The following is a 72,089-nucleotide window of genomic DNA, read 5'->3' as shown; positions in this document are numbered from 1 at the left end:
AGTCGATATTTTTATTCCCGTCGTTGAAAACACAACTTACAAAAAGTCATCAATGCTTTGTAAAAAGAGTCAGTGATAGAGAATCATAACATAAAGTCTGTCTATTATTTCGATTCAATTAAAGTGACATTTCCATAATTAAAAGTTTAGTAATTACTGTTATACATTCGGGGATCATGTAAAAGATTTCTTTCGAAATAAACTCATTTCAACTACACTTGGAGGTTTCTGGGGAATTCGTAAGTAGTAAACTGTATACTGACACAGTCTGCTAGACATTAATATGGTAATATTTGCTCTTCATCTTTGATTTTTTCTACAGTGATTAGATTGACACATGCGCGATAAAATTTCTATTATTTGTCTTCAGAGGTTACTATTTTCTTTGAAAACTTAACCTCTGATACTCAGGGTAGACCTAGATCTCAAGACTTAAAAGCTCAGAATTGCTCCAATAAGGCTTGTAATATAATATAGCCTAGAAGCCACTGAACACTTGCAAAATTGAAATATTCAACGAAAGAAAGTTTAATAAAGCTTTTGAAAGTGTGAATTTTGATGACGTGGGCCCTGAAACTTCTATAATTAATTTTTTATGGTATCTGGTTTTTATGGTATACAAAAATGACAGCAATGATTGACATGGTTACCTCTGGTCCTTGCTGACTGTGTGTTGAATAGAATCGGGGTTTGTTGTCACAACGTGATATTTAAAGGCTGTAATGCTCACAATACCTGATGGGTGTAAATGCACCGAGAGTCCTATAACTTATACTAGACATCACGGCTTTTTCTTTACGCAGAACCGTCTATTCCACTTTGCGACTTTTTCGAATGTTTTGAGCCCAGGTTTTCGAGCTCAAAACATTCTATTTTTTTGACGTCACTTTAAACTTTCGAAGCTCTTGCAGTAGAAAAAAAATCGAATTTGCGTCAAAGCACTTGAAAGGCTTCTATTTTACGAAAATTATCAAATTGGAACTTACTAAGAAACGAGATAAAAAAATACCGGCTTTTCGTGAGGTACTCGCTAAGTGTCCTAGATCTTTTTGCTTTTTTCTCTCGATTATTCAGGCCCGCGGGGAGACTGGGGAGACTTCAGGTCCCACTTTTTAGTAAATGTAACTATCTAGCTAATTATTAGCCATGTAGCCCTGTTGGATGCAAAGCAAAGCTGTATTGGCTTTTTTGCGGGTACCACTTTCAAAAGAACTTCGATCAAAGGAGGTTGATCCCACTTCATGAAAGAGTCTGAGATTTGAGAATTGAATTCTACATTTAAATTTCACGAAAGCTTGAAAGTTTGCTAAATAACCATTTTTACAATTTGAACATGAATAATTTGAATTTATCAGTCCCTGAATCAGTAGCAATATATCTATTTATTATAAAGTATAAATTGTTGCAAAGTGTTTCCTAAATTTTTCTAAATAAACCTGATACACGAACAAACTATATAGGAACACTTGGCATATAGGAATTTGGCTTTAATAGCAAAAAAAAAATTAGAACAAGTTAATAACATTTTATGGCTTTCGGGCTCTAAAACATCCGATTTCTTGCAAAAATGGGTAAAAATACTCAGAAAGAGGTGAAAATTAATAAGAACATGTTAAGAATATTTTCAGGCTTAAAACTCAAAAGCTTAAGAACACATCTGAAGACTTGATGTTCTTACAAAAAAACGTGTAGCATCTGCAAAAATGACGGGCTTTTCAAAAGCATTAAGAAGGACAGTAAAAAAGGATATAACATAAGCCCTTCGATATCGAAATTCAGTTGACGCTGGCTCTCTAATTCGATCTTTAAGGGGAATTGGATTTTCCGAACAAGGAAGCTTTTCGAATAAGGGAGCGTCATTTATGAGAGTTTCTTGCCGACGGAGACTTTATAAAATATTATCGAATAAGGGAGTATTAGCTGTATATTATCAATTCAGTTAAATTAGCGTGATTGACTCTCCCGTCAATACAACGTATAGGTTTTTTTGTGTTCACACTTAAAAGGGATTATTAGATGGGTTTTGATATTTGGCTTAGAGATACCTTTTATGGTCCTAAAAAACACCTCCAAAGTTTTTGACTCAATTATTTTCCAAAGCTGAGATATTCGACTTTGGAATTTTTAAACCTTTACTTGAAAACAATAGAAATTCAACGTAAAGACTGTGTAAAGACTAATTCTTAGAGATTTCAAAGTCATATATCTCAGCTTTGGAAATAAATTTGGTCTAAAGATTTAGAGGTGTCTCTCTGGACCATAAAATGTATCTCTAAGCCAAAAATCAAAAATCTTCTAATTTCTCCCTCACTTTCGGTCGCTTTCTATCACTTCTTATCGTCCAAGCATAACTATACCTAGACTAGAGTCTACTTTTGGCTGAACTTTGCTTTTTGATAATTTTTTATGACGCTGAGTCCAGTGAAGTAGACTAGGAGCGTTTGGCGAGGTTGCCATTTCGAAAAAAAAAATTAAAAATCCAAATAACAATAAAACTACTTGGAGTTGAAAGATATAACCAAAAATGAGAAACAAACACGATTAACAGATTTGCAATCCATTATTCTCAAATAAAAATATTGCTTCATATTGTTTTTACATTCCAAAAAACAGCTCAAATCTAGCGGACTGTAAAACTAAGCAAAAGTATAATACCATATACTACCGGGTCACTTAATCGCGCCATCCAGTCTATAAAAAAAGCTTTAAGTGGACCCTGGGCTAAACTATACCTAGTATTGTATATATAGACGATACTGCTGCACTGACCACAACCCAAGGAAAAAGTAAAATGCTATTAATTTAGATTTTTCGATTAAATTGATATCATTTGGTTCTGACGATCTCGATAATCAGAATTAACGGAATGCTCGATTGCCTATCGATTGGTCATCGCTTGGAAAAATTTATCGATTGTATCGAGTGATAGGGTCTAGATTGTATACACATTGTAGTCTCATATATTGGACGGATGATCGAGACAAAAATACCATTAGATGGTAGAAATTTTAAACATGTTTCGGCCACGACCATTCGTTAAGTTTTAAAATGTTTTTAACTTGTTCTTAAGATTTTGGCTTTCGATGCCTTGTTCTCTTATATAACTTGTTCTTATAAAATCTTCTGACTCGAGGCCTAATAGATAGTATTTTAGCAAGAGTAATTAATCACAATATGTATCATCTTAGTACATTCTCATCAAAATGATAGTAGTAAATTTTACTATAATGTAAGATATACAATATAAAATTAATTAATTTCAAAACTTAGAATTCCACAAAATTACATAGCAGGAGTGTGCTCATAGGAAAAAACATCGTCCTTTTTCAAGGTTATTGTATTTTCAAATTGAATGACGTGGTACTAATATAGGGTGCACCTTTAAATCTTATCATAAATAAAATAATTTTAGATATTGGAGGATAATTCGCCTGCAAATAACCACCATATCATTATCCACTGTGAGAGTTATTCTTCATTTAAACTTGTTCCTTGAAAAGTCTTTACTTTATATGGTATTGGTGCAATCTTTCATTGTTTCTCTACGCAAGTTATTCTTTATTTCAAGATATTTTAGTAGATCTTAAGGGGGGCTTTTATGGTGGAGTGTATTTCTTTTAGACGTAGTCATTATAAGGATACTGAGGCTCTTAGCCATAAATTTGGAACTACCTCTGCATTGGAATCTGATCATGAAATGATTGTTGGTACGAAATATGTGGATCCGTCCATTTTCCTCTACGAGGGTTATTCTTTATGAAAAATGTTCTTTGGAAATTTCTACTTCAGTCGAGATTGATGGAATCTTTCAATTCTTCTCTGCGGAAGTTGTATTCTTTATTCTAAAATCTTCTTCTCCTCCACCTCAACTTTATCTTGAAACAAACAAATTTCAGCGGAAAGAAATTTTGGTCCGATTTACCAAAAGATATTCTTCTTTTAAGGTACTTCACACGAAAATAGCGAAGGGTGAATCCTGGTGAATTTCACAATTACAAGCTGCACGAATAGGTTGGTTAAAAGTTGTCCATTCAAATAGTCTATCAACACCAAGATTTTCAGTGTCTTTACGAAATGGAATGTTCAGAATTTTCTCCACACAATTTCCAGAGCCTGTTAGACATTCTTGTTTTGCATTCGTTGTTGGTTGATCCAAAGGTTGACAAATGACTTCATTGATAAACCTGGGAAATCTAATGTAAAAAAAGTGATGTCGTTGTTAATTGAAGTCTATTCGTGTTAATTGTGTATTCTTCTATACTAAGATGTGGAAACAATGTTACCCAGCTGGCACACAACGTTGTTTCGACGTTGTTCTAACGTTCACAACGTACATATAACGTTAAAAAAATGCTCAAACAACGTTGTGTGCCAGCTGGGTAGCTTCATTAGTTAAGAATTCCATTGAGAGTGGTTCCCAAATGGTAGCAAAGAAGCAAAAGTCGGTCAATACAAGAAAATTCGCTATTTTAATTGGTTCTCTAGCGGTCAATATAATACGGTAAAGACCACTTCAATGCTTTGGTCACACTGACGATGATTTTGAAAAAGGAAATTTGTTTCATAGAAAAGTTTTTTTAGTTTGAACATGATTTAAAAAACTGACGTTGCAATGACATCACATAAGGAAGTAACGTCAGAATAGATCAAAGAAAATATTGGGTAAAAAAGAAAGGAAAAAATCATGTTAAATGAGTGGAAAATGCATATTTTTGGCTAGAAACACACAAAGAATGTTCACCAGTTAATAAACACAATAATATAACTGTTTTCTCGGTCAATACGGTAAAATATTGACCTTATTCTGTGCACAGACCTCGCAAGCTCGGTTTGTACTTCGGTTGCAGTCAATATTTTACCGTATTGACCTCCAAACCAGTTATTACTGTCTAAGTATTAACATGATCAAGACTGTAATGTAAAAAAGACATGCCGTACGGGCTTGCTTTCATGATATTTAACCTCTCAAAAAGATTTACAAACGCCACTTAATTAAGAGCGGAATTATGCTAATGTGCACAACTTGACATTTTTAAGGAAATTGTGAAATGTGGTCGAAACAAGTCAATCAATAGAAGTTTATGGTATTTAAAAGTCTACTTTAAATTTTTAAGTTTGTCACGTATCAATCTCATCTAATTATAAGCGCAAGCTTAGAAAACTCAGTAGCGTAGACAGGAGGGGCGTAAAATTTGTGTACGAGAGAAGACTCTTATGACACTGTAATTATCTATTTACGGTACAAAAGATGATTACTGTGTAATAAAAATCTGCTCTCCTGCACAAATTTTGCGCCCCTCCTGTCTACGCTACTGAAACTTCATCAAATTCAACTGTAAACAAGAAGCCGGAACGGCGTGAAGGTCCAGCTGACGTGGCAATAACCGAATGTCGTTCGTACCGGGTTCCTTAAGTGACGCAAAAAAATTTCCTTCCCATCCTCCACTCTGAGCTTCTATTCTTTGACACTTTCTTTGTACTGCTAAGTTTTGAAAGTTTTTGATGCCTTTCCCGAAATTTCGAAACTTTTGCCGCTGATGGGATTTAAACCCACTATATACAAAGCACCTATGATTAGAGCGCCAGCACTTTAACCACTCGGCCATCAAGTCACAACTGCATTAAGGAGGTCAAAGTTGCTTATAAACATGGTATTTACTCCAAACTCTACCCGGGGGCTAAAACCCTAACCAGGGGTTAACTCCCATCCCCAACCCTAGCCCCAACCCTAGCCCTAACCCTACCTGAAACAACCCTTTAATCTAACTGTGAAATTTGACTCTACTATCAATTCAATCCAAAACATAGGTCAAATATCGCGCGGGTAGGCGGGGCAAAAATTCTAGATCGGCGGTTGGTTTAGCCTGGACTTGTTAATTTATTGCGCGCACAGGCCCCGACAAAGACAAAATCTTTTCGATCAGTTGCTTTTTAAAGGTCCATTCTGCTGCGCACTGGACCAATTATATTACGCAATTCTTATGCAATTTAAACATCATTACCTTGAGTTCAGAGGTTGAGTTTTCAAAGAACATACCAACCTCTGACGACCAATAATATAAATTTTATCGCACATGTGTCAATCTAATCATTGTATAAAATACCAAAGATGAAGAGCAAAAATTACCATATCAATATATAGCTGACTGTATCAATAAACCTGTTTGCTATTGACGAATTCCCCAGAAACCACTGGGACCCTTTCCTACTGGAAAGATTTGCCAAAGTATCGACTCCTGTGGAGAATTATTTTTCAATTTTTGTCCCCACTGAAAACAATCAAATAAACAAATCCTCACTGCAAAATTTCATGCTATTTTTCCCATCTTCACTGAATTTTCTTGTTTAAAATAATGGAATCCAAATCCCCAGACATAAAAAATATGGAAATATCAAACCCCATGGAGTCTCAGTTGGCTATTTATACCCCTACTGGCCGAAAAAATCCTACCGGGTCTGTGAGAAGGGAATGTCTTAAAGTCTTGGTGGGATCCCAAGTGTTATACCTAAGGTTCGTCCGAGCCTTTAATATTTTAAATCTGTGTATTTTGTAGTAAATGCTGACAAATGTCAGTAATTACCGAATATTCAGATGAATATAAGTAGTTTTTTTATTACAAACTCGTTGGAAAAAGATTTTGATTCCGTAGCGACAAAATATTTATAACCCACTCATTTCCCAATAATCAAGTACTAATGTACAAGCTCCTCCTACCATTTTATTTATGGATTTAGGAAATCAAACTATTTGAAGAATAAACTGAAAAAACTGTAATATCATCATTTGCATTTGACTCAGAAGATTTTAGAATCATAAATCATGCTTGGGAATCTGATATTGTAGGCATTTTTTACTATAGTGGGCACAAAATTGCTTCATCATTATTTCAGGTAATAAAAATTTCGGTACAAGAATTGCTGTTCATATTTAAAATATTGATATCAAAATGGCCATGATAATAATACTGTCTTCGAAGAGTAGAATGCATTGTAATTGAGTCAAAAACATCCGGTATTTGGCGAGATTCTAAGCCTTTTCCTACATGAGCACTTTCCAAAAAACTTAATACGCTTGATACGCTCCAAAGAAATTTCGATGATTTTTGAACTCTCTAGTAATTTGGTTAAAAAAATTAATGGACGAATGTATTATATAGCATGATTGACCCCCTTTTGGGGGGAAGTACTAGGGTTGAGGGATGATGGGTATGTGTGTGCAGGACCTCCAAACCTTGACCCTTTGAAAAATTCTCTTCCACTTTTGAAAAAAGTCCTACCCTTAGAGAGACTTTTTTATAACTTTTTACTCTCAAAAACAAAAAAAATTCTCAAAATCGTGACTATTTCGACTCTTAGAGAGATTTTGAAAGGTGAAAAAACCGACCCTTTAAGGCACCCATTTTGGCCTAAGTACCCCCCCTCCCGCTGGGGGATTGACCTCATATCTAAGGTTTATTTCTCAACTAACCTCGGCCTTTGTGTCCGTTTTAGCGGTCGAAAAGTTTATTCGACGATGTGAATCAAATATACCTTTTTGACCGCAGCCACCAATTGCCGCGAGGGCATTTTGTTGTCTGTTTTACCACCCTAAAACCACCCAGTCTTTTTTTTTGCTCCTAGAGACAATAGAAAAAGGTGTATAAAAAGGATTCGATCGAGTTTAGGGGGATGGCTAAATAATAAAGTGACACGTGCCTGACCGCGCGACTACACGGTCGAAAAAGTGTATCACTCACATTTCAATCTCTTGCTAGGGTTCATTATCACTCATAATTTGATGCTTCAGGGTTTATTTTAACCACAAAAATTACTCATAATAAAGCGAATTAAAAATACTTTGATACAGTTTAGTGGTTTTAGTGGTCAATTTTAATGACTCTTAATGGATTCATTAAATTTTTATTGAGGTAAGGATGAACTGTTTCGAAACACGGAACAAAGAGAAAAGATGAAGCAATCATTCATCTTCGAAAAATGCTTTTTCATGGTGGCGAGAAAAATGAAACGACTATTCATTCTGTTTTCAGAAAATAACGCCTTACTCTCCTTACTTAACTTTTTCGTTGTGAAGCAAAATATTAGTTTTTTCAAAAAATGAAAATTTTGTTGTTTGTGATCTGACACATTGATCCATGGCAAAATCTATTTTCGGATTAAGTTTTATCTTGTTTTTACTGAAGCTGTCATATGATCAAAGTTTTTTTTCAGTACTGCCGAGCTAAATTTCCTTTATTTATGAACGATTCTTTCGGCTGCTTCGATTTAGGACCTAATCAAAAGAAAATACATGCTGAAAAGATTTTGAAGAGAGCTTTCCAATGAACTCAAACATGACCTATACCATAATTAAATAGTTTGAACACGTACAGGGAACACAAATTTTTTCAAGTTGAGGAAATTTTGAGTTATAAAGTAAGTTTTATAAGGCATTGTTAATTAAAGGAGACATGAGTTGTGGAAGTTCGATTTAAGGGCTCTGACCATAGTGAATTTTTCATAATTGTCGTATATAAAATGTGTTTTCTGACTGATGTAACCAACAAAACTATGGCATGTTATATATTTTATGTTAGTCAAACTATTCCTGAATCTAAAAATCTAAAGATCGCAATGAAAAAATTTGACGAAGAAGAAAATGAAGACATTTGCGAAGATAAGTATTTCAACTTTGAGGAGCTTATTTTCGGCGAAGAAAAAATATTTTTGCACTAAATGGTGTATCTTTAACTAAACTAACAATGTATTTTCGGAAATTTATGTAAAAGTTTCTTTGTCTCAAAATCTTGAAAATAGTGTCCCAATTTTTCGTACAAAAAGGGTCATAAGTTTTGAAACATCAATTTAGAAAATTTTTCCATCTTTTGCAGACAATTTAAAAACATTTCGAAACAAAAAGGTTAATTACCCATTACAACTTAGCACTTTTTGTAAAAGAGGGCAATATAACATTTTATTATCGTCTTTTTAAGGTTTGTAACGTCATTTTTGTAATTAAATTGCCAATTACTTTTGATAGAATAAATTCACAAACAACTTATAAAAACAGTTTTTTGTTAAAAGTGTCAAGGAACTCAAAACAAAAGTTTTATCTTCAAACCTCGTAACGGATCTTTCGATTATGGCCAGAACCCTTAATGAGACTCTATTGCAGCAACAAGCGCCTGCAGTCACGTAAAACGTCACTTAATTTGGAAGAAAAGGAAAAGAATGAGCGGCTGCCAATTACAGCCTACGCCAAACCATTAACTTTCGGCGGTATTTGTGTTCCATTATTTTCAAATATTTGAGAGGATACTTATATTTATGGCTTTGTATTAATAGAATGGTTGTCAAATATATTGTCTGTCTTGTATTTAACCAAACACGTAAACTAAACATTTCCTGATTCGCCACCAGCATCAAACTTTTCCGCTGTAAATACAATAGAATTTTCAGAACCTGAACCTCTATAACTCGAATCTTAATTCGACCAACTTTTCTGGTTCCTTCAAATAACAATAATAGACGATATCGGCTTTCCGAATTCTCCCCGAATGATTACCCATGACGCATTGCGCAAAAAGATTCACGGACGATGTTGACTTTCCGCGCAATGCATATCATTGGTAATCATTCGGGGAGAATTCGGAAAGCCGATATCGTCTATTCCTTGCAAATCAATCTCCATAACTCGGTAATTCATCGAACAAAATTCGAGTTTACCGTGCGTGTTCGAAAACTCCAATGTATTCGAATGTCAAAAAGAGTTCCCCATCTACAGCAAGGCCAATAATAGCGAGTTTATGTATTTGCACCTTTGAGGACGGTAAAGTGACTGAAGCGATTTAGAATAACCTGCACTTCTGACCCGCATTATCGAGGACGGTAAGTCAAATTAGAACCTTACCATCTCCATCGCTGAAAAACCCACATACATAAACTCGGCAATTTCATAATTGGAACACTTACGGGGATCACACATTTGTTTGAGTTATATAGAAAGGTTTATAAGGTATTGTTAATTGAAGGAACCATAAAATTTGTTCGAGTTAAGGAGATTTCGAGATATGTAGTAAGGTTTATAAGACATTGTTAACTGAAGGGACCATAAAACTTGTTCGAGTTAAGGAGATTTCGAGATACATAGTAAGGTTTATAAGGTATTGTTAATTGAAGGAACCATAGAATTTGTTCGAGTAATGGAGATTTCGAGTTGTATAGTAAGGTTTATAAGGTATTGTTAACTGAAGGAACCTTAAAACTTGTTCGAGTTAAGTGGACAATCGAGTTGTAGAAGTACGAGTTAAAGAGACATCACTGCGACAGTAAGCGCCTACAGTCACGTAAAACGTAACTTAATTTGGAAGAAATTGAGCGGCTGCCAATCACAGCCTACGCCAAACAATTAACTTTCGGTGGTATTTAAGCCCCATCATTTCTAAATATTTGAGAGGATACTTATTTATGGCTTTGTATTAATTTAATGGTTGTCAAATATATTGTCTGTCTTGTATTTAACCAAACACGTACACTAAACATTTCCTGATTCGCCGCCAACCACAAATTTACGTTTTAAAATGTATCTTCTCTAAATACTTTGAAATATTGTGATTTCGAAAATATTTAAAAATAATGGAGCTTGAATACCGCCGAAAGTTAATTGTTTGACGTAGGTTGTGATTGGCAGCCGCTCAATTTCTTCCCTATTAAGTGACGTTTTACGTGACTGCAGGCGCTTCGTATTGCAGTGGAGTCTCTTCAGTGCCGTAGCAACTGGGGGGGGGGGCAAGGGGGGCTATGCCCCCCAATAATTTTTTCAAAAATGGTTATTTTGCAAAATGCAAAGTTTTTCTTTTTTAATTTGTCATAATTGTCACAATTTAGTGCATTTTCAAGCAATGTAGAGCTCAAATTTTCAAAATGAATACCCCTGTCTCAAAATATAGGAACAAATGTTCGACAAATGGAACACAGCCTCTGGGCATTATATGTATCACCATAGCTCACAATAGACCTTCTCGGAGTTTTTGATTTTTCTAAAAAAGCGATGCATTGTGGGATTGTTTCGAGTGTATTACAATAGAATTCCCTCGAGGAATTCCTAAGAGATTTCTATTGTAATACAATCGAAACAATCCCACAATGCATCGCTTTTTTAGAAAAATCAAAAACTCCGATAAGGTCAATTACCTATGTTACAGTTATACCGAGAGTGTTTTAGACAAAGTCCTTATAAGCAAATTAAGTCTCTCTGTCATAAATATTGTAACCCCCTCAGATTAGCCATTGATGCGAGGGACATATATCTCACTGGCTTATACAATGGAGCCTCTATAACTCGAACAGGTACGGAGAACAAAAATTTGTTCGAGTTATGGAATTTTGTAATCAAGCAGACATTCGAAAAATTGGTTTGAAAAAAGTTTTGAAGAGTCCACTCTATAAACTTTTAGTTCTCCGAAAAATCTAATCAAGTATTTGTAAGTCTTTTTAGATGGAGAATTGCAACACTGAAAACTTGTCATAGATGAATTTAATCTCATTAGCTAATAAAAACACCAGTGTCACCACCATGCATCATGGTATCCGTGTCTCGCGTGCACAGAACCAGTGATGTCTGGACAGCGCTAAGCGTCCCAATATGAAAAAGAAGGAATTCCTACTTCGTAAGGAGTAGGACCCATATCATCCTCATCAGCTACTAAAAACACCAAAGAAATTAACTTACACATTATCAGGTAATCGAGTCACTGCTTGACATTCACTGCACAATCTCAAATTGTTGTTCCTTGTCAATGTACCCTTGATGAAACAATTCCTCACCGTTGTAACGCTACCATCTGCATTCTGAATAGGCGAGCTCATGACTGCTTCACGCCTCGCTATTGTCCTTGCTGGTATGGTTGGATGCTGACCATTACATGTGTTCTTTTTCAAAATATCTGACACTTCGATCAGCTTTCCTGTATATTTGCTTAATTTCGTTGAGTCACATTCTCCAGTAAAAGGTATGATAATTTCACTAATTCTACTTGGAAAACTCTCGGCTTCTTTTTCTGAGAAACCAAACAGTTTTGGTTGCGTTAGATTTTGAACAATCTTATAATTTGTAATGACTTTATCATTCTCTCGCATAGTTTCTGTCGTTGATGGCAGATCTGACTGATCTGGAGTGGTTGCTGTGTTTTCTGTTGTCGGTATTATCGGCGTTGTCGGACACTTTGTCGGTATTTTTTGTCGTTGTTTGATTTTTATCAGAGCTCGTTGCCACCAAGCATATTTTTGTAGATGGTTGAAAAAGTATATTGGTTGTTTGGTAGGTGAAGCAACCACGAACAATATATTCAGGAAGGATAAAAATAACATTATATTGGTGATATTCATTTTGAAGTAGTTTCTAAATATCAAAATATAGATTTTAAATATGACCCTGCAAATCAAAATATATCACTACACCGCTTGGAATTCAAATCCGGAAAAAAAGTCTCAAAAATAGGAAGTTGCATTTCTAACCTTTCAACTTCACTAAGAATTTGTATCTATAAATACAGGTGTTACGCTGCCTAACTCAACATTCGACTATTCGATAAGCTCCATTCTTTGACAGACAACGTCAACTAGCATGATAATAGCTGTTCATAATTTTCTTACGGGCACGGTAAACCTCTGAACGCTGTTGATAGTTAACCATCTAAGGAAAATAGTCCTCCCAAAGAAAATTGTTGTGCGCCGAAAAGTCAAAAACTTAATTTTCCTGATACGGCGCCCTATTTATAAACACAATCAGGCAACTTTGTTGTCATTCCCATCACCCATCCCTTTAGAGCAGTTGCGCTCCACGCTTGGCTAAAAAGAGCGAAACTTTAAAGCTGAAAATGTACCCTGTTGTTTTCAGGAGCCCCTCTAGCTCAGCGGAATGGTCACACCAAAAATATTCTCCCATCATATCTTTACACACAAAAACTCTTCTAAAAATCACACAATTACGCCCCAAAAAACCACCACATCATCAAGCAAACTACTAAGAAAGGATTTTTCATTTTAAGAGATAGGAAAATAAGAAAATCCGAAATAGCATATTTTCAACATTTTCAAACTTCATTAAAAGTTTGTATTGAAATAAAATAGATATCTAAACCATTCACCATTCTATAATTCGATACGCTCCATTATTTGACAGTCACCGTCAATAAGAAACTCTCATAAACGATGTCTTATTATTCGATATGCTCCTTTATTCCATGAGAATCCATCTCCTTGGGATAAGATGGAGTTTTCAAAAGCTCTTACTTGATTTGGCTGGTCGTTAACCAGTAATAAAACAATTTTGTTACTTTTTCTAAAGACCGCGTCATTTTTATCAATTCAAATGACCAATTATCAAAATATCTTATAAAAACTCCATCTCATCTGAACTCCCCTCGAAGATGCGTTAATTTTGAATATCTTACCCGTTGCCATTACAAAATATTCAAGAAGTAGATCACAAATGACCGATTGATGCCTTTTATACGTAAATGTAATGAAGACCGGATGATTAAAAGCTATTAATATTGTTCTCACCTCTACAGGCCATATTTGTAACAATTAGGTGGTTGAATTAGCTTTTATTAGCTAAAAGATGATTACCTTTTTTATAAGAATATGTGCGGTATTATGATAGAGTCGATATTTAACGTGGATAGTAATCTAGAACTTTTAGGCAGTCTTTCAGATTGTTTTCACGGGGTCCACGGCCTGCCAGTTATCTTTGAACTGAACGGAACAGGAGTGGAGATTCAAACTACGAATCCCTGGTTTGAAACGTTGACGCCTTTGACCACTTGGCCATCGCTCCATGTATTATAAGATCTTTGTGATCGATATTCTCACTAGGTCAGGGTATGCAAGAATAGGTGCTTGGTCCCGCTTGGTATTGGCGGACGGAGAACACTGGCGGATTTAAGACAATATAGCAAGTATGTCGGAAACATGCAAAGGAGAGCAACGCTCGTTAAAAGACAATGAAATTACAATTACAAATCTATTCTCCTGGTAAGTTCGACATGGTCTAAAACTGCTTATGTAGGAGGCGTTTTTTTTTGTTTTTTTTTTACATTCGAGTCTATCTAGGGGTAACTACATCAAAAGAAGTCAATCTTCTAGTCTTTTTAGGGATTTTTTTATCCTTTGTAGATCCCTCGTAGATTGAAAAGTCAAAAATATTTCCTTCAGGTTTGGAAATTTGCTTCTCTAGGGATCATTTTTTCGATAGAATTTTACCTCGCTATGGATTTCTTTTTTGAGGTCCATCCACGTATACCCGACATTCTCAAGACCCTAACCCCCCCCCCAACCAGTCACCCGCTCCCCCAGTGGCGATGTTGAAGGGCATTGGAAAAGTCGGTCAAGTCGGGAAGTCCGTTCGCACTAAACATTTCCACTAGAAGAATGAGGACCATTTCATTGTTTTTCCAGCATTTTCCAGTGTTTTTCTCAAACTTTAATGTCCATGATTGTAGATCTCGATACAGTGACTGAATTAGGGATTTATTAAAAGAAATGTTGGAAAGGTTTTGAGCAGTGGTATGCCAATTTCTTTTAAATTGTAATTGATCAATTGAAACATATTTGCTAATGAACCATCATTAATCAAATTAGCTCACCAAAAGTTTCTGGCATTTCCGTGATATGAAGTGACTTTTGATTCGTACACACGCCTTTTTATAAGAGCAAACTAAATTTTTAAAGCCTTCTAATGTTCTTATCTTGTGTGTTTCAAGCCTTAAAATGTTCTTAAAATGTTCTAGATTTCACCGTTTTGTGAGATATTTTGTCCAATCTCCCAAGAAATTGGATCTTTTAGAGCCCATGAAGCTCTTGAATGTTCCCAACTTGCTCTTAACATATTTGACATATTTAAACCTTTTGTTCTAAGTGTTTGTTCTTATAAAAAAAACGTATACTTTGAAATAATTGACGGCACCTGAAAAACATTATTCTAAATTTCACTTCGTTTAAAGACAATTGAGGTAAATGCTATTTGCTGTGTTTCATGGTTGAGAAAGACATCCATACATTGGTGGGGGGAGGGGTTCAAGGTTTTTTCGTTGACCCAATATTGCCCAGTATTTAGGTATTTGGGAAGGAATTCTCGTCATTTCGGTATTACTTACAAACCTTGAAACCCCTACTTTACTTTATTTTTATTTTTCACATCTTTTTGTATGTATTCCAAATAAATAATTTTCAATCATGATGTTATGTTGTGTATGTTTTTCTGTATAGGACCTTTGTTATGGATGTTTATTATTTAGTTTGCAATGTCTCCATTAAAGTACTTCTCAGGACAGTGTTAATTTATAACCCCGTGTTCAAAAACAAGACAAATTAACGTATCCAATTTTTAATGAGACGTCGAACTTGTTAAGAAACTTGTTTGTTTCAGTTCATTATTTAAAGTTTTTTTCAATGAACGTTAACCCGGTAACCTAGCAACGAAAGCCTGTTTATTTTATCTGATTTTTCCAGTTTTTAGGATGGCAAAGTTTTCAACGACGGATCTGGTCACAGGGGAGACCTAGCAAAGCTAGATATGCTCGTATTGTGATTGGTATAGAAATCTTTCGCATAGTGACTTTGCAGAATTCTATAGTGTTTATAGCACTTCTATCTCAATAACTTTTTCAGTGGGGAGAGAGATTTTAACAATGTGATGAAATTTTGAGGCTTTTTTGGCCAATCTCTCCAGTTGAGAGTGGTCCTACCAGTTAGATGATACTTTTGTTGGACTCGACAATAAAACCAAATGAATGCAGTTTTCTTTCTACTCTCTTTAATATCCGTAATAAATTGTATGATATACACTATTACAATCTCTTTTGACATTGCGTCATAAACTCAACAGCTGGTTGGTTTTAAATTGGCATAACATCTGGTTGTAGGTTGATGTGAAACATTTGACTTTATGCATATCATAAACGTTTGTAATAATTAAAAAAACGGATTAACGCAAGTTTCAAAAGGGAGTATTACTATATTTGAACACATTCGGAGAAACCAAGAAAAATCTTCGGCAGGTGGTATAAAAATTACAACATTTGAGGATATCGTAACTTATGTTTAAAGCTTTTCATTATCGATCTATAATCACATATCATTGATTCTTAATACATTTAAATATATCCGAAATATATCTCTGTGTTTTTTTGGAAAGGCGTTGACGTTTGTTATGAAACACCCCCTTCTCACAGACCTACTAGAGAAAAAAACCAAAATATCGTCCCCGGTTGAAAATTATCCTCCGAATTTTTGTCCCCACTGAAAACAATCTAATAAACCAAACCTCACTGCAAGATTTCATGCTATTCTTTCCATTCCTTTTGACGATTCTGACTTGAAAACATAAGAATTGAAACCCCAAGCCATAAAACATGATGGAATATCAATCGCCACAAATATACTCTGTGTGTATAATCGGGTCTGTGCGAAAGGGCTTAGTTGCTGGTTTATCTTGGCTTGAGAAGGTTCAAATCATGACTTTCAGTCCTTTATTTCTTGTTAAAGATGCTAATGAGTTGAAAATGAAATGAAAACAAACCAGCCGAGAAAGCTTTTAAGTCTCGCGCAAAACTTTGTAGTTCTGTTGTTTGACCTTGTAAATCAAATGGGATAAATTTTACAAAATTCTAGAGGAAGGTTATGTCGAAATATTTCAAAAAACCTTAAAACTATTTCTGGCAAATCAGACAATGACCATTATATCAAGAAGAACCATCGATTTGAAAATGGTAATTAATTACAGGCTATGTGGGAGAAGAATTTCATAAAAAAACAAGAAGCTTTTTTGCATTTTTCTTGTTTCCACTCAAATATCAAAAGAGGAAATTTGAAAGTACTTCTAAATTTTCAATTACATCTCGAAATAGAACATTTATTTTGAGATTGATAAATTAAAAGAAAAATGTTTGTTTTTAGAATATATGGTGCTGACGTAAACAGTGACATGGAGACAATTGCAGGCTATACGTCTTTTTATAAGAAAATTATTTTAAGTCTTCAAATGTTCTTCACTTTTTTAGTTTTGAGCCTTAAAATGTTCTTAATATGTTCTTATTTTCACCGGTTTTTAGTATTTTTGTCCATTGTCCTAAAAATTCGGGTGTTTAAGATTCTGCTAACCCTTAAAAGATCTAAAATGTTCTTAACTTGTGTTTAATATTCGGGCCATAGAAGCCTTATATTCTTTTATAGTTTGTTCTTATAAAAAGAAAACGTGTATATTTTCCTCTCATTCTTTGTCTTTTGACGTGATTTAGTTAACAAGTTAAGAACATTTCGACTTCGCAGACTCTAAAAAGCCCTATTTCTTAGGAAAATGGACAAACAGACTCAAAAAATGGCGAAATAAGAACATTTCTAAGCTTAAAACTCAAGAAGTTAAGAACATCCAAAGGCTTCAAAAATTTTGGATACTCTTATAAAAAAGCGTGTATTTCGGGCATATTTCCAGGCGACATTTCCTGGGACAAAAGGGGACAAACATCAGCAAAATATGATTCTAAACAAAAGTAAATAATTATTATTCATGACATTAAAAAAACAAAGAAAAATAATTTTATCATATTATATTACAAATTTTGCTATTATAAAATATTCTCAAAAATAAATGAAGTATCTGGATGTATTTATGAAATAAATAACTTTAAAATTGTAGGAAAATTGACATTTGCTCATTTTCAAAATATTTATGAAATATTTTAATTTGCTGTTACTTAATTAAAAAGAAATTTTGGCCATATTTTCCAGTGGGGTTGGGGTCCCAGTGGGTCTGTGAAATGTGACACAAGGGTGTCTCGTGCCACAGGTTCTGTTTCGATTAGTTTGTAAAAAGGTCGGTAAAAATCGAGACAGTTCATTTTTCAAGTAGGTCTATTGGATAAGATCTAATCGGGCTTCAACGTGAGATGTAATAAACGTTAAAGCAGACACGACGCACCGGGTACGGCAGGTATGGTGGCCACCGTACCAGATTTTCACAAAAAAAACCCCTTCGTCGGTAAAATCGCTATAAAATCGCTTAAAGTTCCTCATTCGACGTAACAAATTTAAAAAGCTTTCGTCGTTTCTGTAAAGATGGTCGTAGTTTCGACCCTACGAGCTGAATGGAATTCAAGTCTCATCAAACATACCCTGTCTCATTTGAGTGCGTCCCAAAAAAAGCAGATCAATTTTAATATAAAGCAAAATCTCATTATTTAAACTAGGTTTTAAAGAATTGAAATAAGATTAAAATTCAGTGCTCAATCAAAAAATATTCAATTCCCAAGGCAAAATGATTGCGTAGACTGTATAAAAATCGTCAAATAATTTCGTACAAATTATGAGGATTTTACTTCATCTAAAAATTTGTCCGCTTTCTTTGGAACACACTGTATATTCAAGTCTTCGTGTTTCTTAATTGATTTGCTCAAGAATTCACGATATGCACCATTGCAATGTCTTCTGACATTACATCACAGACCCAACAGCTGAATGGTTATTAATTGACGTGAAATTAGTCAATACGTCACTTACAACCAATCAGCTGTTGGGTCCGTGGAAGACATTGCAAAGGTGCATATCATGAATACAATCAAGCTTTTCTTATATTTTCATTATTGAATCTACCAATCAAAAGACGTTGCATCCAACAAATCATCCAATGAGGTGTCGTAATCTTCGGTGACAGTCGCTTTCGGTTTCGTTTTCTTCTTGAAGACACGTTTTTTCGCTGCATGTCGATCTGTGATAGAATTTTAAAAAATTAATCTTTGATAAAGGCTTGGGGACACGAGAAGTTTTTTTTTTGCGTTGGTGCGATGCAGCATGCTCTATCCCACCAACACAAGAAAAAAGTGCGTGTGTCCCATGGTTTCTTTTTTTGTTTCAAAAGTGAGGGAAATACCCAAAAGACACGCTGATTTTGTCCCTGGGACAATGGGGCAAGATTGATTCGATTTAATTCGATTCTAATTTTGTTTCATTGATTTTGCTCCATTGTCCCAGGGACAAAAGTGAGATTTCACTTTTGTTGGTAGTAAGAAACTCGGTAAGAAAAATGTGGTGGAGACACGAAAAAGTGTTTTTTTGCGCCAACGCGAAAAATCTTCTCGTGTTCCCAAGCCTTAAAAGAAAAATCTGTGAATAGTTAACTGGTCCAAGAGGTTCTTTTATCATTTCTTTAAGAAGTTTCTGGAATAATCTTCAAGTCAAGGTCTGTGTTACCAAGGTGAAAATAAAAATGTTTGTTGGAGACTCTAAATTAAATTTTCGTCTGCAACTTCTTTTATTATGTTTCGGGCTAAACCCAGTTGACACACACCGTCATTTGAACGTTCATCTAACGTTAAATGGACGTTACGTACGCCTGATGGACGTTAAAACAACGTTGTGTGCCGGCTGGGAAGGTTATCAGAGTAGAAATTATACCTATTTTATGTTTCTTCTTCCGTTTGGCGTTGAGTTTACTTTTGCTGTTTTTATCAAGAGCATCTTCAACCTTCAGAATGTCATTTGCAGTTTTGTATGCTTCACTGACATCCTTTTGAAGAATGCTTTGTGCAACGTTCATTCCTCCTTGGTCTAAAATAAAAGTCAATAAAATTGATATTATCAATATGCTGCTACTTTGCCAAAATTTTTGTGAAATTATAGGATTACCACATCACTATGTGGACCCCAGTCATACTGGAAAATTAAGCAAAAAATTCGTCCCCGGTGGAAAAATACCCTTGAATTTCAGCCCTACTGGGAAATCGACTTTGATTTCCTCCCCATTCAAAATTCCATGTTTAAAAATTGCACTCCAAAACCATCCCGACTGGACTTTTTAACCTTAAAACAAAAGAATGTCTACCCCCATTAAGATTTCAATAGGAATTTTTATCCCCACTGAGAAAAGAACTTCCATCGGGCTGTGAGACAGGGCTGTATTACCGCGACGACTTCATTAATGATTAAATATGTGTCAAAAGGCGAAGAAAATGGTGAAATTGTGACTTCGTTTGTCTTGTAAGAGAAAGCTCTAGTGTTAATAAGACATGTGAAATTATTATATTCTTGATAGTTTTTAACCATGTAATATCCAATTCAAGCAGTAAAATATTTGTAACAATTACAAATGGTAAGAAATCAAAACATTAAAGCCCTAGGGGGAGTCATCGACCTTCAAGTTTGACGACCGTGCTGCAGGAGGATTCCCTTTAACTAGTTTTGTAAATCTTATAAATTTTATCACCCATTCCCTGATGAAAAAGGTATAGTTTTCAGTTTCAGTTTATTTTTTATTTACCGGGAAACAGATTGGTAGTAGACAGCTCCAGACTTTTAGTCCTTTCCCCAAGAGTAGGAATTTTACGCTCGAAACGGAGGAAGATATGGCGTAGCCTAGATTGGTATATAACCCGGGGTGGGCAGCCAGGCAAATTGACTGACGGGTATGTGCGGTGGTTAAGGGTATGTTTTTCAAAATATCAGAAATGCACTGTAAGGGTGGACTTTTGATAAATGCACTGTATGGATGGAAATTTCAGCAAATGTAGGAAAAATTGCAAATTTTTGCTCAAAAATCTTGATTTTTTTTGTTTTGTTCTAAAAGAGTTTATAATTTGAAAAAATGCACTGTAAGGGTATGACTTTCACCGATTTTTTTCTGCACTGTAAGGGTGCAATTCTAAAAGCCATTTTTTTCGCCACACATACCGTCAGTTGGTAAACCCACTACCCCCCCCCCGGGTATATAAGCATTCTTACCGTAAATATTTTCAGTGTTTGTTGCATAAACACTATCTTTGAAGTCGGAAAGATAATCTTGGGAAGGGTTTACTTTCATTTTATTGTTGTTTTCATAGTACGAATAGTCATTATCTTGTTTTGCATCAGTTGTTCCTTCACCTGACTCTGTTGGTGGTTCCTGAAATAAGAATGATAATGATAGGTCAAAGCTACGTAAATCTTTTTACTTTAAACCGAATAGCGCTCCGCAACGCATACGTCATAATAGACGATATCGGCTTAACGTGAAAACTCAGATTTGATCCCCGAATATTGCCCACAATGCTTTGTGCGGAAAAAAAATTCACCGTGAACTTTTTTCTGCACAAAGCATTGTGGGCAATATTCGGGGATCAAATCTGAGTTTTCACGTTAAGCCGATATCGTCTATTATTATTTTTCACTCTTTTCAACATTGGTAAGAGTTGCAATCCCACAATTCAACGTGGCTCAATTAAAGATACGTGCAAGGTGTTATATATCTTTTGTCAAATGATACAATTAACGCGCAAAAGAGATTAACACAATGCGTAATTGCTTTGTACATTAAAGGCAAAAATCAGTCGGAAACATGTGATAAGATCTTTAAGCAATTAACCCCGGTCAAAAACCTTTCTGGTCAAGGGAATTATCACAAAATATTGCGAATTTTTCCCCAAATGTACCCGATAATAATGATTTACCTTTCTTACAAGGTACAATTACCACCGCAGGGAGCCTAAAGCTCCCGAGGATGGCATTCATAGCTTCACGCATAAGGAAGTTGGGCAAACATCTCATAGTTTTGCGCGCGTTTTTCAGTATTTTAGTTCCGCTTAACGGTAGCATTCTTATTTTACGGTCTCTCTATTGTTTTATCATCATCAAAAAGACTTTTCCGGAGTTATTTTGATCTGGTTACTCGTTTTGAAATCTCAGTTTGTCTTTTTCTTATCCCTGGAGAGTTAATGAATCTATGGAAATTCCCTTTTTTTCTGAGAAATTCCCTTTTTATACCACGTTAATTTATAAAGCCTGAAGTGCCAGGTATGAGCTTTTATGAGTTTAAAACTTTTTTCTCCGTGATATACACAAAAGAACTCAAGCGTGGTAGATTCTACCCCCTGGGGTTGATAGGGTTAAAAGAGAAATATTTTCTTACCTTTTCAACACAATTTTTTTTGTTAAATTTCAATTTCAATTTTTTGCCATTCTTCAATACTCTGTATCTTTTGCATCGTTCTTGATATTTCGGTGCACTCTTGCTCCTCAAAACACCACTAGTGATCTTCGAACCCTTTTTCTTCAAAGAATACTTTGGTGAATGAGACCTGCTATAACCATCATCTAAATTGTTCAAGTCTGTTGTAGAATCAGGTCCGCTTTGACTTTCTTCCTGTGATTGTTTTTGATCGCTTTGTTCATTTGGTGCATCTTGAAAATCATCATTTGAGCCGAATTTAAATGTTTCTTTACCGTTATCTCCATGGTTGCCAGAATCTAAAGATCCAGAGCTTCCACTGGAGCTAGTTGAACTATCTGAAGAACCACTGTAAGAAGAACTGGAGCTTCCAGAGCTAGATCCTCCAGAATTTCCAGAATCAGAACCCTTTGAAGATGACGAGAACCCCTTATTATCATTTTTCACTTTCTTTGCTGAGGGAATTTTCTCTTCATCACTTAAGGATGATTCATTGTTGTTTGGATTTGAAGATCCTGAATGATGTCCATTCTCCTCTTTAGAGTCTTCTTTTGTTTCATGAGAAAAAGAAGAAGATGAAGAACTTTGATGATTGCTACTGGACCCATGATTGCTACTCGATTCGTGATTACTACTGGATGATTTATCTGAATCCGATGATGGGTTTGCATTTGGATTAGAGCTTCCATGATGTTCTTCCTCCACTGCTGCAGACATTTCTTTGTGTTGGTCCGGAGATTCATGTTTATTCGATTGTGATTTCTGATTTTCGTCTGAGCTGAATTCATTCGTGTTTTCAAAGTCTAAAATTTCATTTCCTTTATTTTCTCTTGTATCTCCACTGGTGGCTGATTTGAGGTTCAATTCGTCCAATTTTTTGTTCAACTCTGTCGTCAACATCTCCTTCAATTTTGCTTTGACGTAATTCTCAGCTGGCTGATGAATATCTTCCGCTTTTTTCGGCTTTTTATCCTCTTTTTTGTTGTGTGGAGGCGGTGGGTGGATATGTGGCGGACCGAAGGGGTGACCTGCATAAGCGTGTGGTAACCCGTATTGTGCACCGTGAACCACAGCGGGATGAACAGCGTGCACTGGCGCTGCAAGTCGGTGTATCTCATGCGGTTGAGAGTGTATTTTGAAAGGAGCTTCAACATGAGGAGTATGAGAGATTGGTACTGAGTTATTTTCTTTGCTAAAATGTTCATCTTCTGGACCCATAGGTTCGTTACTGGTGATGACGTAAGGATGAGGGATATTTAAGATGGGTGGTCTGCCATCACACGGTGGATGCTCACAATGGTGGACGGGTGGTGGCTCAGGGTGGTGACAGCATGGTGGCCCAGGTGGGAGAGAACCATCTGAGGGGAAGTTGTAACCACAATCTACGCAACCTCCATGATAAGGTTCGATCATTTCTTGATGGTGGTTTTCATATTGGAATCCGTGCATCCCTGGAGCCCTTGCAGGACCTCTGAAACCTTCATGTACATCATTGTGCAGGAAATCTTGAGGATGTTGATCAGGCGTGACAGAGACGATCTGTCCATGCTGGTTGTCTTCGAAAGTATTCAAACCTTCGTTATGATTGGAAAAATGTGGAACCCAGATCTGTTCTTCGTTCTGGTTATTCAGATTCTTAGGTCTGTAAACTTCGTGAACTGCAGTATGATGAGGGTCGTAAGCCATTTGTCCAGTGTGAACCAACGTTCCTTGTACTGGTTGATTTGGATTGTATTTTCCATGTTCTACTTTATCACCATCCAGCTCTGGATGATAAGGAAGTAATTGAGGATGGTGAAGACCTTCAACATGAGCTTCTGGGTGTGGTTGAGCACCTTGATGAAATCCACCGCCATAAGGATGATTGTTGTATACGATCACTTTCGGTTTCTTGTCTTCTTTGTCATCTTTCTTACGTTTTGCTCCTTCAATGTGCGTTTCATAATTGGCTGGTTGATCTGTCCGTGGATCGATGCCTGGAATGAGAAATAATATGGCAATAACAAGTATAATCATATGGTTGATTACATACAAAGGACGAGCGGGGCGATAAATCCGTAATAACCCCACTTTTTTGTAATCGCCCTGATGTAAACAAGAATTTCTATTGGTTGAAAAGTATCGTACGATATTTTCAGAGCATTTTGATTGGTTAACAAAATATCGCACAAAGTTTTTAAGCAAATCTAGAGTGTCAATCAATTGTTTTTTATAGTTTCAAATGTTTCGAAAAAAAAACAGAAAACGATTGATTGTTCTTCAATTATTTTTTGACCGTATAATTAACGCGGAATAACATGGTATTCTCGGGTGACTTTAGATTAATAACCCCCTCGTTTCATTGAAAACATTTCAAAATAGCCCTCACTACGCTTGGGCTTTTTTGAAATGTTTTCAATGAACCTCGGGGCTATTAATCCCAAATCACCCTCCAAACCATGTTATTACTAGTACAAACAACTGTTAGAGCCCTTTACGAAGATGTTTTTAACAGGAAATATTGTATAGCAGGAATAGAAAATGCTATTTGTAAGCCTTCAGTGAATCTGTCATTTCCCAGCTGGCACACAACGTTGTTTCAACGTTAATCTAACGTTAAATGGACGTTGTGAACGTTAGATAAACGTTGAAACAATTTGTGTACCAGCTGGGTTAGGCATTGCTTGCAAATGCATTTACATTCAAAGTCACAATATATTACAATTCGTTTAAGATATGTAAATAGGACAAAACAAAGCTTTGTAAATTTTGATTGTTATTACATTGGCTACATTTGGACAACGTAAGACATTCAAAGTGATCAGAAATAAAAAGGAAGTCTTATCAATAAAATTTAGTTTGCTTACCTCTGATCATATCACCTTCCAGCATCTGGCTCTCCGTTTGAGAAGCACCTCCACCATCACCAATAAATCCATCAATCTTTGCACCCTCATTGGTATAATAAGTGGCTTTATTGCTACTCACTGTCGGTCTCAATTCGACGACTGGAACCTCATGAGATGCTTCTGTTGCCAGCATTGTTAGTGGTCTTTGGGGTTCGTTTTCAGATTCAGCTTCGATCATTGGTGCATATTGAATATGTCTTCGTCCTCCTCCTTGCGCTTCATCAAACCCTTTGATCAAGTTTGTGATGGTTCCTCCAGATCCTCCGAACGCCATATATTCAGTATGTTGACCTATTGCGAAGAACAACAAAATTATTAACTTGTGCTCTCTAAACATTACTGGCTTTTGGCTCCTCGCTTCCTTTGTTCTTTGACTTCTTGACTTAATGTTGCTTATCTTTGTTATTTATCTTTCATTACAATGTGTTTCAAACATGGTTTTATTTGCTGAATTAATTCATTTTGTAGGGTATAATTTTCCATTGGCTCCTTCTTACTTTAAATTAAGTTGGTTGGTTCCTTTGTATGTCAACATGGTGAAAGATGATCCAGATGTTATATTTTGAATAGACTCTGTGCTTTTGAAAGGAGCTATTCTTTCGCAATTTCCCATAATTTCCACTCAACATTTCAAGCACTTATGAAACTTATCAGTTGTAATACAATAAAAAAAATCCAAAATAAATAAAATAAGTAGAATGTCAAGGTATCTTCCTTCAAAGGGGTACAGTCACTGGGTCCTAACCCATAGGATACTAACCCTGGTTATCCAAAAGATTTGTCTAAGGTGCCACCAACCTCTTTAGTACATGGTACTAACTTTTTTTGAGGAAAAAATAGTAGTTAACAAACAATTACCTAATATAGCGAAGATTGCACTAGCTCCCATGCCAGCAGGTCTTTGTTGAACTTGTATCCATGGCAACGTGTTGGTTCCTTTGTATGTCAACATGGCGAAAGATGATCCAGATGTCTTGATCAGTGTTCGGCAACATCCAAGTGAATCCTTGAAAGGAGAAATAAATAGCAAACACGTGTAATTACATCATTACTGGCGGTACCTTACCGAAAACAACTGATTACTTCGTACACCCCTGTCTCAAAACCCCGGTGGAGCTTTTTACCATAGCAGGGATGAAAGTTTCTATTGAAATCCCAATGGGGATGGAAATTCTATTGTTCCAAGGTGCTCCAAGGTTAAAAAAATCCAGTGGTGTGAATTTTGAAGTTCAATTTTCAAAAATTGAAATTTGAGTGGGAATGAAATCTGAAATTCTAAGGAATCTTTTCCACCAGGGAGGAAATTCTTTCCAGAACAGCTGGAGTCCAATTCGGTGTATTACACAAGGGTGTCTTTATCAATTGAATTGGGCTTATGGGTTCACTGGAACTAAGTGGAAAAACCTACAAAGAGTGTCCATGCATCATCAGTCATCTGTCCAAAGACTTCTCCTTGAGCAACAATCATGATTATACTTGGTGCTTTGATTCCTCCGATGAATTTGACCATCTTTTCTGTCTCGACTTCACTGGTGCCTGTCTCGTAAACTTTCGAATGTTGAATCTCGTAACCTGCAATGTTACATTGGTTGAAAAGAAAATTTAGGTTAGTTTCATCAAGTGATTAGATGAATAGGAGAGTGCCCGGTTCTCAAATGAATGAAATTTACTCACAAGAATAAGAAGTAGGAAATCACAAGACGTAGATTGGTTGTCCAGCTTCCTTTGCCCGCTTTTTACCAATAAAGACGAAATTAAAGAGGGAAAAGTCTTAATGATTGCCTTAGTAAAAAATACAATAAAATGACGAAAGAAAAAAACATAACCATCGGCATAGAGAACTTACTTGGATAAGACAACACAACAATGTTCATTCCATCAGTCCCTCCACCAACTTGCGTTCCATCTAACTTGATCATGCCGACAGCTCCTGTACAATCTTTTTTACTGCAGCCTGTTGAATATAATTCCACGCCATGATCTGAAGAAAAAATACAGCGTCGAAATTAATAAATTTAAAGTGTACAAACGGTGTGACGGTATGAGCTAGTTTTTTCCATCGGTGTTTTAGGCTTTGATGGAATAAGTGACAGAATGTCGGTGCCGAACATGGCATGCAGTGATAAAATATACATTTTAGCAATTTTCGCTGTCAGTATTGTCAGTGCATTCGATTTTTGTGGCCACCTCTATACGAGAATTTCGACTTTCAAAACAAGAGATGAATAGTCAGATGAAACATTTTTCAAGAGATTACTTAAAATAATTTGACATTAAAGTTGACGCTCTCTAATTCGACGTTCGAGGAAATTTAAAGTCCCCGTCAACAAGTTTCATAAGTGATGCTCTCCCTTATTCGATAGGCTCCCCTATTCGATGAAAATCCGATTCCCCTTGAAGATCGAATTAGAGAGCGTCAACTGTATTTATCGTTTCGGAGCCAGACTTACTTCCACCGGTGGTGATGAGAGCTGTGATCAGAGATTCTGTTTTCTTCTTGTATTCGCGGAACAAATTAGTTTGACAATCTGGTGTGGTGCATGGTTGAGGTTGTTGCTTCTTTGGGTTGTCATCACCTGGATAAAGATAAAGGAAATAAAGAGCGATTTGGAGAGCTGAAGAGGCTATCTGCAATACTTCGTGGGGGTACTAGACTTGCAGGATGTCCGTTATATACAGACTGGACCCAATTTTTGAGAATTTCGGAGCCCTAGAGAGACTATTTTTACTACTTTTTGTTGTTTTTATAAACCATAGAGGGAAGGTAAATAAAACAGCACCTGGTTGCCCTAGCCCCTTGGCCCATTGTTGAAAAGGTCTTCCTATCTATATCGATCATATGTATTCTTAACCCTTTCCGTGCCTTTTGACCAATATGTTGGTCATTTTAGTGCTTCAAAAAAAAAAGTAAAATCAAGCATTGAAATGTAGCTTGACATTGGTTAAGATTTTTTTCAAAATATAACAACGAAGATTTAAAACTTGCTGATCTTTTATTGGTTTGAATGGTTTTTTTATAAAACCTTTAAAAAAATGTTTATCAAAGTTGAGAGAAAGTGGAACAAAAAACCGGGTGTTTGCCACCAACTTTGAATTCAAACACTAGAATGTGGAAAACGCCTTGGCTACTTTCGGTGCTTCTGTATAAAACTTTCCTACCTTTTCCATCTTTTGCATCAGTAATCGCTTTTTCCTTTTCTTCGGGTGTTTGCGGTTCAGGTTTTGTTGGTTTTTGAGGCTCTGGTGATTCTGCAGGTTTTCCTGTTTCAGGATCATTTGGAGTTGGTGTGTTTCCTGAGTTGTCAGGTTTCAATTCTGGTGGTGTTGTGTCTGGTGATCCAGGCTCTGAAAATGGCAATAATTATATCCTTTTTTATAAGAATATACTTTATGAGAATGGTTATAATGAAACTGGCTAAAAAATCACCATCATGGAATTGGCAACTAAACCTAAGAATGTCACTTTTAGAGCATTTTACCATTAAATTGCCGATTATTAACCAGAAATGCTAAAATGTTCGGCAAAAATACCAAATTTTTGCCTGAGGTTCTTATAAAAGATAAGCGTGTATCATACTTTGAAGCTACTTCCTATCTAGTTTTATTTTTCGAATTTCCACATATTTTTAAAGAAATTCATAAATTTGCTGTCTGGATATCTTCTTTCAGAGCAGGAGTACGCGTTTCGTTCTTGTTCGGATTCATTAACTGCCTATTGCACCCTGACTAATCAGATCAAATCACAGAGCTTTTCAGCGCTCTTAACATCTTAGTTTTCATATATCAAAGATCTTCGCTTTGAAAAAAAAATCCTCTTACCTTTCTTAGCAGGGAAGAAACACCAAGGAGCCTTGCTTCCATTTTCCAATGGTCTCCAACAACATCCTTTGCCTTCACATTCTGGTTGTTTGATTCCCATGTAACCACATTCTTTCCTTTCGTCAGGCTCAATTTCGCATTGTTCTGAAAGGCAAAATATAGACTGATTGTTTGTACATAAATTTATTGTTTTGAAGGAAGCTACTTTGCCGTTGGTTTACTTAGTAAGTTTAATTTCTGAGCCTCAATCGGTCAATACATACATTTCTAGAACTAAAAAAATCTCAAACTTTTCATAGGACAAAGCTTACCATTGTCCGGAGGTGTAGGACTTCCATCAGGTCCTTTCTCACCTTCTGGCTCCCCATTGGGGCCTGTTGGTGTCTCAACTTTACCATCAGGTCCTTTGGGTTTTGGCTCAGGGTTGACGACGCCAGGAGTTGGTTTTGATGGCGTTGGTGGGCCAGGTATCGGTGGGACGGGCACAGATATTGTAGTTGGTTCTGTGTGAGAAGAATGAAATAGAGTAAACTTAATATTTAAGACCCCGGGATTTTTATGACACTATTACAATTTTTCATAATAGAAAAAGATAATTACGGTGTCAGAAAAATGCTTTCTTCCAAAAATTTTACATCTCTCTTGTCATTGCTAATGACCGCATATACCCATATCTGTCGGCCATTTCGCCTGACAGCCCCCTTCCCATCCAGATTTAAGAATATCAACATTCTACTTTTTTTGCTATATGTTTTACGTGTTTGAAATGTTTAAATATATACTTGCTTCGAAACTTATTGGATTGTAAAGACGAATGATTATGTCATTTGTGATACTTCAAATGCATTAAAAAAAACTTTAGCTAAATACATTGAAGAAACGGTGCCCTGTGACAAATCTACCACTCTTACCTTTCTTAGCTGGGAAGAAACACCAAGGAGCTTTGCTTCCATTTTCCAATGGTCTCCAACAACATCCTTTGCCTTCACATTCTGGTTGTTTGATTCCCATGTAACCACATTCTTTCCTTTCGTCAGGTTCGATCTCACATTGTTCTGAAAGGGGGAGAATTATAGAATATGATTAATGTTTTAAAATAAATATGGTTAAAATTCTTTAAATGCGAAACTTTGATAACAAAGTTATACTTGATGATAAAAACTAAACTCAATCTACATTTACACTGCTTTTCCTTAAGATTGCACCATCATGAAACACCGTAAAACATATGTGAGTTAGTTCTTTTTTCTCGTTATTTTGGCTCGAGTTTCTTTTGGACTTTTGTACACTTTGTGATTCTATTTATTTCACAAATTGATGATGCATTTTCTGTTAAGCTCTAGTTTAGACAGTCGACTTTCTCGAAAATAATTGTTTGAGAAAACAAAAAGTTTGCAGAAAGTGACCAATTAGAATCTTTGCTAAAAAAGTTAAAAAGAATTAATTGCATAAACGTCAAAAGAGTCAACTTTTTACCAACTCTGTCCTCAATTAGAAATGGCAGTGCAAAAGGTGAAGATAGATAAAGAAAACAGCTTTAACTATCTCAAAAGAAACTCACCATTATCAGGAGGAGTTGGTGTTCCATCGGGTCCTTTTTCTCCTTCAGGTTTACCATCTGGACCAGTTGGTGTCACAACTTTTCCGTCGGGTCCTTTGGGTGGTTTTCCATCTGGTCCCTTTGGAACTTCTGGTGGCCCTGGTGTGCCTGGTGATGGTTCTGTATAGTAAAATGGGTAGTGAAAAATATGAAATTTATGTCGCAGAACAGGAATGTTCACTCTATCTCTTAGTACACCCCTGTGTCATAGACTTGGTGGGACCATCACTGCAATTGAAAATTAGCCCAAAATTCCGTTCCGAGTGGAACAATTGAGCTCAAAGTCATCCCCACTGGAATTTCTGAGCGTGGAATAATAGAATCTTTATCCACATCGAGATTTCGGTAAAAGTTTTCATACCTACGGGGCTGTGAGACAGCAGTGTCTGAATGTACTGGATATGTGTTGTAGATATATATAATGTAGTAATAGTAGGGGGCCAAGCCTGGGGTTCCGTGACATCCTTTCTACGACCTAGCCATTTTTAGTCTATTCCCTTACAGAACAGTATACTACAAGATATTTTTGAGAGGGAGGACGCGGATTAGGCCCGGGAAAACTTTTTATGACCAAAATAGTGACGCCATAGGCAAAATTGCAAGAGAAATAAGGGGTAGAGAAATAGCTGATTTTCAAAAGTCAAAATAAACGAAAATGATTGGTACCATCTAATAGAGCATATAAAATTCTGAGCAAAAAAATGTATTACAACAACTCTCTGACTAATACACACAACGAAATACAGCCGCTTGAAGTTCAAAAACATACCGATGTCAGTACGATCAAGACAAGATTTGACGTCAAAATCACAAGAGCTGACAGTTAGTTGGTCTTAAGTTGGTCATGCTATATCAGATGGTACCAATCATTTTCGTTTATGTTGACTCTTGAAAATATCCTAGTAACGGCAGTCGGAGGCGAACCGAAGGCTCCTCTTTCGATAGCTATCTATCCGAAGGTAGGGGAGGGCACCACTCTTTCTCCCTGGGTCGCTTCACTTACCCTTGACCCTTCTATTAATTACTGAGCATCAAGCAGAGAGTCATCGAATACCATTTTGTGAATCTTTGGTATGACCCAGCTGGGAGTTGAACCCATAACATTGCACACCGTAGCCGGATGCTCTACCACTGCACTACGGTTGCGAAATAGAATACAGGATCTCTGTTTCAGAAGCAAAAACATTGAAAAAGAAAAGAAAAAGATCTTACCTGGTTGCGGCAAGCCTTTACAACAAGTGTACTCAAACTGAACGTTGTCTCCTTTGCCATCTCGTTTCAAATGCCATCGAGAAAGGAAATGCAAATCAGGACATTTGACATCATGACGATCAAGATACACTGCGTTGCCGTTTCCTCCGCCATCTGCATTCATTTTTGTGGTCAAAGCTTGGCATTGTTTCTCGCCAGGAACATCATAACATGTATAGCTGAAGCGATATTGTCCTCCGCCCGGTTTTCTGTTCATTTTGAAAGTACTCAAATAACTGTTTTCACACTTGATGTCTTGTCGGTCTAGATAGACCAGGCCACCTCTACCATCATCAGTAAATGGATTATCGACGGGGGTTGGTGTTCCTGCTTTTGGTGTTTTACAACATTTGTAAGTGATTTGGTATTTATTTCCTCCACTTCGTTTGAGATGGAAACCTGACAATGCTTCGCCTAGCACCATAAAATGAATGAAAAGTTTGAATCGATTAAAATTTAACTAATTTCGTTTTAGACTCTCATAGCCAAAAATTTCAAAATCTCCGTTTCCTTGTTATAGCTTTGGGGTATTCTGGCATCAATTTGCTCCTGATTGTAAAAAAAGATATTTCTAAGCACACACGCAACAAAATTATCGGGTTAACAGTCTAAGGCTTAACACTAATTGATATAGCTTTTAGGTTCAGGCCTCTCTAGCTTTAATTGGGCTACTCCAGAAAAAAAAATTACCCCCCACGTTGAGAAGGTCATTTTTGGAAGGACAAACCCCCCTGGATCTTTGCCAAAATATTCATAACCCCTCTTGATTTTTAAGCCAATTTTTGAGCTACTATTTTGGATTTTTTCCGAATTCAGGGACTCCCCTGGGGTTTTCACACATTTTCATTACTCCTGTGGATTTTCTTTGTTTTTAAGGTGTTTCCTGTATTTTTCAATTTTCCAGACCACCCCCCCCCCCCCCTGGACGTCACACCTCTTCGTCGTTGGGGTACGGATTTTTTCTGGAATAGCCCATTCTGGGACTGCAGAATTGTCTTACCGTCGTCGCACTTGACATCATGGCGATCCAAATAAACAGCATTCCCTCGTCCATCGTCGTTTATATTCGTTGCTAAATCTCTACAAGTGTATGGTATCTCTGGTTCTGTTGGAACTTCTGGTAAACCTGGAACTGGTGGTCCAGGCTCTATAAGGAAATGAAAATATTTTTGTCAATAAATATAGCTTCCAAAGGACTTGGTGGAGCAGGTTCTTGAAAAAATGAAAAAGAAAAGAAACTGTTTGTTGTTTTCTATTCATTTTCATTCTATTTCATAGATTTGTTCTTTACCTTTTCAGGCAACGTTTAAAGCAATATCAAATAATTCGACAATAATCAAGCGTTATTATCTGACGATCCTTCGCCTAGTAACATAAAATGAATCAGAAGTTTGAATCGATTAAAATTTAACTAATTCCGTTTTAAACTCTCATAGGCAAAATTTCAAAATTTCCATTTCCTTGTAATGGAGAAGCATAGTATAAGAAAGCCGCGGCTGGAATATGTACCGCATTGTCTTTTCAGTTAATTGCTGTTCCATCTCTGTCTCCGAGCTTTATAAGAACATCATGATGATCAGTTTGTTATTGGTAGATAGTTTTTCTCTTATTTTCCTTCACAAAACGATTTTTTTATTGCTAGATATCTTTGAATCTGTACTCAATAGAACACTTGAACTAATTTTGGACATATTTTAGGGGTATTTTGTGGAAACAATAGTTGTTCGCTAAAATTGAAATTATAAGAACTATATTCAAGATGACAACTTTCCTGTCAGTTTAAATGATAAATTTTGAAGGTGCTGGCTTGAAATTTTCACAGTGTTATCTTGATGTACTTGTTCATTGATTTCTAAAAAGATTTCACTGAAATATTGCGAAGGCATTTCGAGGCACCTCATTAATTTTTGAGTTCTTTCAACCCAGCCATTTTGTGCTTGTTTCAATTTCTTAGTGTTGATTTTTCCGTTACGATGATTTTATAATACAAGTGTATTATCAAAGGTATATTATTAATGTCTAAAACGCACTGGGAAGTAAGTATTAACGACAAACCAATAAAATTTACCATTAAAGATGCTACATTACTGATTTCTTGATCAACAAATAGTCATCAAATACGAAAGAGATAGCATAACAGAAATTCAGATGTTATCATTCCAGCCGCGGCTTTCTTATACTATGGGAGAAGTTAACAGAATTCCCTCGTCCATCGTTACTATTTATTACCTTTCTTAGCAGGGAAGAAGCACCAAGGAGCTTTGCTTCCATTTTCCAATGGTTTCCAACAACATCCTTTGCCTTCACATTCTGGTTGTTTGATTCCCATGTAACCACATTCTTTCCTTTCGTCAGGTTCAATCTCACATTGTTCTTTAAAAGGTTGAATAACAATGAATTGAACAGTAAATTAGCTTGTATACATCAACCTCAAAATGTTAAAGCTAGAGTGATTTTATTTCCGTTTTTCACTCGAATTTTTCGAATAGAAATATCTTCTATGAACACCAGAGACTCTTAAAGAGAGGATTAACATAAAAATACCAAGGAGAAGACTTTTCTTACCATTATCTGGGGGCGTTGGTGTTCCATCAGGTCCTTTTTCTCCTTCAGGTTTTCCATCTGGGCCAGTTGGTGTCACAACTTTTCCGTCAGGTCCTTTTGGTAGTTTTCCGTCTGGTCCTTTTGGAACAACAGGCGGTCCAGGAGCACCTGGGGTGCCAGGCACTGGAGGTCCGGGTTCTGCAAAGCAAAGAGTCGTATCTTATAAATCAGACTTTTTAAAGCATCCCAGATATAAAACAGGAACGTTTGTAACAATTGAGAAGAATATTTTCAAAAAGATTTTCCTTCTAGTAATACAAATTCCTTTAATATCGTTACTGTTTAATTCAGTGGCGTGGTTGCAGGGGGGGGGCCAGGGGGGGCCAGGCCCCCCCCAGCGGAGCCCTTTTGAGAAGGGACGCCCAAAAATAAGGGACGCCAAGAAGGATTTTTCAGGCGCCCATATCGCTTCGCTCGCACAATCCCTTTTTTGTGTTCATAATGAGCGTATAGAGAGGGGCGCCAAAAACAAAAAATCTTTAAAAAGGGCGCCATATTTGCCTTGGCCACCCCAGAAAAATTTTCCCACCACGCCACTGGTTTAATTTTCACAATAGCCAATTTTTTTCACAAAACTCATTACTTCTTAAAAGTTTTTTCAGGAATATACCTTTTTTAGCTGGGAAGAAACACCAAGGAGCTTTGCTTCCATTTTCCAATGGTCTCCAACAACATCCTTTGCCTTCACATTCTGGTTGTTTGATTCCCATGTAACCACATTCTTTCCTTTCGTCAGGTTCAATTTCACATTGTTCTGAAATGGTTGATGAAAGTGTTTTTAAAAAATTTGCTCACTTATCTTCTTACTGAAGTTTTGCTAAATCTAATTAAACAATTGAAAATTTACACAAAATCCTTAAGTGAAATTGATTTATACACCACTGTGTCACAGACTCGCTGAGGTCCCGGCTCCACTGAAAAATCTGGCAAAAAATTCGTTCCCGTTGGGAAAAATACCCTACAATTTCAGCATAACTGAGAAATTGATTTAATCTCCATTTGATGTTTAAAAACAGCACTCCAAAACCATCCTTCGCTGCATCACCTTGGAATAATTTAATTTTCATCCCAATTGTGATTTCAATAAAAACTTTTACCCCAGCTTGGGGAAGACTTTTATCGGGGCTGTGAGACAGGAGTGTATTTATTTACCATTATCTGGAGGCGTTGGTGTTCCATCAGGTCCTTTTTCTCCTTCAGGTTTTCCATCTGGACCAGTTGGTGTCACAACTTTTCCGTCAGGTCCTTTGGGTGGTTTTCCGTCTGGTCCTTTTGGTACAGCAGGTGGTCCAGGAGTACCTGGGGTTCCAGGCACTGGAGGTCCGGGTTCTAAAAAGTAAAAAAACAGCAATAATCATAAATCAAGTCATCTTTTATGTATCTCATATCTGTTTTTCAATTTGTGAACTACGGATATGTTCTACATTATTTTTATAGATTTGATTAACTTATCACATGTTTAATCTTCCCTTTCTGTTTATATCTCTTGATTCAAAGTTTTTCGAAAAATTTACCTTTTTTAGCTGGGAAGAAACACCAAGGAGCTTTACTTCCATTTTCCAATGGTTTCCAACAACATCCTTTGCCTTCACATTCTGGTTGTTTGATTCCCATGTAACCACATTCTTTCCTTTCGTCAGGTTCAATCTCACATTGTTCTGAAATTTCAAAATCCATGATCTTGTAGGGGTAACAGTATAATATTATCGTCAAAAATAAGAATAATCTGATTGGCTTAAAATGCGTATGTAAATGCTGTATTTCATATATCATACCATCAGTTGCGTTGTGGGAAAATTTTTCTGGAGGGGCCAGAGTTAATTTTTTTTAAATTGCACCCCTCCCCCCAATTTTCCAAAGTGGTGCCCCCACCCACCAGTTTCTAAACTGTTACTAATTCATTTGACTAGACATAATGAGGAAGGAAATATTTAGTGGAGAAGAGTAGATATATCTTTGATGAATGGAAAATGGAAAAACAGGCCCCACCATATTTGAGGCCGACTAGAAAAATTTAAAAATCGACTGCCAAGATACCCTAATAAACTACTAAATGAAAATAGACAAATTTTACACCTGCTAGAGTGATGTTTTATGATTTCAATATTGTTGTCAGCAAATTGGTCTTGGGGCTCAGTTAGATTTTCATTTAATTATGCTATATTGTACACACAAAAAACTTGTAAATTAGCTAGATTGCAAAGAAGTTACCAATTAACTGTATTGCGAGCGAAGCGAGCAAAAAAAATGCAAGAAATTTAAAACTATATCAGTAAAATTGGACCTGGGGCGCAATTTAAGGCGTATAAAGTATGATTTTTAAGAATAGGGCGTTTAAAAAATCCTCTTTTGGCGCCCCTTGCCTTTCGGCGCCCCTTCAAAAAAGCTCCGCTGGGGGGGGGGCATGGCCCCCGCCCCCCCCTGCCACAACGCCACTGCATACCGTACAAATACAAGAACGCGTTCAAAAAGGGGTGTGGTGAGCAGTTAAAAATCTTATTTGGTATAGTCTCTCCCGAATTTGATCATTAGGAAATGTTTTCTTTTTATTCTCAGTCCCTTCGATACACTCAAAAGAAAGTTTTGATCTTCTTTAAGACCATTCGAATTATTTTCAAATGTTATGATGTTGATTTCATTAAAATACAGGAAATTAAAAGAAAAAAGAAAAAAGACAAGTGAAGTGAGAAAAGCTTGTTGATATTTTCAAGTTGCTGATAACTCTCTTATCGCACTTCTGCTCGTACCATATTGGATATAATTTTCTTGTTCAGAGTTTTCTATATTTTCCTCGCCTTAAGGCTCGATTGACGCAAAATCTGAACACGAAGTAGAAGATCTTCAAGTCATATTATAGGTTTTATTTTTACTTAAGTGTTCCCGTTTTATATCAGACACATCTTTCATATCAGGAGAGTGCCTTCTTTATATAAACAATACACAGACTGGGTATTTCATAACAGATAAAAACCATTACCATTATCAGGAGGAGTTGGTGTTCCGTCAGGTCCTTTTTCACCTTCAGGTTTTCCATCTGGGCCAGTTGGTGTCACAACTTTTCCGTCAGGTCCTTTGGGTGGTTTTCCGTCTGGCCCCTTTGGAACAACAGGTGGCCCAGGAGTACCTGGGGTGCCAGGCACTGGAGGTCCGGGTTCTGCAAAGTAAAATAAATCAACATTAAAGATGGTCCACACGTTGCTTTGAACTAAGAACTGAAACCCCAAAGCATACATCTTTATACTTTTTTTTATAACAATGGTGTTTTTCATTCTTACGGTATTCTTAGATTAAGATAGAAATTTAACCTAGATTTAACATGAAGTACACTCCTGGAGAATATTGAGCGTTACTGAGGTATTATTGGTAGTTGAAAATGCATTAGAAATGGCATTCTTAGGTTCAGTTGCTGAATTCCATGATGGTGATATTTTACCATATATTTTGGCAAATTTTCATCATAGACATTCTTATATAAGTGTATTCCACACAATAATATTTTGCACATTGATGAAAACTAATACAATGCTTTTAAAAATTTCCCTCGCCTTTCTTAGCTGGGAAGAAACACCAAGGAGCTTTGCTTCCATTTTCCAATGGTCTCCAACAACATCCTTTGCCTTCACATTCTGGTTGTTTGATTCCCATGTAACCACATTCTTTCCTTTCGTCAGGTTCGATCTCGCATTGTTCTGAAAAATAAGTGATACTTTTATTTGTAATAGAAACTTCACTATAGCATATTGAAAGAAGTGTAAAAATTATATTCTATTGTTTTGTGACAAAGAGTTACAATATCATACAAGTTGAACTAAGGTTTGTAATAAGATTTTGAAATATAAAGAAAGGGTCAATTTTACAGATTATGGCATTCAGAGGACGCTGAAATGTTTCTTTAGCAAAAAGACAGAAAAACAAAAATGAATGAGAACAGCGTTTCAAAATAACATAACTTCCGGAATTCAAAAAATTTGAAATTGTCTTTAAAATTTAATGGTCGCCTGGAACAACTTTCAATACATCGTAAAGTATACTAAAAATTTAATACTGTGAGAAAATTATTTTCATATCTTACCATTATCCGGAGGCGTCGGCTTTCCATCAGGTCCTTTTTCTCCCTCAGGTTTTCCATCTGGACCAGTTGGTGTCACAACTTTTCCGTCAGGTCCTTTGGGTGGTTTTCCGTCTGGTCCTTTTGGAACAACTGGTGGTCCTGGAACGGCTGGTGCTTCAGGTGTTGTTTCTAAGGTGATTATAATTTTCTATTTACGAAAAACATACAAACAAAGACTTTGAATAACAGAAACACACCCTGTATCACCAACCCAGTTAACTCAGCCCCAACGGAAACTCCAATGGAAAAATTCTCGAGAGGCCTAAATTCTAGATCCGTAGAATTCAGTCATTCCTGATTTTGGAATACAATTCTGATGGATGAATGAATTAGAAAATATAAATAATTGCTGACAGAAATCTGAATCTTCGTTAGAGAAACTGGGAAGTTATATCCTTTGAGCACTTTGAGTCTCCATAACTTTCTCCGTAACTTAACTCTAATTTCCCATAAATCTAACGAAGTCCAATTTCCCGTTCACGTTTGAGTTATGGACACTTTACTGTAATACCACTGTCTTCAAGCGGAAAGCATTTTTTTAGCCGGTTGCGATTAATTTGGTTATCTTATTTCAAGCTAGGATATTAAGCATTCGTGGTACAATACAAAATTTTGAATTGAAAACAAACTGAGGGAGAGGTGTAAACGAAAAACCAATAAAATGCATTCAATAATATTTTAGTTGTTTTATTTATAACTGCAAATGCGGTATACATCTGCACGGCCAGCTTTTTAGAAGACTGGTAATGAATTTACAAAGAACGTTTCTTTCAAAGTTATTCGAAATGCTAGAAAAATGGTTTGCACTCCATATCAGAGACTCAGGTTATATATCTCTCAAATGATATAAAATTTGATATTAATTTGCTTAGTTTAGACGCAACCTAAAAATACCATGCACCGAGAAAAAAATTTGCAAATTTATTACCAATCTACTCAAAAGCCGACTGCGCCGCTAAGATTTGATAGCTGTATTGTAAAAGCAAATGCAAAATACCTGGTTGCGGCAAGCCTTTACAACAAGTGAACTCAAACTGAACGTTGTCTCCTTTGCCATCTCGTTTCAAATGCCATCGAGAAAGGAAATGCAAATCAGGACATTTGACATCATGGCGATCAAGATACACTGCGTTGCCGTTTCCTCCACCATCTGCATTCATTTTTGTGGTCAAAGCTTGGCATTGTTTCTCGCCAGGAACATCATAACATGTATAACTGAAGCGATATTGTCCTCCGCCCGGCTTTCTGTCCATTTTGAATCTGCTCAAATAACTGTTTTCACACTTGATGTCTTGTCGGTCTAGATAGACCAGGCCACCTCTGCCATCATCAGTAAATGGGTTATCGACGGGGGTTGGTGTTCCTGCTTTTGGTGTTTTACAACATTTGTAAGTGATTTGGTATTTATTTCCTCCACTTCGTTTGAGATGGAAACCTGACAATGCTTCGCCTATGGTTGATGATAAGCAGAAAATTATAACTTTCAAATTTACAACATCTTGCTATTAGGCATGATGGGTTTGCTGTGAAAACGAAGGCCCGAGCCAGTTTTGAACGAAGATCTCTTCACACATTTGAATAGATTGACTATACCGGACTTATCTTTTACATGGTTTCCGATAAAAATAGGGCATCTTTAAACAAAATGTTCACAACTTTTTTTTGAGAACTTTTTTTTCTTTGGCACCCTATCTCTGTTAAAATATCCCTTTTTAATCTCCAGTTCTTTGCCTTAATTTATAAGTGATAAAATATATATCAGCAAGGGTCGTGAAAATTGATATTACCGTCGTCACACTTGACATCATGGCGATCCAAATAAACAGCATTCCCTCGTCCATCATCATTTATATTTGTTGCTAAATCTCTACAAGTGTATGGAATCTCTGGTTCTGTTGGAATCTCGGGTGGACCTGGCACGCCGGGTGCTCCTGGCACTGGTGGTCCAGGCTCTAAAAGGAAATGTAAATATTCTTTGTCGATAAATGTAACTTTCAAAGACGGGGGCCCGGGGGACGTGCCGCCGGAGTTTGAAAAGTGGACCCTGTCAGATATAAATGTTGAGTAAATTTGGGACCCTGTCGAAAGGAAAATCGAAAAAAATTTCTCATTTTCATCCCTGAAAATTGTCCAAAATAACCAAAAGACGACCCTGTCAGATACAAATGTTGAAAATTAGTTCAGATATATTTAGAGCCTTTAAAAGGTACCCTGACCAGCGGCGCGTCCTTGTCATCGTTCTGGGGGATCTTCACAAAACAATACGTCATGAAATATATAATATGTTAGAAAGTAACACTTCGGTGCATTGCCTTCAAAATCGAAGAACAAATAGAATCTAACGTTTTGTTTTTGAATTATGTAGTCTTTTGCATTCGAAAAGCAGACAACGACAATGAATCATGTGGCCCTGTTGGTTAGCATTTAAAATCTGACAATACTTATAAATTTTGGAAAAATCTATTAATTTCCAGTAAAGACAAAACTAACCTTTCTTAGCTGGATAGAAACACCAAGGAGCTTTACTTCCATTTTCCAATGGTTTCCAACAACAACCTTTGCCTTCGCATTCTGGTTTCTTGATACCGAAATATCCACATTCTTTCCTTGCTTTTGACTCAATGTCACATTGTTCTGTTATTTACAAATATAAATTATGAACATTGATAAAGGTAATCTTACCAATTTCTTACACATCATGACAGGTTGTTCAAGAGAGAGAAAATATATCGGGAAAGGCTTTTTCTACAGTCTACAAATTCAAAAAAGGATTTTAACTCGCACTTATTAAAGTTTCGTTTCTTTCTTAAAATATACTTACCAGCTTCAGGAGGTGTTGGTTTTCCATCAGGTCCTTTTTCTCCTTCAGGTTTTCCATCTGGACCAGTTGGTGTAACAACTTTTCCGTCAGGTCCTTTGGGTGGTTTTCCGTCTGGTCCCTTTGGAACAACAGGTGGTCCCGGAACAGGTGGTGCTGGAACTCCTGGTATTCCTGGATGACCTGGAGGTGCTGGCACTGGAGGACCGGGTTCTGTGTGAAAATGGAAGGTTAGAACCTTTTAAAATCGTTATATCTTCGAGGTTCTCTTATTTGCAGACATATACCATAAAAAAGAGATTGAATTTTAAGCTAAGGTTATCTTAATAAAATTTTGCACGCTGCTACAATACAATTTTACTTGCGTCATAAACGCATGCGAAATTGCAGAATGTAGTGCGTCAATTTTTCTGCTATCATTCTTAAAAGTTATATAAATAGACTATTTTGGAGGTCGTCTATACTACAAAAACTTCTATGATGGAAGCAATGCAATGAGACAGCGAGAGAGCCACTTAAGAGTCGTATCAGTGTAGCCTTCGTTATTTTGCTAATACCCTACGCATACAAAAATCAACAGGGACCCTTTCGAAAACGATGTGACAGAGTCATCACTTATGAAAAGGTTTTTGTTTACTAAATTGAATTTCTAGATCATACCTTTCTTGGCAGGGAAGAAGCACCAAGGAGCTTTGCTTCCATTTTCCAATGGTCTCCAACAACATCCTTTGCTTTCACATTCTGGTTGTTTGATTCCCATGTAACCACATTCTTTTCTTTCGTCGGGTTCGATTTCACATTGTTCTGCAAAATAACAGAAGCACAAACTTTCGTACGGATTTTCAAAGAGCAATGCCTTAGAGCTTTTCTTATATTTTAATTACGTAGAAAACAAACAAAATCTGGTTCATCGCAATGATTTATCATAGCCCTAAGGGCTAGATCTGCGGCCTTTATCGTAAAGTGAAGTAAGTTTTCTTTCCTACCAAAGAAATCACGTGACAACAAGCAATTTCGCTGGTTTGAGGGATGCGAAATAGCGATTGCCGCCTACTTTTTTTGATCTCGCGCTCCGAAAACAATTACAATGCTAGATCCTATCCATCGGCACGAAATTTAAAAATTCAAATGTTTGCTTCCCTTCTTTACAGTGGAGAAAGCTTAAAGTTGCCTAACTAGCCCGGGCTTTACAGATCTGTGGCTCATCGTACAATTTTCATCATTCCCATTCAAATTTTTTTCTCTTTCTTCGATGTATTTTTGCGATAGAGAACGAGAAATCAACCAAAAACTGAAGAAAAACAACCTTGATCAACCAAACGACCTTGCAAACTCTGTGTTCACTGACAATAATTGCTATTACAACCCTCTTTTTCTTCTTTAGTTTTTATTTTGGTCGGGAAAATACACCAGTGTCTGGAAAATTATATTTCGATTTTCAAAAATGTATATAGTAAGTGCTTTGACTGAGAAAATTGAGCAGTAAAAAACCTAACAAAAATTCCTAATCTCTAACCGATTGTTTTCTGTATTATTGTGTGGGAATTATTTCTTTGAGGTTCGATTTCTTACCGCTATCAGGAGGAGTTGGTGTTCCATCAGGTCCTTTTTCTCCTTCAGGTTTTCCATCTGGACCAGTTGGTGTCACAACTTTTCCGTCAGGTCCTTTGGGTGGTTTTCCGTCTGGTCCTTTTGGAACTTCTGGAGGTCCTGGAACAACTGGAGGAACAGCTGGGACTCCTGGTGTCCCTGGAGGTGCTGGGACTGGTGGGCCTGGCTCTGAATAAAAATAAAAAAGATGTGAAAAGCGTAATGTATCTTGCTTTTATACTCCTTTATGTTTGACTGCTTAATCAGAAATATTTTGAAAGCTTTTGATAATCAGTTTCTTAACATTTGAGTTATGATTATTTAAAAGAGATTTTTGAATTACAAATTTACCTTTCTTAGCTGGGTAGAAACACCAAGGAGCTTTGCTACCATTTTCCAATGGTTTCCAACAACATCCTTTGCCTTCACATTCTGGCTTCTTGATACCGAAGTATCCACATTCTTTTCTGGCACTTGGTTCGATATCACATTGGTCTAAAGTTATATTTGTAATTCTTCAACAGAAGGGCACTGACCAGAGCTTCTCATATAAAACGCATTCTCAAAAAGCTATGAACACCCCCTTCTCACAGACCAACTGGGACACATGGACCCCTTTTCACTGGAAAAATTGGCCAAAATATCGTCCCCAGTGGACAATTATACTAAACTTTTTGTACCCGCTGAAAATAATCAGGTAAGCAAATCCTCACTGCTAAATGTTGTGCTATTTTTTTCCATCCCCACTGAATTTTCTGCGCTAGAAAAATATGGAATTCAAATCCCTAGCCATAAAACACATGGGAATATCAATCCCCATTGAGTTTTGATTCATTATTTCTTCCCCCACTGGCTGATAAAATGCCACCGGGTAAGTGAGAAGGGGGTGTCTATGATTTTTTAATGTTCATAAGCTTTAAATCTTACAGGTTAAATTTGAGCTTGACAAAAGTTTTTATTATTCTGAACAATTTTATTGTCCCTAGCTGGCACACAACGTTGTTTCAACGTTCACCTAATGTTATATGGACGTTGTGAACGTTAGATAAACGTCGAAAAGACGATGTGTGCCAGCCGGGTTAGCATCGCTCAATAAAACAGATTTTCTTATGAAAACTCAAACCTATGATATTGCTCAAGACTTTACCGCTTTTGCATACTGTAACATTTTGATTCATTGTATAAAACGTTTACGTTATCGGTGAAAACTTCGTCGGGAAAAAGTGACAAAATTTTGGACAAGTGACGAATATTTTCCCCGACGAAAATTTTCCCCGCCCTTTATGCATTTACCAACTACCAGCAAGTGACGAATTTTTCCCCGACGAAAATTTTCCCCGACGAAAATTTTCCCCGACGAAGTTTTCTCCGATAATTCTTTAAATGACATTTATCAAACATACCGCTATCAGGAGGAGTTGGTTTTCCATCAGGTCCTTTTTCTCCTTCAGGTTTTCCATCTGGACCAGTTGGTGTCACAACTTTTCCGTCAGGTCCTTTGGGTGGTTTTCCGTCTGGTCCTTTTGGAACTTCTGGAGGTCCTGGAAGGGTTGGAGGAACAGCTGGAACTCCTGGTGTCCCTGGTGGTGCTGGAACTGGAGGTCCTGGTTCTAAAGTTAGAAGGCATATTTAAGTTTTCTCAATTCAAACCAAAAAATCTCTTAAAGAAAGCCATTTCAAAAGTGTTAACTAGTTTAAAAAACACGGCTATTCCATTCCTTATCTTATACCTTTCTTAGCAGGGAAGAAGCACCACGGAGCTTTGCTTCCATTTTCTAATGGTCTCCAACAACATCCTTTGCCTTCACATTCTGGTTGTTTGATTCCCATGAAACCACATTCTTTTCTTTCGTCAGGCTCAATTTCACATTGTTCTGTTAGGAAGTCAAGAATGAAACTCAATTTTCTGATTTTAAAGCTTTTTTTTCACACTGTATTTTTCGTCGTACCAAAATGCAGCACAATATGTTTTGAAAAAAAGACAGAAAGAAGCACGAAGCTTACATAGTAGAGAAGATCTACTGAAATAATCAGAAAAACGCTCATGAGCTTCTGTTTTAGACGCAAAACTCAATTTGTTATCAACAACTTGGAATAGATATGTTATTTTTCAGGTTCCCATAGAGCTCATTTCACAAGTGCACTATGCAATATATCGTCAAATTAGTTTACCGCTATCCGGAGGCGTTGGTGTTCCATCAGGTCCTTTTTCTCCTTCTGGTTTTCCATCTGGACCAGTTGGTGTCACAACTTTTCCGTCAGGTCCTTTAGGTGGTTTTCCGTCTGGTCCTTTTGGAACTTCTGGGGGTCCTGGAACGGTTGGAGGAACAGCTGGAACCCCGGGTGTACCTGGAGGTGCTGGAACTGGCGGGCCAGGTTCTATATAAGAAGATAAAGTATTTAAAAGAGTTAATGAAAAACAACCATTTTCTCCCGTATATGAAAGAAGAAAGAATTGAAACTAAGGCCCTATTTCATTCATAGTGATTAGAGTTTAGAAAGAATTTCCGAAGAAATGATCGTGATGGTATCTCTAAATCCAACTTCGCTAAATATAATCCAATTTCAAACTTGATAACCATGGAGGAAACAATTGACAAAATGGAAATTGATAAGAATAATTTAATTTTTTGCTATTTATCCTTACCTTTCTTAGCAGGGAAGAAGCACCAAGGAGCTTTGCTTCCATTTTCCAATGGTTTCCAGCAACAACCTTTGCCTTCACATTCTGGTTGTTTGATTCCCATGTAACCACATTCTTTCCTTTCGTCAGGCTCAATCTCACATTGATCTGTTGGGAAGTTAAGAATGAAACTCAATTTCCTGGTATTACAAATTTTTAGCGTTTTTAATTCCATATAATAATGTATTTAAATGCAGTCCAATTTTGTTTGAGAAAAGACAGGAAGAAGTTACAATTACATAGATTAGTAGTTCTAGAAAAAATAAGAAAATTGCTCATAAGCAGCTGTTCTAAACGTAAAATTCATTTGTTAGGCAACAGTTCGGGGATAAGTATGGTATTTGTCTGGCTTATGAGAGCCAAAAAATTGTTAATATAATTTACCGCTTTCAGGTGGAGTTGGTTTTCCATCAGGTCCTTTCTCTCCTTCTGGTTTTCCATCTGGACCAGTTGGTGTCACAACTTTTCCATCAGGTCCTTTGGGTGGTTTTCCGTCTGGTCCTTTTGGAACTGCTGGGGGTCCTAGAACAGTTGGAGGAACAGCTGGAACTCCTGGATGGCCTGGAGGTGCTGGAACTGGAGGCCCGGGTTCTAAATAAGAATAGTTAAGGAATTAAATATAACTCAACATGCATACAGCTTTTTGGTAATCAGTATTAATTTAATCAAAGTATTGCCTTTGTGTAATTGATTGAAAGAGTATCGAAAGAATAGCATTTTTAAAGCGCAGCAGAAAAAAATCTTAAAATATGAGGAAATATCTTCAAAAGAAAAAAGACCTTTAGAATTGCTATGGAACTGTTTTTCAGATTGTAATACTAGTATTTCTCAGATAAAAATATTATATTTCCTTGATTCACACATTTCTAAGGTCGACCTAGTAACAATGGTCAAAAATCTAGTTTTATTCCTTTAAGGGATTTATTGTTTTCTGCGCCAGAAAAGATTATCTGATCTCTATGTGTTATTGGGTCCACACAGTTAGGAAAATCACGAAACAAAAATATTTGATCATACCTTTCTTAGCAGGGAAGAAACACCAAGGAGCTTTGCTTCCATTTTCCAGTGGTTTCCAACAACATCCTTTGCCAACACATTCTGGTTTCTTGATACCGAAGTATCCACATTCTTTTCTTTCACTTGGTTTGATCTCACATTGTTCTGAAAATAAAATCGACATACAGTATAAGTCTTATAGTTTAAGTAGCTTTTTTTCATCTCAGTTAAGAATAGAACTTGAAAGGTAATTTATTCAAAAGCCTTTTCGAATCTTTACCTCAAAGCACCCTCCTGTGTTACAGACCCACTGGGACCCCAGCCCATCTGGTTTCCCCACTGGAAAATTCAGTGAAAATTTCTTTCCCGGTGGGAAAATACCCTTGAATTTCAGCCCCACTGGGAAATTGACTTTGATTTCATCAACTCTCGAAATTCAATTTTCAAAAATTGCACTCTAAAACCATCCCACTGGATATTTTGACCTTGGAACAATAAAATTTATATCCCCATTGGGATTTCGAAAGGAGTTTTTATCCCCATTGAGGAAAAAAGCTCGGCTTGGGCTGTGATAAACGGGTGTCACAATTATCGAATAAGGGCAGGTGGGTAATAGTTGGACTATCACCAAATTGGCAAATACATATGATTACTTTTAAAGTAATTACAGAGTTAAACGAGCTTTAAGTTTAAGCGTCATGAAATTGTACAAACGTTCCATATATTATTCCCTGGCTCACAAACTACTTTTCCGGCAGTCGTATTTGCAAACAGAGATGTTTATTTTAAAGAACAAATATTAATGACTGTTACAAAAAATATACAGAATAAACGAATGTTCTATCCAATGAAGTATTGGATAGCCCCGAAGGGCTAGAAGCGAATCTCCTTAGTAGGATTTGAAGCCAATAAATCCTACCAAAGTTGCAAGGCCTAGCGGGACCCGCTTATTTTTTGCACAAATGTCAGATTGAAACTAAAGTTTACCTCTAAATTTCGAAAAAACATTACTTCAAAACAAAGGAATCGCTAGATTCAATCCGTCGTCAAAAATACAGTGCATATTTTAAGGCTTCACTTTTCTTGGCTGAGAAAGGACTTGCTTCTAGCCCTTTGGGCTTATACTTCATTGCTTCCATCCCTTTGTACTATACTTACCAGCTTCAGGTGGAGTTGGTTTTCCATCAGGTCCTTTCTCTCCTTCAGGTTTCCCATCTGGACCAGTTGGTGTCACAACTTTTCCGTCGGGTCCTTTGGGCGGTTTTCCGTCTGGCCCCTTTGGAACAGCAGGTGGTCCTGGAACTGTTGGAGGAACAGCTGGAACTCCTGGATGGCCTGGAGGTGCTGGCACTGGTGGTCCGGGTTCTAAATAATAGTTTTAGATGATTATTTTCGCTAGATTTGATATATTTCTATTATATTCAATTAACTGTTATCTCATCAGAAAATAAGAAAACCATCCAAAAAACTCTAATGATAGGCCATTTCAGTCAGGCTGTTGTCTAGCCTTTGAACGCAGCAATAGCAACCATTATACCCAAAAAGACCCCGAAAATGTTTGCCCAGGAATGCGAAATTTCAGCCATTAAGTTTAGTTTATCTTTTATGAAATTAGAAGTTGAATCAAAGGTAAATTTCCTAATACTTAAAGAAAGTTGTTATGATACCCACTTCTCACAGACCCAATAGGATTTTTTTCAGCCAGTTTGGGTAAAAATTTCGGTAAAAATAATGAACCAAAACTCGGTGGGGATTGATATGTTCATGCTTTATATTGCAAGGGATTTGAATTCCATTGTTTCCGAGCCAGAAAACTCAGTGGGGATGGAAATAACAGAATATTTTAACAGTGAGGATTTGCTTATCTAATTATTTTAGTGGGGACAAAAATTGGAGCATAATTTTCCACTGGGGACGATATTTTGGCCAATTTTTCCAGTGGGATAAGAGGTAATATTGGGTCTCTGAGGAAGGGGTGTGTTATGGGAGATCTCATATAAAAATCGACTTACTTTGAACTGTGAACCAGTAATACAGAATTCAAAACATTGAAAGTCAAACATACGATAATATTTGCGGGGGGGGGGCACACATATGTTCCGGCACTTTCACTGCTCAAAAGCTACACTGTAAGGGTCCTATTTTGAAAGCTATAGAGTCCCCCCCCCCACCGAGAATATTTCTAAATCTAATTACCTTTCTTAGCAGGAAAGAAACACCAAGGAGCTTTGCTTCCATTTTCCAATGGTTTCCAACAGCATCCTTTGCCTTCACATTCTGGTTGTTTGATTCCCATGTAACCACATTCTTTCCTTTCGTCAGGTTCAATTTCGCATTGATCTATGATTTAAAATAATAATAATTTATAGATTTAAAGGAGGTTTAAAATGTGAGCCTTTTTCATTTTTGGCGGGATATCCTAAAATTAAATCAAAACCGAATTTAGGGCTGCGGAGAGTGGCATTGTTTGAAATCTTTACATCAATAAACTAAACGATAAAAAATTGAAATATTTCATCAAATATCTGTGAATAAATATCATAAATTTTCAGTGGAGTGTCCATAACTTGAACATGTAAGGGAAACACGAATTTGTTTGAGTCAAAATTTCTAGTTTTAAAAAGCATTGTTAACTGAAGGGACCATAAAACTTGTTCGATTTAAAAAGACCACGGTCTAGGGCGAGCCGAAGACTTCTTTTTCCCCAACTAGAGTATCGAGGAGAGAGGAATCAAACACTATTTTCAGATCTTTGGTTTGAGCTGGCTTATGATCGAATTGTAGATTAAAATTACTTACCGCCATTTGGAGGAGTTGGTTTTCCATCAGGTCCTTTTTCTCCTTCAGGTTTTCCATCTGGACCAGTTGGTGTCACAACTTTTCCGTCAGGTCCTTTGGGTGGTTTTCCGTCTGGTCCTTTTGGAACTTTTGGAGGTCCTGGAACAGTTGGCGGAACAGCTGGAACACCTGGTGTCCCCGGAGGTGCTGGAACCGGAGGACCTGGTTCTGAATGAAGAAAGTGAATAGTTTTAATATTGTATAAAGCATATTTCGAATGATCAGAAATTTTCATCGCCAAAATTAATGCCGAAATCATTGCCAGTGGCAGAATAAAGATAAATTCCTTGATGGATTCGGAAAACATTTCTTTCAGCGCACAATAAACCTATACTAAAGGTAGAGTCAACCAACCTGCAGCCAAACAATTTCTATATAAATTGAGTTCATACCTTTTTTGGCAGGGAAAAAGCACCAAAAGTTTCCAAAGCTTACCTTTCTTAGCAGGGAAGAAACACCAAGGAGCTTTGCTTCCATTTTCCAATGGTCTCCAACAACATCCTTTGCCTTCACATTCTGGCTGTTTGATTCCCATGAAACCACATTCTTTCCTTTGGTCAGGTTCGATTACACATTGGTCTGAAATTTAAATAGGAAACATTAAACCTCTATTACCTTGCCCACATCTTCTTGATTTCTTTCAATGAGAATAACACAGAGACCAGTCTACCTACCTACCTCTGCAGGGCGCCAGATCAGTTGTTATTAGTTTAACCTGAAAATATTACCACTGTTCTCTCGATTTTGAATATTTTTTCCATTTAAATGATGCAAAATATGTCACTTTTCTACATGACGTTTTATCAAAGAAGGAGGCTGGATTTGTACTGAGAAGTGACGCCATCTAATTTGATCGAAAGGTCTCAGAATTTTAATTGCAGGGTTAATAACCTCCAGAAAATTCTATGCATCTTATTTTTGTTGTATACTTAGGATCTTTTAAATTGGGGTAATATAGGTAGGGACCTCGCAGATATATGGCTCTTCCAGCTAATTATGTTAGTGTATTACCAGTATCAGGAGGCTTTGGTTTTCCGTCGGGTCCTTTTTCTCCTTCAGGTTTTCCATCTGGACCAGTTGGTGTCACAACTTTTCCATCAGGTCCTTTGGGTGGTTTCCCGTCTGGTCCTTTTGGAACTTTTGGAGGTCCTGGAACGGTTGGAGGAACAGCTGGAACTCCTGGCATTCCTGGTATTGGTGGGATAGGTGGTTGTGCTAAGGGAGAAATTATTTTCTGTTAAAGATATCGAAAGAAAGCGCCCCTCTATGCTGAAAGAGTAGAATAAACAAAAGCCATATTCGTACTAACCCCAAGCTTTTGAAGAAAAGCGTGTATTCTTTATTTATTCTTGTAAAGTTCCTGGTAATAGTTGAGTGAATTAAAAGGACATCTATCATAATAGAAAATAGTAGCCATCAAGAATTCAGGCCAACCGGAAAACCTGGATGGTTGAAACTCATTTTGAAGAGAAAACTGAAAATTAAGGTGAATTGCGTAGGATGAATATGTAGCTGGGATATTTACCTTTAGGGTGATAACACCACGGTTCAGTGCTTCCTTTACCAAGTGGTCTCCAACAACATTTTTTAGCTTCACATTGGGCCTTAGTGATTCCCATAAAACCACATTCCTTCCTTTGATTGTCTGGCATGGCACATTGATCTATAAAAAAGGAAAACCAAAGAGGTGTCTAGCTTCATTGATTCTTAGAATTTTACCCTGTTTTAAGTCTTTTCTGCATTTAAATTTTGAGCTATTCTTCAAAAAAATATATGACAATGTCAATTATACATACCAATGTGTGGAAACTGTTTGGCAATCTTTGGATTCACTGGCTTTCCATCAGGTCCAACCTTAGCACAACACATATATAATGGTACGATTTTCTCCCCAGGTTTCAAATTTTGACACGGCTTACAGCCACCACCTTTTTCGAGTGTTTTCATTGGTAAATTTCTTCCGTAACCATGTTCTGCTTCATCCTCGACACCATCGTAGTAAGGATCTCGCTCTTCCATTCGTGGTAACATTAAGTCTGGTCGCGTGTTGGAGCCTTCTGAAAAATGAATTTGTAACATTTAACGTAAGATTAGTGACTCTCAACATGTTTTGTAAGAAGATTTGAATCATTAAGACAGTGAAAGATTTATAATCATAAATTGAGACAGGGGAGTAGCTTGAAAAATCACAGTCGTACATTGAGACACAGGAGCTTGAAAGATTAGAATTATGAAATGCAGTAGGTTCGTCTTGCAATTCCTGCATTAATAACACACATGCGTTATTTGTCATTCTTTTAAACCACATGTAGTTAGTTCTTGTGATAAACAAAGAGGAATGAATTCGTATGGGTGGTACAGTTGTCCTTTTTTAATTTAAAACATACAGTGACACAGGGGAGATCGAAAAATTTCAATTATGCATTTATATCCTTTATACAGGGGAACTTGAAATTTTTGAAGCATTGAGACAGCGATGTTTTTACACTTTAAAAAGACAGACATACCATCAGGATAATCATCTCCATGTTTTTCCAACTCCATTCGTTGCACGTGTTTTTTGATTTCCAACGGCCGTACCAACGACCACGGCTTCTGCCAACTTCTGCTAGCCAATCGACCTTCTTTGTTTTTACTACGTGCCAATAACTCCTCATTATTCAAATACCCATATCCCGAAAGCGTCCGATAATGTAGAGCATCCGATCTTGATTTCGGATTCTGATTTCGGGATGGCTTTACCGAATATTCATAAACGGGTTCATTCGGACTCATGAAATATTGGTTATGAACAAAGTCTTTTTTATAATTGTTAAAGTAGCCTTTTTGGTTGGACATCATAGTGTCGTAATATCCTTGGTAAGGCGTCAAACTCCTGCCGTATAAATTATTATTGTAATTATAATACGGATATCCAACACCGGCGTACGGCACGCCGTAACGTTTAGTGTTTTTGGTACTGCTTTTATTTACTTTATGAGGTGTTGTACGTTTAAAATTTGTCTTTGAAGGATCTTGTTTTGAAAGTGTATGCCATGGACCCTTCTTGAAAGACATCGGCCCGAAGAAGCCGAGTTTTTGTTTTGTTCCATGAGTTTGTTTTGACGATTTGACTTGGTATGCATTGATGGGAACAAATTGACCTGGACGATGAAAGAAAATGTAGAATTTAATATTAGAGAGGCTTTTTATCCTAACATTTTTTCCAAAATTAGCAAATTTTATTCCAAATTTCAAGAATTGATGACCTTTTGATTTTCGTTATCTTGGAATCCTTACAAAGACTCGATTGCTTTTTAATGTCACCCCTTTGAGGGACTTTCGAGAGTGTGAAAAAGGGACCCTTATAGCTTGCACATTTCCGGCACTCATTTTGCCTTATTACCCCTCCCGCGATTTTAATCAAAAGAAGAACCACGTCTAAATTTTACGTGAAAAACTGAGACACGTTATAAACAACGCAGCCAAAATTAATTAACATTTTCTATTGTGATAAAATTCAAAAAATAAGTTTAAGAATGGCTGTAGTATGTTAGGTCTTTAATTCGCATTAACCATTGATACCTTATATAGAAATCTAGATTGAACTTTTTCTTCCCTGCTTGAAGCAAAAAAATGCGCTGTCTTGAATGAATTGACGTCACAATTTTGTTTACGCTAGCTTCGAAGTTTTGAATTCATTTCCATGTCAAAAAACATTTCAACAGTGAAGATGACGAAATCCCGGGGGGGGCACTCGATTTTGAAAACGACCGTACGTTCGGCCAAAAATCAGGTCTCTAAAATCGGACCCTTACAGTGCAGGAAAGATTTGGCTGAAAATCGACCCTTATAGTGCAATTTTTTGAAATATTTTGCCCTTTTCAGGGCAAAATTTTTTGAAATTTCTCAAATGTTACCTCAAAAATTGGTATTTTCTCAAATTTTACACCCTTACAGTGCACTTTTTCCCACTTGTGCACAAATGAACCCTTACAGTGCACTTTCAAAAGTCCAAAAAACCTACCCTTAAGGGCCGCACGTCCGGTAGGTCACTTACCTGGAGTGCCCCCCCCCGGGGACGAAATATTTTACTTCGCCTGCCTTGTCTTGGAAAAGATAGATTAGCTCTATCTAGTGTTTTATATGAGATATCTGCGGTGATTTGTAGGGACGAGGGACAAAACTAGAACATCATAAATATACATTTGTAAGTTACAGACGAGGTACATAAATGATAATTTGATAAAGAGCATGATAACACCCCCTTCTCACAGACCCGGTGGGATTTTGTCAGCCAGTGGGGGTAAAAATAGGGGGCGAAAACTCCATATTCCCATGTTTGCTTATCTTTTTGAGCCAGAAAATTTTAGTGGGGATGAAAAAAATAGCACAATAATTTGCAGTGAGGATTGCCTTATCTGATTATTTTCAGCGGGCACAACAATTAGAGTACAATTTTCCACTGGGACGATATTTTGGCCAATTTTTCCAGTGGAAAGGGTTCCCAGTGGGTCTGTAAGAGGGGAGAGCATATGATACTAACAGGAGTCAAATCTGCCTAGTTGAAGGTCCTGGTCCTCAACCAAATTATTATACAGCACTGGTGAAAATCAGTCACCGTGGAAAAAAATCATTGACTATAATTTCAAACCTCAATTTGAGTTGGATTTTTTGCTTTCAACCATCAAGCGAAAATTCACTGGTCGTTTTTTTGCAACCCAATTTTAGAAAATTAATCAGTCCGAAATGGGAGCTGAGACAGGGTGTATGGATGCCATTTATTGATAATAATTAATAACTAAAGTCTATTCACGATAAGTGTGCACTCTTTTTTCTTTTACCTATAACTTTTAAAGGAATTCTTCAATCTTTATAAATTTGGTATCATTGGAAAGATATTAGTGAGTGGAACAATTTGAAATAAAAAAAATCTTTAAAAAAATTCTAAAAATGAAGATGAAAATGAAGAAGAAAAAAATGAAGATCTTGTAGAAAAATGCCATAACTTTCATTTTCACTGGAGAGATTCTTTGATTTTAGGAGATAATCACTATGAAGAAATTTTATTAAAATATTTATTCAATATAAAGTTATGATACAAAGTTCATAAGTGATTGACCCCAGAAAACAGCAAAAAACTGCAGAAAACAGCGTTTTTAGACTTCAATCAGCTTTTAACTTTGTTTGATATCTTTTGACTGAATGATTATTTTAGAGAATTTTTTTCACAGTGATGACGTTCGATGATTAAGAATTCACTTCAGTGAAAATGATAGTTATAGCACTTTTCTACAAGATCTTCATTTTTTTCTTCATTTTTAGAATTTTTTAAAGATTTTTTTATTTCAAATTGTTCCACTCACTAATATCTTTCCAATGATACCAAATTTATAAAGATTGAAGAATTCCTTCAAAAGTTATAGGTAAATGAAAAAAGAGTGCACACTTATCGTGAATAGACTTTTTTTTTAATTGATATTGGAAAGTCGAATTTCATCCCTATTCCGGTCAGATGAGATGGAGTTTTTCTATAAGATACTTTAATAATTGGCCATTTGAAGTAATAAAAATGACGTGTTCTTTAGAATTAGTAACAAAATTGTTTTACTGTATTACTGGTTAAAGACCAACTAAATTAAATAAGAGCTTGTGAAAACTCCATCTCGTCTCATTCCTGTGAGAGCGTTCCAACTGAACGAACAGTTTGTTTAGAGATTCCTAAACTTTGGAACACAGAGCAACCATGAATTAAAAATATTTCTATTAATATCTTTTTCAGCAGAAATTTGAAAAGACTCGACCATTTTTCCTTCAGCAGACCAAGAATTTTAAAGAATGCGCGGTAAGGGTATAGCGTTTTTTCTCAAATTTGTTCAAAAGTTACATTTTCATTGACCCTAACATTGGGCTTTTCCAGAAAAAATTGTACCCCCACTGTTGAGGTTATTGATTTTTCGAAGTATCGGACCCCCTGGATATCAACTCTTAAAAATATGCTCAACCCCCTGGATATCCTCTCTTATAAAGATGCTTACCCCTGGATATCGTATTTTCTCACTTAAAAAGACATTTTAGCCCCTGGATATCCGCTCCCTTTTAGATATTTAACCCCCTGGATATCCACTTTTGAACAAAAATCGTTAGCCCCTGGATATCCAATATCCTCAACGGGGGGGGGGGGGGGGGGGCACGGAAAAACCCATGCGGTCGTTTTCAAATCCCAAGTCCTGAATCCTAAACCAAGAACTTGAATCCGAAATAAATATTGAATACAATAAGTTACCTTTAATAGCATCGCAACATATTGCAATTAACACCAAAACACAAACAGAATGTATCATTTTCGAATAAAGAACCTTTTTCCCAATGAGTAAAATTTTAATCCACCATAGCAATAACAAAAGTCTACATTATTACAGTCTCCGGAGTTTTAAATATCATTGTTTATAAATTTTAAAAGCAAGGTTATTGGAAATTTTTACATATGAGCCGCAGCCTCTCTAAACCTAGCTGAATTATACTCAAGGTGTGCACAAATATGCTGCATGTAATTTGAAATGAAATTTGTTTACAAAAGTTTCAATACATTTACTATTTGAGACAATTAAAGGCTTCATCTAGTGTCTTTCAAAAAGAACTATTCCTGCCATTATTAAAATATGAAGAGGGTGAAGATAAGGACCTCGCCAACAAATTCTTAGGCTACACGTTTTTTTTTTATAAGAACGTCAAAAATTTTCGAAGCCTTCGGATGTTCTTAGTTTTTTTGGATTTGAAGCCTAAAAATGTTCTTAAAATGTTCTTATTTTCAGCTTTTTTTGAGCATTTTGATGTAATTTCTTGAGAAAATGCATGTTTTTAAGTCCCTAAAGCCTTAGAATGTTCTTAGAATATTCTTAAATTTTTGGGCCTCGAAGCCTTATGTTCTTATATAGTTTGTTCTTATGAAAAAAAAACGTGTACGTCATATCTTCCTTCGTTTCGAGCGTAAAATTCCTACTCTTCGCGATATGAGCACTGCTCTTGTTTTGAATATTGAAATTCTCCGGATAAATAGCATGCGCACTGAGGTTTTAATGAAACAATAGAGAGTTTCGAAAGCTAAGCCAATCAGCTGTGTTTTAAACATTCTTTTATTTGAAATCTCTTTGATAAAAATCCTTTGTGAAAGTTGTCTACACTGTTTTTTTTATAAGAACAATTTTATAAGAACAACGAGGCTCAAAAATGCCAAAAGATAAGAATAATTTAAGAACAGTGGAGAGGCTGAAGTTAGAAAGTTATAGCAAAAAGAATCACTGGTTTCTAAAATCCTCTGAATAGTAAAGTAAATAGCCAAAACTTGTTTTTTACCTTAGAAAAAATAAGAACAAAATAAGAACAATTCAAGGCTCAAAGTGCCCAAAAAAATAAGAACAGTCGAGCCTCAGCAAAAATTTACTGGTTCTTATAAAAAAAAGTGTATTATGTTCTGTGAGCAGAGGAATGTAAAGAGATGGAAAAACAGCTTTTCTGATTGCTCAAAGTTCAACGATCACTTCTATTGAAAATTCTATTGTAAAAACGTTGATTAGTTCATTAAATGAAAGTCCAGAAAAGACGGCTCACCATACAAATCGGACGGTTTCTACGTGATTTGACGATAGAAATGAAAATTTGTTTTTCCTTTTTTGCCGATTACGAGTTCAATTTTTAAGACTAAGGAGCAGTTTTTTTACCAATGTATAGCAAAAGAAATTCTTAACGCCATGATATTAAATTGGTTCTTGCAAAACTGTCAGAAGTCGAGTAAAATCAAGATGAAGTTATAATTTTCTCATGCTCTGGCTTTCCATATTATGGTGCGGTCATGATGCGGTTATATCAGTAGAATCACTAGGAAATTCTGAGCAAGAAGGTATAGGTACCTTTTCGTATAGGAGAGGTGTACCCAAAATATAAGCCCTTAAAGTTTGCGCATAACCAGGCTTGAAACAAAAGAATTTTGTCACAACACGCTAACAACAAAAGAAACCTATTTACTCGACATAAACTCCCTTAAGGGCAAGAGACCTGGTATATGACGAGCCGTTTTTCCATTGTTTTCAAGAAGCTGTTTTTCCATTTCTTTACATTCCTCTGCTGTGAGGCAGATTTCTGCCTCAAAAAATTTACAGTGGGAAATTCGAATTTAGCGCAACGAATTTTTTTCAATTCGTGTTGATAAAATAACTAGTAATATCCGTGTAATAAGGCAATTCGAAAGTAGATAGGATTTTTTTAGGTCCATGTCTCCCGAATAGACGGGGGGGTCCGAATAAGCAGGGGGTAGGAAAATGTTCTAAATTCTAATAAGCGGGGGAGATGGAATAAGAGGGGGGTAATTTGAAGACATAATTTTTGAACTGATATCAATTTCAACAACAAAAAAGCAACTCTTAACAAATAAACACGTAAAATTAGAACCAATATTAACAGAGAGGAAAATTTTCACAAGTTTAAGGTCTTTCTACACTGTAATAAAATATTGAATTACTCGAATTTAATTACAGGGGGTCTTAATCTTAATAAGGGCGGGGGGGGGGTGGATTTTTTTTCGATTAACAATTAGCGGGGGGGGCGTCTATTCGGGAGACAAGAGTAAGAGTTTAAAATAATTATAATGATTACGCACCCAAACCGCCAATCGACACTTGCTTGAATTTTCCCAAAATCTCTATAGTTCGATGTTTAATTTTTATGTATCGGATCAGGGAGACTTTCTATTATTCAATGTCCATACCCGGAAAAAATCAACCCCCTCGAAAGTCAAAAAAGAGAGCGTTAACATTTGATATTTTGTTACTGGAAGCTGCTTATTCTTTACTAATTCATTTGTCTCATTTTTCTTACTCATTTATTGAAATTTAAAATTTAATAATTTTCAGTCAAAATATATGGCAGGGGTTTTTGCCCTCCCATAAAACTGCTTCAAGCAGAAAACTGGAAAATCTAGAAATTAGATTTTGTTCATTTCTGGAAGGGGGTGCTTATCGAAAAGTTTGAATTAAAACTTTTTTGAAGGGTTTTAAATGATAAGAAGAACTTTTCATCCAAAAAGATTACCTGTGGCGACGAGGAACCTTAATTAACTTGTTCTAGGAAACCAGTCAAATGAAAAATTTTCAAATATTTTGTATATTTTGAAAAAAATTGAATTGTTGCTGATTTTCCGTATCGAACAAAGAATGAAGGCAAACCTTGTACAACACACTCATTGACCCACTGGAAGAATTGTTCAAAATCTCGTCCCCGTTGGAAAATGATCCCCCAATTTTTGTTCCACTGAAAATAATCAAATAAACCTATCCTAACTGCAAAATATTATGCTATTTTTCCCATCATCACTGAATCTTTTTGACTTGAAAACAAAAAAATTTACAATCCCCAGCCATAAAAAAATGTAGGAATATCAATCCCCATCGTGTTTCAGTCCATTATTTTTACCTCCACTGGCTGAAAAAATTATGTGAAAAGGGGGTGTTGATATGTGAAAATTGATAACCTTATTTGCTGTCTTTTGCATTGATTAATTTCACAGCTTTTACATGAGTTAGAGCAAGCCTCGTCATTCTTGAAAATGAGTCTCTAAATATTTGTAAGTGATTCTTAAAAACTACAAAAATCTCGAAAGCCCGAACGTTTCATATTATTCATAAAAAATGGACAACTAAAAATTTGATTCAAATTTGATTGCTTTTTATTTTTGCCTTGTGAAATCATTACGTTGAAAAAATCAAAGCTTACACTAGTGGTAGATCTGAGGGGGCCCAAAATTTATTAGGTAGAATTTGAGCCACCCTCCCGCCCTTGGATCCACCACTGTAAGAAAGGGCCTCAGTTTTCATGGAAGTGGCTATGAATAGATAATGAATAACTCGTTAATGCGTTAATCTTAGGAATAAGGCTTTATCAATGATAATCCAAGAAAAGCTGAATCCATATTAAGTATTAGGTCTGCGGTATAGGGCATATATATGAATGAAGAAAAAGTTTGAAGAAAAAACGTCTAGCCAAGCTCACTGTAGGGATTCTTTAAAAAATGAACTACTTTACATTCTAAAAGAATTCAACATCTGTTGCATTTCCATTGGAGTAGTAGAAAAAGATTCAAAATGAAAGTTTTAACTTATTTAGAAAATAAACGGCACGGAAAAGAAAAACAAAAAACTTATATCCAGGTCAGCATGTCTTTTGAATCTCAAATGGACGTGCATATAATTAGTCTTCTATATTTGTTCAAACTTTGGCCCAATTCACCCTCGTTGTAAAAAGTTGATTTAAAGTTTCTTTAAATGAAAAAATATGACCATTTCGGGGTCCAAAATTTGAAATAGAAATAGTTTTTTTTGTAAAATTAGACAAAGGGCAACCAATGGGTGGAATAAAAATAACAAAATTCTTAAAAGAAAGAAAGAAAACTTTTTGAAAAGATTAACATCACAAGATTATACTGTCAAACAGACTATATTGAGCACTGGTTTATTTTGAGCAATTTTGAGGATACGAGATGAAAATTATATCGTTATTTTTTGCATCTTTTTGCATCAATGCTGTTTATTCCAAGTCTTTGAACGATAAAGATGGTAAGATTTTACATAATCAGACACTGCTATTCAGGTTAAGTCCCGGTGGAATTTTTTCACACGGTTGGGAAAAATGGGGGGTTAGAAATTCTATTGCTCCCAGCTCAAAAATTCCAATTAAAATTGTTTTGAAGTGCCATCTTTTTGACGGTGGTCCCAACGGGTCTGTTGGACGAAACTGAATAAAAGAAAAGATTTGATGGATGGATTATGTTTACTAGAAATCTTACACACCCCTATCTCATTCACCCAGTGGAAGAACTAACCACAGTTAAAGATTTCCAAGTAGGAATGAGAGCTTAGTGTTATTTTCCGATGGGAGTTAAATTCAGGGTCCATTTCTCACTAGGAATAGTTTTCCGGTCAGCTTTTTAATAGGTAAAAGGTCCCTTCCGATCTTGTTTACATAACAACAATGGAACAGAGTTCAACATCTCTTTGAGGGGGTATCTGACAGATTTGTGCATCTTTATCCCTTTAAATTGAATAGAAAATAGCATGAAACAGATTCACCAATCCTATGAAATAAGCTAATTGGTGACCGAAGGGTTTTCAAACATCGTGTTATTAATTCTTCATTTTTGGTTTTAGAAGATCAACAAAGCCATGGTAACATGGTTGGCAAAGGTCCATTTCGAATTCCACACAAGCGAGAATCTTACGGTATGATTGTCAAAAAAGAAAATGAAGCAGAAGATCACACCTGGAAAGAAAGTACAAAACAAAATGGTCTTCAAAAACGAAAGGTTGAGACGTCAGGTTGGCTTGATATGAAGAAGAAGAAGAGATCAGGTGATGAGGAAGATGATTTCCAAAAACCAGGGATCGATGAAGTTAAGGATAAAGCATTCATTCCAATGAAATTATACGCTTTATCCAGAAAACGAAGTTTTGCAGCTGAAAATAATCCCATTTCAAAATGGTACAAAAGAGACAGCGAAAATGGTAACCCAATTCATAAATGGTATAAGAGCGAAGTGAGAAATGCAGATGATGATGTGAATGGGGAAATTTTCGAAGATAAATTGGAACAGGATCGACTTCCAACGCGATGGATGGATGAGCTTTCTCGATCGGGCACCAATCAAGATCTTGAAGATGAATATGAAATTAAAGAGCGCAATTTCAAAGAAGATGATGAACGAAAGATGAGACAAAACGGACTGCAAAAGAAAGATGACTATGGACAATATGATGTTGAGTACGAGAAGATCATGAGACGGCAAGCCGACGAACAACAAAAGAAGAACGACGACTATAGACGTTACAATGAAGAGAACGAGAAGATCATGAGACGGCAAGCCGACGAACAACAAAAGAAGAACGACGACTATAGAAGTTACAATGAAGAGAACGAGAAGATTATGAGACGGCAAGCCGACGAACAACGCAAGAAGAACGACTACTATAGACGTTACAATGAAGAGAACGAGAAGATTATGAGACGGCAAGCCGACGAACAACGCAAGAAGAATAACGACTATAGACGTTACAATGAAGAGTACGAGAATCTCATGAGACGACAAGCCGACGAACAACAAAATGAAAACCTTCCAACACGTTGGATGAAAGATGAATATGATCGAATAATGCCAGCCACCTTCACTCTTCGCCAACATCCAGATACCTTTATACCAAAGCGTGAACATGTCACAGGTTACTTCGATGACGATGATGCTATCACGGCTAATGGTAACCGCCGTGATTCACGAAGGTTCAGAAAATAACGAAAAAGAGGAGTGAGAAAGTCAATGGGGTAAAACACTGGATGCTTTTAACGTAAATCTCAAGAATATTTCATGTTTTAAAGAAGAAAAAAATGAACTTTTTTCATTAATGATATTTTGAAATATTAAAAACATTTAATGTTTTCAATTTTAGATATAATAGATAATACAAGACTATGTGCACAGTTAAAAAAAAACACATTGGAATTTTTTAATGCTTATCTTAAATCTGAAATACAAGGGATATACCTTAGGATCTTAGGGCTCAAAAGTTCAAGAATGGTCCAATAAAGCTCATGATCTAGCCTAGAAGTCTATAAACCCCTCCTTATTGAAATATTTGATTACATGTAACAAATAGCCCATAAGCGACTTTCTCCCACGAACTTTAAAATTTCGAAAAACCACGAAATAACAGAAATTCTCGTTATATTTTGGCAAAGATTGTACCTCGTCCATTTTCCTCCAAGGAAAACAATGCTACGCAGATATCTGCAATAACTTTTGTTTTAACAAAAAAGGGATACAAGCCAGACTTAGCAAATATTTGTTAACAAAGTTTTTTTACCCCCTTTCGTTCAAACAACCAAATTTTAATTTTCATCTGGCTTTAATAAATAGAAATTACTAATAAGTGTCCCCTGCTAATTAATTTTCGACAATTTTCCAACCAGGACATTCTTATTTCAACCCCTTCGCTTATTAATTTTTGGGAAAATGTTTTTAAAAGTTTCCTTTTTTGCCCTATTTTTCTGTGTTAGCCTTCTTTTCAAACATCTTCCACCCATGATATTCTTATTCCAGCCCCCCCCGCTTATTAAGTTTGGAGAATTTCTTTCATTTACCTCGCCTAATAGGTACCCGGGGAGTAACCTACAAAAAGATATTCCTAAGGCTCATACATAAAAGAAGAATTTCACACAACCTGTGTCCCGGTAGAGTCTTACAAATACACACGATTGACTATAAATGAAATGGAATTTAACCGGGTCTGACTTTGAGATCTCAGGGATTCACTCGAACAGAGGAGGGTTTGGTTTTAGTATGTTGTGGCATTTTCTTTTAAGTTACCCCGCATATTTGAGAAGTATCATATAGTATGTAGTACCAAAGGTTCAAATATAGTACTTGATGCGTCTCTGCTCAAAGCTCAGCAATTGAAGAGATGGATCAAGGGTAAGTGAAGGAATCCTGGATGATTACCATGGTTACTTTTATTGTGCGTTGAATGAAACGGCGTTTGTCTTCACAGTATGATATGTAATATTCAAACGCTGTGATACTCACGGCGCCGCTGCAAATTCTTTCTCCGTAAGCGACCCAAGCCCCTGTGACTTTGGAACTTGCCTTTTTGACCTGATTTTAGAATTCATTTCGCCCAAGAGCTGAATTATCGTCCGGAAAAGTTAAAAATAAACTAGTAGAATACATTAATTGTAAGATCATCAAATAAAAGTAGGAATAACGGATCATTTATAGTCTTATTTAAAAAAAAGCAAGTCTCAAAAATCGCAAAGTTTCGCAGGTCTTGGGCCGGTAATTCAGGTCTTGAACCACTAATTCAGGGCTTGAGCTGCTTACGGAAAAAAATTTTGCGGCGCCGCTAAGAGTTGATAGGTATCATAGCAATGACCAGGTCTAACTCAAGAAACTTTCGAAAGGCAAAATATTTTGAACAAAGTGCGTCGTAGTATACTTTCAGTTCAGTACAGTTTTGTCTACCAAAAATTTGCTCTTGTTATCTTGAGAACTCTACGACGAAGTTCTTCAATAGGTATACTATAAATGACCAGGCCTATCTCAAGAAACTTTTTAAAGGCAAAATATTTTGAACATAATGCGTTGTAGTTTATTTTTAGTTCAATTTTGTCTACAAAAAAACTGCTCTTGGTATCTTGAGAACTCTTTGACGTAGTTCTTCAATAGGTATACTATAAATGACCAGGCCTAACTCAAGAAACTGTTTAAAGGCAAAATAATTTTAACATAGTGCGTTGTAGTTTACTTTCAGTTCACTTTTTTCTACAAAAAATTTGCTCTTGTTATTTTGAGAACTCTTCGACGTAGTTCTTTAATAGTTGTCAGATAAATGATAGCATCTGAACACATTGCCAAGCTTATCATTAAGCTAATCAAGAGCCAAGTGTAGTCGGGTAGAGTATGACCTTGCATTATTGCTGCATATTGAACTAAATCTGGTACTACCCAAAATAAAACAAACGTCATGATCAGGAGTGATGGTAAATAAAAACGTAAACGTCTAATTCCTCCATGATTTCGGTTTGCAGGAATCGTTTTTTGGTTTGATTGGTTAGGTGTCAAAGATGGGCGAACTCGTAGTTGTGAATGTTTTCTTTTCTGATGTACTTTGATGAATATGTAGGTATAAACAGTACTAGCAACAATCAAAAATAACATTTCACTTGAAGGCCAAACCACCAACACAATATATTTTTCAGTAACCCTTATATCACCGTTAACAATAAAAACAATAGCTGTAATGACCGATAAAAACCAAGTCGCTGCGATGGATACTAAAGTTACTTTTCGAGTTGCCCATAAGGGATACTTAATATTCAAGTAAATTTCCAGAAAACGATCAATTGTTAGTAGAATCATCGTTGCAATATATGCAATGTACAGACAGCCACCATCCACGACCCATAAAACGTTATTCAACAATATTATGTTGTTCATTTCGAGAACTTTGTATAGAATTTTTAAAAAGCATTTCCAAATTGTGATGAACGAGATTTGAAATAAATAATATTTTTGGTTGGTTGCTAATTTTGTACTTCTTGTTGTTGAAAGAATAAACAAACCGAATGAATGAAGAAGCAGAGGCAACACATATAATGCGACACCAATAGCTTGCTTAAAACTCTTGTCCATTATGACATTCGAATCTTCATTGAAAAATATTTAGCAGAAGATACGCCTAAATCATTGCTGTTTTTTCTAAAAATAAAGGTTTTCACAAGGATGATGTGATTACAAATTCTTTATAAGAACATGCAGTTTCCTAAGAAAAGAGTCAACAAAGTCTAAAATGCACTTAACTTGTTTCTAAAATTTTGACCATGGAAGCCCTATCTATCTTCTTATGTACTTTGTTTAAAAAAAAGGTCAAAAGATTTCTCGTTTTCAAAATATTACAATGGTAATTGATTCCCAGAAGAGTGCTCATAAGAAGTTTACTATTTTATTCAAAAAGTGTCAACCCGTAACTTCAAATATCTTTTTGGGTCCAGCGCGCAGCGGTATGGGCCTTTAAAACGCAACTGGTCGAAAAGATTTGACCAGTGAACTGTTATCAGATAGAATAATATCTTACTTCGGCTGCTTCATCATCTATTCAGATCCCCTTTGTTAAAAGTGATTATTGGTCGTAAAAACAGTTTCTCAAAATCTGGATAGAGATCTCTTTATAAGGGTATGTTTGCACGGTATTTTTCTCGGTTACGAAATGTTTAATAGTTTTGGAAAATGGTTAATATTTACAAATCTATTTTAGCTTACAATCTGGAATTTTAGGAGCTGGAATTTAGTGATTCCATCGATTTTAACTCCTAAAATTAAAAAAGCAATTTTAGTCTATACGGAAAGAACAACTTGACACCCAAATTTTTTTTCTTAGAAGTGCGTTTTCAAATAGTTTTCAACACTGGTGAATCTATAAAATGAGCTGATTTCAAATATGTAATTCTTATTTGCATCGAGGGGACCAAAGTGCCCGAAATTTCCAGTTGAAAATAATCAATTTTGAGAATTAAAAAGAATCCAATCAAGCATGAGAAAATATGCAATTAAGATACGATAAGAACAAAGAAATGACATTATCATTGCACACGTGCAATTGAATTCCCATTGCAACTAAGGGACCCCTTACAGACACGCTTCATTTTGAGGAAAAAAGCATGAATTCATTTTATCTGATAATAATTTTATGATTTGACCTTGTCAAGGCCTATGCACGCAATTATCAATTGATGCGTCCAGGCTAAAATCGAATTATCTGACTTTCTATTGTGCGCATGCGTAAGAAAAAAACCACATATAATTAATACCTCCAACTTATATGGTCAAATCTTTCTTTCTCAATTAGTAATAGGTACTTATCTCAAAATGTTAAAGTAATTAAATTTTTGTTGCTCGCGCGACTCCAGTCAATATATCAAAAAAGTTTACTCCTGTAAATTTGTATTACAACTCTGGAACGAAAAAAAATGTTGACTTTACGCCGCTTAGGCTTTCTTGTTTAAATTCAAAGGGGCCTGAATTAAGAAAAAATGGTTACCGATAAAGAACCGAAAAATTTGCGCGATATAATATCAAGGATTTATTATACACTGGATATACAAGTAACAGATTTTTGCCAATTTCTCGTGTACTAGCTATGTCCACAGTAATGATATTATTGTTCACTCTCCTTCCCTCGTTAAATGAATTTTCGAAGCATTTTTATTGCATTTCTTATCAAAAATCACTCATCCAATTCCCAAAAGAGACTTAAAACTTTCCTGTGAGAGTCAGATTCTTCCACTTAATTACTAATCATAAGTCGTTATGACGTTTCAAGCTGTGAGAAAGATGCAAAAGACGTGTTGTGTATAAGAAATTGAATGTTGACAACGGAAATTTTCAAACTTTAACCTAAAAAAAACCACCTTGCCACCACGTGCCTCCAAAGGATTTTCATACCACAGTGGAACCAAGACACTCAAATCTTATGTATATTAATTTCAGCTGTTCTGGGGACAGTCTTGGAAAGATATTTCCAATTGAAAATTTTGTGTCATTATAAGCATTTTGTCTGAATGTCTTGTGTATTGATGTTTTTCTCACATTAGATTTCACAAATGTATCCAGCTCGAAATGCTAGCCTTACTTTCAAACTTTTTTTTCTGTAAATGTACAAAAAGGAAGAGCTAGAGAACTTTAAAAAAATAAGACTGATAAACATTTTCAAAAATCAGACATCTTCGAGCCGCCATGACAGTTGTCCTTTGCGGACAAAGCTAGAACATCCATTGTTTTCTGAAACAAAGAAAATACAATGGTCGCTCTCCATCGTTTTATGAGTCGTTTATCCAGTGTATAATAAATCTTTGATAATATGATTCCACTGGTACTTAATGGGTTAAACTTCAAACAGTCCTTCTTACGATAGTCAAGACAAGATTAAATGTGATAATTGCGAAAAACAATGTGATGTTTCTTGAAAAAAAAATCGTCATGAGAAGTTTAAATTTTCAAGCCCTATTGATGAATTGATATAAGAATAATCATATCTATGAATCAAGTCACCAAGTCAAAAAATTAGAATCCCTTCCAAATTTCTTTGAAATGAAAGTGTGAATATTTTGAAATTAGATTGTATGTGTTAATTAAATTCAATTTTTAATATTAATTCGACTTGTTTGTGTTTGCCTAAGATAAATCTTATGGGAAAATTATAAATCAAAGATTATATTAGCAAACTCTGAAGATCATGTAAAGAGGGGACTTTAACTCTTAGTACATTTTTCTTCAGAATTTGATAATATGATTTTTTACTTATAATTTTCCCATATAAGTTCTTTGAAGCAGTCCTAAAACCACCAAAAATGACTACAAATGGCCAAAAACACTAGAAATGACCAAGTTCACAGTGCTGTAAATTTTCATATAGGAAAGATACGAAAAATCTGAACACAGATTTGAAATCAGCAAGGTTTAAATTTTCAAATTGCCTGATGTCATGATTTTTAAAACAATACAAAAATCTTCTGTACCAAGACAGATTAATTAGATTATTCTAGATTGAAAATACCAGATGAAAGGAACAATTTTTGTCTGAGAGTCAAGTCCCTTTACGACAATGACAACAAACTTCAAAATAGTACCTACAGTAGGGTTGCTGAAGCAATTATAAAAACTTCTCATGAACTCTTGCCCCGAGCTAGAAAACCTTCACCGGGCTGGTTCCAAGCCGCCCAAGATAAACTGTTACCTTTAATTGATGAACGTAACAAAGCTTTGATGAGAAAAATTGACCGTCCGCTTCGATCTACCGTTAAGAAATTACAAACCGTCCGTAAACGTCTAAAGAAGGCAGTATCGAAAGCCAAAAACGAATGGATCCAAGCCCAATGCAACGAACTAAACCGTGTCCCGAAAGAAGGTACAAAACGATTTTGGGATACAGTGAATAAAATCAGATCTGGTCTAACAAAAGTTAAAAACAGTAATGAACGCTCAATGAGAAAGCCAAACGGCACTATATGCACATCACCGGAAGAAAATGCTACTGTCTTCCGTGATCATTTTCAACAATTGTATAGCAGAACGCCCGTATTTGATGCTTCTGTTTTGAATTCTCTTGATCGCAAAGAGACTGTTAATGGTATTGATCATCGTCCGGATGATGAAGAAATTCGGAAAGCCGTTCGCAACCTCAAGGAACGAGCACCTGGTGACTCTGGAATCACTCCTCAAGTCTGGAAAGCACTCTCGGAGAATGAATCTACCTTTACCTTTTTAAGAACTATTGTTCGTAATTTTTGGGACTCTGAAAACCCCCCTTCTGAATGGGAAACTGGTCTTCTCAAGATTCTACCAAAGAAAGGAGACCTAAGCCTACCGGGAAATTACAGAGGGATCATGTTGTTGGAATCTGCCTACAAGATTATCGCTATCATCCTTCATAATAAGACTCAGCCCAATTGTAGAAACCCTTGACCATGAACCCCAGTGCGGCTTTCGTCCTGGGCGTGGATGTGTTGACGGGATCTTCACAGTAAAAATGGCAATGAAAAAGCGCAGGGAACACGGCCAAGAGACTTGGATATTATTTCTCGACCTGGTCAAAGCCTTTGATCGAGTACCGCGCGAGCTTCTCTGGGAAGTGTTATATATTTTTGGTGTCCCTGATAAACTTGTACGTCTGCTTAAATCACTTCACGCAAATGTGGAAGTTAAGTTTGTTGTAAATGACATCACTAAAAGGATCGAAAGTATAATTGGTGTCAAACAGGGTGATATACTGGGTCCACTCCTTTTCATTTTCTACCTTGCTGCTGTAATGATATCTTGGAGAACCACTCACACACGAGAAGTCTGTATCTTTCACACCAAGTTTGACGATATCCTAACCGGTAGACGACCTTCAACTAAAAAATGTGAACAGTTTTCGTTACCGGACTCTGAGTATGCTGACGATACCGGAGTTCTATTCACATCAAGAAGCTCTGTCGAAACCTACCTTCCACCACTAGTCAAGCATTTTCTAAGATTCGGTCTAGAAATCCATGTTGGTACCGAAGAGAAAAGCTCTAAATCTGAAATTTTGTTTGTTTCTGCTCCGAACCAAACCTATACCGATCCCCTGTCTTTCGATAATACGAATCTTAGTAATGTCAAAATCGATGATGCATCCCATATGCCGATCGTCGATCGTTTTTGTTATCTGGGGTCAATCCTATCGCGTGATTGTAAAGATACCCTTGACGTCGAGTCGAGAATAAAAGCAGCCAGCAGTGCGTTTGGAGCTTTGAGAAATTGTTTATTCCGTTCTACTAATGTTTCGTTCGCAGCAAAAAAATCTGTCTACGAAGGCATTGTTCTGGCGATTTTGTTATATGGCTCTGAGCACTGGTGCCTTACTGAAATTGTTTATAGAAAGTTGAGAGTTTTTCATGCTCGTTGTGTACGCACCATATGCCGTGTTAACTTAAATCATGTGAGATCCCACCGAATTTCGACGGCTGAATTGCTTGAGCGCACTGGTTTGCTCTCTATTGATGTATATGTTACACGTCGCCAACTACGCTGGTTAGGGCACGTAACCCGAATGCCCTCTAATCGTTTGCCCCGTAAGATGCTGACATGCTGGGTTAGCGAAAGGCGCCCACGCGGGGCCCCTGAATTCACGTATGGGCGTGGAGTTTACAAAAGTTTGAATAAAGTTGGTATATTGAAATGTGAGTGGTATGGGAAAGCTTTGAATCGTGTGGAATGGAAAAATGTTATTGATAGTTATATTTAGTTTATCATTTGCACTTAATGTTTTCGTTTTTTTACTATACTTTTTATTTGTCATAGCGCTGTGAACCCTAAGTTAAGTTAGGGCCTATTCCCTGTGCTAAGGGAAGGTTCACCTCCCCCTCCTCCTCTTCTTTTTCAATTTCTTCAAAACCATTTATCCTTTAGATTATTATCCTTGGAAATATCTCACCAACGTTGTATAACTTTCTAAAATAGCATAAATGGGTGCTAAGAAAATCCTCAAAAGCTCATACACATACTTCTGAGACAGACCTTAGACCTCCAAGTGTTGGCTTAACTTTGGTACACAAATTCCTTGGAGGTTCGTGGCGGATCGGTGGTTTTATTGAGGTTAAAGACATTAAAGGTCGAAAGTTATGGTGTCGATATTCAGACTTTCAAACAAAGGATGTTTTTTACATCTTTCTCGCAACTTGAACATAAGTAGCAATTATTTTAATGCGTTTGTCACTCCAAGGAAAGCTTTAATTCTAATTTGTACCGTGGCTTACTTCTGCCAAAAAACACACTGATATAAAACAAGATGTCTATCATAATTCACAATACTAAACTTCATACTAAATGAGTTTCAAAAATGTAAGATAAAAAAAACGCTCGCATTGTATGGATGGATTGAAATAGTCGGACTTCTGAAACCGTCAAAATTGAATTCGACGTACTTTCAATTGTATATCTAGTCGGCCTAAGATGTGCAAAAGTTATATCACATTATATTCACATCATATAATACATTATATCACGCAGTGTTTTTTTCGAAGGTCTCTTAAGTCTCCATAAATAGATTGAGGTGAATCCCTTAATAGTAACATTATTCTTGTGGCAAGATATAGACAATCTAATCTGTAAGGGCAAACAGTTCGAAGACGGGACTCCGAGAAATCCTTAACATATTAATGAAAGCCTGACTTTTAATAACATTGTTCTTATAGTAAGACCCTCTGATATTGACAATCTGGTCTGTAAGGGCGCCCAGTATAAAGACGGGACTTCGAGAACTCCTTAATATATTAATGCAAGTCTCACCTTTAATAATAGTATTGTTCTTTAAGTAAAACCCTCTGATATCGATTATCTGGTCTGTAAGGACTCGCAGTATTAAGACGGGACTCCGAAGACTCCTTAACATATAAATAAAAGCCTTTTGGGTCAGGGGCAAATGAAGGAGAGACTGGGCTGTGTTCGTAACACAATTGAAGTATGGTTCGAACTAAAATGAAAAAATTAACTAAGTCTTACAAAAATATCTAGAAAAAATTGAATTTGAAATTATAATTGAAGCGTCTATGTAAAAAAATTAAGTTGAAGTATAAGTTGAAATGGCTAAGTCCTAAGCAGCGCAAAAAGGCAACACCCAGGCAAAATGGCAGACAAGAAAAGCAAACACTGAAAGGAAAAAGCAAAACTTACCAGCTAGCCTGGGTGTGAAAACTGTGTGAGTGTTTGTATGACTAAGACATGTTGAAATTGAATGACTAAGTCTTGACTTGAAAGTTAAATGTTGAAAGTTGAAATTTGGAAAATTGATATTCACCCTTCAATTGTTCCTTTTGGAATGAATGCAAAACTGAGAATGACACTACTTTTTTTCAACTTGTGTATAAAATACAGACCAAAAATTTATAAATGAAAATACAGAATAAAGCAAAGTTGACATATACTATTTGAAATTTATTGAATAAATTGACATAAATTAGCCTCCGTCTCAGAACGCGGTCAGGAAATTTTGCGGATAATTTCACAGCGAAAATGCATCCAGTGAAATGTGAGTAATGTATCATGATTCAAGTCGACTGACATAATTATACACATAATGCATGTTACAAGTTCTGCATACGGATTCTCAAGCTCGGCTATAATAAAACTCTTACATCTTAGTAGCAGACCCGACTGACCAATGTTATGTAGCAGGTTGAAACATGAGTTTCTGCTGGAAAGATGCAGTTTGTTTTCAAGTTAAATCTTCAAAATAAAACAAACTGTGTGGGTTTCTTTACTTCCAAACAATCTACCAATAGTTTTGGAACACTCCATAATAAAGGAAGATGGCTCTTCTTGTGGATTGGCTTTCTGATACCCCATATAAACACGATGTGACATGAAAGTGAAGAGACATGATTTGTTGGTTTTTGTTTGATTTGTTGACTCATATATCTCATGGCAAATGGGATAGCAAATGACTTTTCATGTATTGCTTAGCTCTACATATGATACCTCTAACTTTGAACACCTCCAGAATGTTGAAAAAAGCATTTTACGAGATAAGTTTCAATTATAATTTTCATGGAAATTTTTAATCGACAGATTTGGCTTGGCGTCAGTTTTGTTTGGTTGATGTTTGGTATCGTGATCATTAAAAGCAATGAAATGCCACACAGTCACTCACACATGATGCCTCCAGCCATGATTGGTATCAGAATGTTGGAAAAAAACATTTCACGAGAAATTGTTGATAGAAATTATATTGACTTATTTTTACAATTTTTGCGGTGTGGGTTAAGTTGCTTCATAACGTTTACACTGTGGGATGGTTTTCAAAAAACTGTTACATTGATTGTTGTTTGTTGGAATTGATTACCAAAA

The 72,089-nt window shown here is 36.2% G+C and overlaps 2 protein-coding genes across 4 annotated transcripts; one reads left to right on the top strand and one right to left on the bottom strand.

Moving 5' to 3' along the window:
* Positions 1–18,544: 18,544 nt before the first annotated feature.
* On the bottom strand, positions 18,545–55,633 carry LOC136813704 (uncharacterized). 3 transcript variants are annotated; one of them, XM_067070206.1, is made up of 46 exons: positions 55,416–55,633; positions 51,658–52,293; positions 50,947–51,207; positions 50,676–50,813; positions 50,162–50,365; positions 49,586–49,729; positions 49,112–49,318; positions 48,509–48,652; positions 47,471–47,677; positions 46,334–46,477; positions 45,701–45,907; positions 45,281–45,424; positions 44,806–45,012; positions 44,364–44,507; positions 44,037–44,243; positions 42,985–43,128; positions 42,616–42,822; positions 41,704–41,847; positions 41,047–41,256; positions 40,716–40,859; positions 40,013–40,177; positions 39,223–39,675; positions 38,187–38,354; positions 37,660–37,803; positions 37,092–37,268; positions 35,629–35,772; positions 35,267–35,443; positions 34,725–34,868; positions 34,076–34,252; positions 33,740–33,883; positions 32,511–32,657; positions 31,472–31,924; positions 30,221–30,379; positions 29,571–29,714; positions 28,971–29,162; positions 28,660–28,803; positions 28,000–28,185; positions 27,291–27,416; positions 26,687–26,821; positions 26,249–26,412; positions 25,699–25,846; positions 24,799–25,131; positions 21,914–23,928; positions 20,752–20,911; positions 19,429–19,581; positions 18,545–18,742 (listed from the first exon to the last, which is right to left on the bottom strand). In XM_067070206.1, the coding sequence occupies exons 1-46, from the start codon at positions 55,471–55,473 to the stop codon at positions 18,624–18,626; spliced, it is 10,572 nt and encodes a 3,523-aa protein (XP_066926307.1). In that variant the 5' UTR covers positions 55,474–55,633; the 3' UTR covers positions 18,545–18,623. The 3 variants fall into 3 exon arrangements, with proteins under 3 accessions (XP_066926307.1, XP_066926313.1, XP_066926320.1); XM_067070212.1 differs by having other exon boundaries at positions 50,947–51,204; positions 55,416–55,548; XM_067070219.1 differs by lacking the exons at positions 30,221–30,379; positions 31,472–31,924; positions 32,511–32,657; positions 33,740–33,883.
* Positions 55,634–59,563: 3,930 nt separating this feature from the next.
* On the top strand, positions 59,564–61,655 carry LOC136813694 (trichohyalin-like). The gene is made up of 2 exons (XM_067070196.1): positions 59,564–59,736; positions 60,328–61,655. The coding sequence occupies exons 1-2, from the start codon at positions 59,661–59,663 to the stop codon at positions 61,461–61,463; spliced, it is 1,212 nt and encodes a 403-aa protein (XP_066926297.1). The 5' UTR covers positions 59,564–59,660; the 3' UTR covers positions 61,464–61,655.
* The last annotated feature ends 10,434 nt before the right edge of the window (positions 61,656–72,089 follow it).

The sequence above is a fragment of the Clytia hemisphaerica genome, unplaced genomic scaffold (genome assembly GCF_902728285.1).
Source record: "Clytia hemisphaerica strain Z4C2 unplaced genomic scaffold, Clytia hemisphaerica genome assembly, whole genome shotgun sequence".
NCBI classification, from domain to species: Eukaryota; Metazoa; Cnidaria; class Hydrozoa; order Leptothecata; family Clytiidae; genus Clytia; species Clytia hemisphaerica.
Note: the sequence above shows the minus strand (reverse complement) of the source record. Positions and strands in the feature narration are given on the sequence as shown.

Bases quoted from the DNA above. Each gene is read 5' to 3' on its own strand.
- LOC136813704 (XM_067070206.1), bottom strand. From the start codon at position 55,473: ATGATACATTCTGTTTGTGTTTTGGTGTTAATTGCAATATGTTGCGAT. The intron at 35,444-35,628 runs GTAAATTTTTCG...TTTACTTTTTAG, and splicing joins TTTCTTCCCAGCTAAAAAAG to AACCCGGACCTCCAGTGCCT. The intron at 19,582-20,751 runs GTAAGAATGCTT...CTTTTATTTTAG, and splicing joins AAACACTGAAAATATTTACG to ACCAAGGAGGAATGAACGTT.
- LOC136813694 (XM_067070196.1), top strand. From the start codon at position 59,661: ATGAAAATTATATCGTTATTTTTTGCATCTTTTTGCATCAATGCTGTT. The intron at 59,737-60,327 runs GTAAGATTTTAC...TTTTGGTTTTAG, and splicing joins GTCTTTGAACGATAAAGATG to AAGATCAACAAAGCCATGGT.